The sequence below is a fragment of the Cupressus sempervirens genome, chromosome 4 (genome assembly GCF_028749045.1).
Source record: "Cupressus sempervirens isolate cs-2001-9-10 chromosome 4, ASM2874904v1, whole genome shotgun sequence".
Classification (NCBI taxonomy): domain Eukaryota; kingdom Viridiplantae; phylum Streptophyta; class Pinopsida; order Cupressales; family Cupressaceae; genus Cupressus; species Cupressus sempervirens.
In genome coordinates this window covers 318713067-318785155 of record NC_143121.1, presented here as the reverse complement: position 1 = coordinate 318785155, position 72089 = coordinate 318713067, and positions in this window count along the sequence as shown.

Genomic DNA, 72089 nt, shown 5'->3' with positions numbered 1-72089 from the left:
AGTTGAGGATAGTAAAGGACAAGAAGAAGTTCTATATGATTTCTTATGTGGTGTACCTAATTGCAGCAAGGGTAACAAACTATCTTAGGTTATACAAGAAAGGTAGTATGTAGGACCCCAATGCTTGGCCATACATAGTCTATCCTCAGCTAGTGAAGAAGAAGCTCTCACCATAGAGCAAGGAGTACATAATTGTGAATGATGCTTTCATCTTTGCAATCATTTGATTCATCGAAGGGGACTATGGGAAGAGATTGTCTAAAGAAGACAAGGCATGGATCATAGTTCTCAGAGCATATTTTATCCAGTTTAGGACATTTACACACATTCAGGTAGGTGGTGCATCTATCAATTGGAAGAAACTCCCAAGGTACCCAAGTGACAAGTTGGTCCTAATGGAAATATCCCACTAGATTGAGTCAACTTATGAGAGGATCAAAATATAATAGAGACCTTGTTGGGATTAGTCTTTTGTAGTAGGAGCATATCAGGTGAAGAGAAAATAGGATATTTTGACATTTGAATGGGAATGGGAGAACTACCCTCTTGAAGAGTATAACTCTACTCAGTCATTCTTTGACAATGTTGGTAAAGTGGAAAACTTGGCAGGAAAGGATTTCTATCATGAGGATGCCATTGAAGATCATTGGATGAATGCCAGAAATGACTACAATGTTCACATCAAAGACTATTGTAGGATGACTTTGTATCTAGCAGAAAAGGCTCTCCATTTGACCATCCCTAATGAGATAAGGCTACATGACTCTAAGAAATTACTGGATCCCCTATTCAATGCAAATAAAGTTGGTGAGAGACCCATTTTGAATGCAAAATTGATAGAGAGAAAGTAGATGATATCAATCATCAAGAAAGACATGTCATTCAAATGACAAAGAGTTAGATTAAGAAACCCTTTCCACTTGATCCAGTTCCTAATATTGTAATCTTCCATGCACATGCTCGCCCAAAAAGGGGTAAGGGAAGAAAAGTCATAGTTCCTATCTTTGTGCTCCAGTCTCCTATTAGGCCAGAGATAGCCTACCAGCTTGATCACCCAGCGGGATATTATTCCCCTCCTGAAAGGAAGGGAAAGAGGAAGAGAACCTCTCCTCAAAGGATTCAGATAGAATAGGTTATAGAACATGTGTCTTCTTGATAGCATGAACAAAACTCACAAGAATCCCAAGTTATTGGAGCCTCTCAAATCTAGGATGAACCTTAGTTGCCTCCTATTTTTCCAGGCCAACTTGAAGAGGGGGAAAATTCTAGAGACTTCTATTCCTGTTGAGCAAGAAGAGTTTTCTTTTCCTATGGTTCTAAAGAGATAAAAGAGGATCAATGTTAGGATGAACAAGAAGCAAAGATTCAGTAGGAGATTAGTGCCTAATCCATCAGTTTCCCAAACCATTCCAGAGGAAGAAACAAATGAGGAAGAAATAGAATCAGATGAGGAGGAAGAATAAGTACCATTACAAAGGAGAAATTGGTTGGCAAAAGCCATAGAATTGGAGAGAAGGAAGAGTGCCACAAATATCCTACCACCCACCCAAGCAAAAACTATAGAACTCTCTTCTTCACAAGAAGAAGTGCAACGATGGGTGAATGAGCAAAGGGAGCAAGGTGAAGATGTTCTTTCAATCCTAGATTTTGATTTCATGCCTGTGGGTATGGAGTTAGTTAGCGATAAAATCAAAGACACCCCTTTAGGTGAAATTCAATAATAAGAATGGATGTAGATACCACCAGAGACATAGGGTCCTGATCCTACTCCTCCATCTTCACCACAAGTCATAGTGGTAGATAAGGGTTCAGTAACTCCTCCACCTCCAAGTTTAGAAGAGGAATATGTTTAAAAGAAACCATCATTACAAGAGCAACCTGAACCAAGGGCTATTGATGAAGCATCAAAAGAGGCACAGGTAGTAGAATATGCACAATGACCTTCTCAGGATGTTGAGGATCAAACTATAGGATCTATATAGATCAAGACTACAAAAGAAGAGTCCTCACAGTAGGAGACTTTGAACAAGAGTGATAAAGGGAAGAGGTAGTTGAACACAACCCTTCATCATCTAGAGCCAAGGTTATAGAGAGACACATCCCAAGATGGTTCTAGAAAGAAATAATGAGAAGTGCCAAGCATTAGTTCTGTGCTTCAAAGGATGACGTTTATTGATATTGTAGAGATCTTGAACAAGCTAGAGTCTCCATTACACGATGCAACACCATTTGCATTTGTCATTATTGTATGGAACCAAGACTTATTTGCACAAGTGGCTCACCCTCTTAAAGGTAAAAATGCAGAAGCTATTAGTCTTGAGGACTATAAAGTGAAAGATATTATGTTGGGAAAGCCTACACAAGATACATCTTGATAGATGATCACTATGGAGTCAAAGAGGTTGTCAGGCACATGGAACATGATGAGATTAAGTTATTGATCCTCTTGATCTTGAATGCCCTAAGGAGACTTTGAATACCATTCTTAGAGAAGGGGAAGGTGTATAGCTCAATCCATTTTTGAAAGCTTGTCAGGATTGGTGAGATAGCCTTGAGGATAAAGGTATCACTATAATCATAGGAAGTTTGAAGTTGCTACATACTATGCAAGAGAATGTGTATAAGATCGTGGCATTAATTTTGAGGTAGGACTTCAGTATCATGGATGAGTTACGAACATCGAGTAAAGATTTGCAAACTCTACAAGCCATAAAAGGGCAAAGGTAGTGCATTCTGATTGATGTATATACCAGAGAAGAGTTAGACATGATAGATGATTGGATAGAGAATATTGTGAATGGAAATGAAGTGATAGAAACATTGCATGATGAGATACATAGGCTCAAGGACCGAGCCCGAGACCAAATTTTGGAAGCAAAAAAGTTGTACAGTGATGCATGCTTGGACATTTTTGAAGATGAAGAATGAGAGAAGCTGTTGCTAGTTGAGGTAGTAGTGGAAAATTCAAGAAGACTATAGAGGAAGCATCCAGTGATGATGACATTAGACAAGCCTTTAGGATAGAGGAAGCACTGTTAGAGTTGGACACCAAACTCGAAGATTTTGTAGAGACTCGAATTGAGTTGGATGACTACAGATAGAAGGTCAAGGAAAAGTATGAGGCTTTGGATCTTCCAGATGTAGCTAAGACTACTAAGATGATATAGAAATTCAAGGGCAAACATCCAAACATAGCTTTGGGGTGAAGATGAACATAACCTAGATGCAATTTTGAGATTTTGACCCTGTTGAGGTCTATAGCTCCATAGTTCTGCAACTCCACATTTTCATGCCACTTCATAGGTCCGCATCTCTGCAGGTTCATAGCTCCATAGGTCCGCAGCTCCACAATTTAGAGGTGCACTGATAGTTGATTGCCAGTTCTAAAAATAAGACTTTTCATGCATCGAGACCATATTTTGATGGCTAGTTAACTTTGACACATGCCTAGTGAAGGGCCAGCTTCTATTTTTGGTGTCTCCATGCACTTCCACTTTGACTAATGGATTCATCCTACTTTCTCTCTCATGCTTTCATTATTTTTGACATGTAAAGGGCTCATGCATCCAATTAATGAATAAAATATGGATGGAGTCCCTCTAGGCACCAGTGAGATTGTTAGTTTGTATATATATAGTTTGTTTTAATATTTTAAAAAGCATTTTATTACATGAAGATATCTCTCACTCTCAACACAAATCGAGGAGATGATTTCTTATAAATACCTCCTTGTAAAATGGAACAAGGGCTGCCATTATTATGCAATAAAATTATGATTTTGGTGCTCGCATTTGGAGTGTAGTTATTCTTGCTTGAATGTGTCATATTTTTGTGAATTTTATTCATGAGATTGTGATTGAGCCAAAGGTTTATTGTGTTGTTTCTGGTTGTGCAATCTTTTAGTTCTAGTGTTTGCTACAGATATACGAATTTTATTGACATAACAAGCTTGAGAAGAGATCACCCAATTGTGTCTTCATAGATTTTAATTTCACATGAGTGCACTTTCTGTGGCCTTGTGATTTGATGAAGAGTGAAACATTATTCAATTTTTTAAAGATTCTCACCGACAATTGCATTAGTGGATTCTAGGAAGTGCTACTCCTATTTTCATTAGTTTCCTACTAATTTCTTTCAAGGTTTAACTCATAGTGTGTTGTGTTGTGTAGCTTATGTCCATTTAGGAATTTCAATTTCAAGTCATTTGATCTCATGTTATTTTCTTTCATTTTTATTATTTTCTTTACTAACCCCTTGTTAGAAAAGGACCTCATAGTAGCTGCATTGTTAGAGTTGCATTCATCGAAAAAATAGAAAATACAAAAAATATTGTTCTCTTTGGTGTGTTATTTTGAGACAGTGAACAAATTTACTTTGTTTCAGAGATAAAAGAGTCTTTAGAACCAACAAAGGCATCCTTGTGAACATTCACATTTATCTTCTACTGAGCAAATTTTGGTACGTCGCAAGAAAAATACTGAACCTTGGAGTGGATCCTTAAAAAGATTTTCTTTTCTAGAGAGGAATTACATAATGGATTCTTGCCATTGACCTCATGCAAAATGAACACCCAATAGTGACTTGGTAGATACTGTGTCACTTAGCATAAACTAAATTACTAGTTTACCATGACTTCACTTGGTAAACACTAACTTTGCATATAGCTTGGTTAACACTAGCTTTGCATCACATGAACTGCTAGCTTCTTGTTAGAAACTAAAAAGTTCAAGAACCATTGGAGTTCTTAGGTTGAACTACTAGGCTTCACACTGGCTAATTTTTCTTAGTTTGAACTACTGCACTTCACACTAACTGAATTCCCTTGGTAACACTAGAATGCTCGATCGCCACTGGAATTAGTCCAGAAGACTTGGTAGCAACTCTAGAATTTAGTGGCTATTGAATTGCATGGAAAATGCTATAGACCATTCAATGAGCTTGGTAGCCACACAAAATCAGAATAAGTGTTGTCATTAATAACAAACTTCACTGATATGTCAACAGTTTTGACCTAAAACTTGCTTGTGTTCCTGAAGAAATACTTATATTTTATTTTATCAACACCCCCTTGCATGTTTTCTCCTTCCATTCTCCCTAATGAGGACTAATTTGGTATCTTATCCCTAAATGACAGATGACCCATCATTTAAAAATGTCAAACTTTCTTTGGTACATTCAATGTGTTGAATTATCAATCAATCCCCATCTTGTCAATTCCAAAAATGTTGCAGAAAGTGAATCAATATTTAATATCTCCTTTGACCAATTATATAGATAAATGTTCTCCTTCTTTTCTAGGTTGTATCCATTTTAGATTATATTCATATCCTCTATTTTATATGACACCTAGATGGTCTTGCATTCCTTTATCATATTAAGTGATGAATTGGAATATTTCTAAGATTATTGGCATTGGAAGATCATTAGGAGATAATTTACATTACCTAGCATTTTCCAATTGAGACATTATATGATTCTTTGATGGCTTTCATGAATGGAAATAATAATACCATTACCATTGATTGATGAGAACTAAGTTAGCACATCCCAACATGTTTATTGGTAAAGGAACAACATCTACCACTATCGACAATCACTAAGTGATGACGATAGGTGACCATAAGAAAAAGTGTTTAGAGGATTTGTAAACTGGTCAAAGAAGAAGGTAATTACACTAGATAATGTGAATCCATAAACTAAAATACAAGAGATATGAGTTGGATCATTATATTTATACAAAGAAGAGATGTAAGGTTACATTAGTAAAGATTGAACATTTTGACTCGTCTTAATGGAAGATAGGAAAAATGAAGATAAAGGCAAATCCAATTTGATTAGATCATTGAGATATGTAAAATATATGAGAAGATAGAGAGATAAATAAAAAGCTAAAATGAATAAGAGGAAAAAGAGAAAGGTTATTAAAGGAAATGTTCTATAATGGAACAAGAGTAATAAGAAGAGGGTAGAGAAGGAAACTTCCAAATACAAAACAACAGGTGACATAGTGAGTAAGAAAGATGAAAGGTAATTGAGACCTTGAAGTTAGAAGAGAGTGATCAAGAAATTACAATCAAGGTAAAATGAAGAGAATTGCATAGCATAGTAGAATCATATCAAACACATGAAATGATATGACAAGAAAGGGGTGCCATAACTAGATTAAAGGTTTAGATTTTCCCTAATAGTCACAATAGGTTAATCCTTGTGTTGACATATCAATCAAGTTTGTTATTAGTCACACAAACTTATTCAAATTTTGTATGGCTATCGAGCTCATTGAATAGTCTATAGTGTTTGCTATGTAATCCGGTAGCTACTAAGCATTTCAGTGGTTACCAAGTGTATTTAGTTAGTGTGAAGCCCAACAATTCAAACCAAGTAGATTTAGTCTAATAGTTCAACCCAAGCATTTTAGTGGTTATTGAGTATTGCAATTTCTATTGAGTTCACAGTGTAAACTGATCTTATGTGTTTACCAAGTGATTCATTTTATGTCAAGTTACTCAGTATCTACCAAGTCACCAGTGTAGACTGAGTTCAAGACTACTTTGAAGTGATCAGTATGGATAGAGCCTCTATGTCTACCAAGTGCATGACAATGCTGAGTAATGATAGTGGATGTTGAGTATCAAAACTTCACCAAGTCAGTCTTCAAAACTCAAGTGTCTTCATTTGGGCTGACTTTGTGATATATGTGTTAACCTGTATGATGACCAACTTTGTAATTTTGTAATTTGAGTTAGTATATATATGTAATGTATTGTATCACATCTATATGTAAGATAATGAGCATGTAAAATGTGAATGTGAATAGTTGAAGCTAAGATAAAGAGTGAATTGTGAAGGCCATATCAAAAGAGGAGCAGGAAAGCCATATTCATCATAGAAAGGCAAACAATGCAATCAAGGAATCTCTATCAGCAATCTAGTTATAAGTAAGAGATCTACTATTTCATCCTAATAGGTGAACCAGCTAAAATCCTTTCACAAGGTAGACTTGACAGTCTTTCTTAAATCTCTTAACAAAGTGCATACTTCATTGTGTGTTTGTAAAACCTCTAACAAGGTGGACCTAGTAGTCCTAATTGCTCCTAACAGGGTAGATCATCAGAAGTGATCAATGTAAGCCTTAATAGGCCAACTTTATGCTACAGTATTGAAGTTTTGTGGGTTTCATCCCCACCCCAGTTTTACTTTCTATTTGGAAGGTTTTTGGGCCACCAAATCATTGTGTTTAAGTGTTGTGAATACTTTTATATTTTGAGTTTCACATGCATACAATTAGATCAAATGTGATAAATTAAATGTTAAATGATTTATTGGATTTAGAATTGAAATTGGTGTAAAATTTTTAGAAGTTACTAATTCACCCCTCCCCTCTTAGTAACTTAGCATAGTCTTGAATATTTCCAACAATTAAAATCAGAGCTTTGTGGTTCTCAGGAGAAATTTTAATAGCTTGAGAAAAGATCAAGGATATGGAGATATTTAGACTTGATAAGAAAATTGACAATGTAAAGTTGGATTTGGAAATGGCCATTGCATAACTCAAGAAAGCTAAGGAGCAACTCTCCTAATCCTTGAAAAGAAGGAACTTGCAAATCAGATGAATGATCATTAGTACATTGAAGAAAGAATTGAAGACTTTTTCCCCTTCAAGTAATACAGATGAAGCAAATGATGCAATCAAAGAACTCCTAGAGAATAATGGTTCCTTGCAAGTAGAAGTAAGAAAGCTAAAAGTAGAACAAGAAATTCAATTAGTGAGGCTATGCGAAATCTTGGAATCGAGCAAAAAGATAAAAGAAGAAATGGATGGAAGAAACAATGAGATCCAAAACCAATCCCTTCAGCATGTAGATCTTATGGATGAAATCTCAAATGTAAATGAGGAAATCATGATCCAAAGACAGATCAATTAAAGGTTAAGAAATGATCTAAATTTAGAAAGACAAATCAATGTAAGAATAAGAAATGAGCTAACATCTGAAAAGAAAATCAGTGAAAGATTGAAAAATGACCTAAGCACTGAGAAGAAAATCAATAAAAGAATGATCAAATCTCAAGCAAACATGATTCAACCGAATGGGAAAAATCTCTATAGGCAAAAATGAAAAGTAGGAATTGGATACAAAGAAGAAGGTGAATCCTCTAAACAAGGTGCTCAAAGGAATAAAAAACCTACTTGCAATCACTATGGTAAGTTAGGTCATATGTCAAACAAATGTTGGAGTAATGGTAAAGAAAAATTTAATGGAAAATGCTACAATTGCAATTAGCATGGTCACAGGGCTAATGAATGCAAAGAGAAACCAAAATTTGAGGGCAAGTGTCACAAGTGCAAGAAACAAGGTCACAAGGCATTAGATTGCAGAACTAAGTCATTCAATCCAATAGAAAAAATTGTGAAAGCAATATTTGGTTGGGACTACAACACTTGGTGTAGATGTCATTACTATGGAGAATTCAGACACATTGGCATGAATTGTGTTAAACATCACACGAGGAGAAGAGATACTGCCATAAGATGTTTCACTTTTACTGAACTTGGTCATTAGCCAAAAATTGCATGAACACAAGTAAAATTGAAGATGAAAAGAAGGAAAAAGTAGATAACATTCAAAAGTAAATGAGGCAACAATGAATTTCTAAAACTACTAAGGATGCTAGCTCAAGTAATGATGGTCATGCCACTCAAGAAGTGGCTAAATCCACCATTTTCAACTAAGTTTCTAAAGGTGAATTAGAATTGCATTATCAAGATAACATTCAAAAAATTCCAATTGAAAGGTGAAAAAGATCCAAATTAGTATTCAAGATACAAAATGAACACTGAGGGAGAATGGTATTAGTTATCACTGAGTTACCTTCTCTACTGAGTAAGGTCGAGTCATAGACTCTACTGAGCAAGGTCAGGAGTAACAAGACTTACATGGTTACTGAGTCATGAAGCCTTATCTGAGTAATCAATAGAATAGTGGATAATAGCCTATCAAGCATGATGTCAAGCACAATGTCAACTTAGCTACCATGATACTGAGCATTAATGGTGAAGTTTTAACAAAAAGCATAAAATCAAATTCATTTTTCACCGTGAAATCTATGTGCTATTGTGAAGAAGAGATTTATAGTGTGATCAAGTGACTTTAAGAAAATTTACAAAAAGTTATCAAGGTTATCATAGTTCACCAAGTAAAATGACATCAAGTAGTACCAAAGTGAAGAGAGGGTCTGAGATGTTGGTTTGAGGAGTCGAGTAGAAAGAGCTGAATTTCAAACTTGTGCTCGCGATTGCAGAAACCCTAGACCCCAGTGGAGCTCAACCAAAAATTCCTCCCAAGGTACTCCTTATTAACAATATTCATACTCATTTCAAGTGTTCTATTCAAGAAATTGGTACCCTAGAAATGGATGATTCCCTAGGCGAATTGTGTGTTAATGGAATTCTTAAACTTGAGCATAAGCATTTGGAAGACAAAGGTTTAACACATATTCCCCACATGCCTCAAGGTTTTCAAATTAAATGGATTGGATACATTCTAAGTTGGGTACATAATGGTCAACTATGGCTTGAGTAACTAGTTGTGATTACAAATAAAATGATTCATCGCATCACTGGCCTCCCCATGCTCACCAAAGCCAAAATGACCAAAACCCTAGCAGAGTGGGATGGTAGAGACATGAAAATTAGTAGTGTGATAGATGCAAAGCTAAAATTTGGGATTCATGTTATAGCACATAAGATATATAGTTTGAGCTATCTCAACAATGTATCCTGTGAAGCTGTGGACTTGGATTACAAAGTGGTGAAAAATAACTTGTCTTATGACCTCGCAGAGTTGTTGTTGAGGCAATTCAACAAAAATATGGAGAGCATTAGAACCTCCAAGAATAAATCCTATAAATTTGGTTCACTTTTGACTTGCTTGTTATTTTATGTTCAGAAGTTCTTCCCTTCCAAAGGCACGGTAGTATGGAGAAAATATGTGCCTATATTATATTAGATAAATGAATACATTGTAGAAATGGGAGATAACTATGTTAGCATTATGGAAAACTACTTCAAAGTGTTCAAAGAGAAAATGAACAATAGGTTTAGGATACCTAAGAAGTTAGTGGAGGATTGCAAAGATGATGTGTGCTTTATGGTAGATAGTGACAGAGTTTACATCTAGGTAGTGAAGCCCAGAATTGTTTAAGTAAAACCTCTTCCTTATAAGGTGAATATTGATGAAGAAAAAGATATTATTGAAGCTCTAATTAATGAACCTATTGATCCAAAGGCACCATACTTTGGAACCTATGATGAGGCCAAGGCAAGGATAGAATTGGAAATAAAGCTCCCTCAACCAGTTAACAAAGGAAAGAGGAGGATAGCTAAACTAAAATCTAGCACACCTCTCATGTTAACTGAAGGAAAAGGAGAAGATGTAGAAGAAGTAGATGATGGAGAGGAATCTGAAAAGGAAGAAGAAATTATGAAGAAGAAAGGTAAGGTGATCATCACGAAGCCACCTAAGCCATCTACTGTAGTCTTCATAAGGAGGTCCAGGAAGAAAGGAAGTGATATTGTCCTTAGCAAACCTCCTCCCACCTTCTAGGAAAAGTTGAAACAAATGGAAGAAGGTGTAGGTATAAAAAAATTCAAATCTTTGAAGTATGAAACAAGGACATAGGCAGATCAAAAATAGGTTGAAGAACTGGTGTTGACCAAAATGGGCAAATGGAAGTATTCACTAGATCAGATCTCCTCTCAAATCTCTAATGAATTATCAGAGAAAATAAAGCCAAGATGGGACTTTGCAATGAAAAAAACAAAAGACATTTATGCACAAACTCTAAGGCAGTTGCTACTGAGCATGAAAGATGCTGAGGTAAAAGAGTCTTTGAAGAAAAATGAAGATAAAATGACATTTAGGTTTAATACATATTTAATTTTGATCAAAGATATAGAGCATGTAGTTAAGAATGCCACAAACACTTGGAAAAATTTCTATCATCTTCACAAGCCAAGTGAGAAACTAGTGGAAATAAATGATGATGATGATGATAGTGATAATGATGAAGAAGAAACTTATATTGAGCCTACACATTTTGACAATGAGAATGATCAAGAAGATAAAGAGGAGGAAGCTATCGAGGAAGATAAAGAAGATGATGAGGAGACTGACCCAATGAAGATAGTAGCTATAGTCATTGCCTCACTTCCTCACTCTCTAAGAAAACTAGTAGCTATATTAAGCTTGGAGACACTTTAAGCAAGTTTGATTGTGACAACCACAAACACTTCAAATGTCCAATCACTCTTTCCCCCCACTTAGCTCAATGTATCATTAATAGAAGTGACTTCCACTTTATCTACTAAGCTACAACCTCTCTCTTCTTTAGCTACTGAGTTGATGTCACCAGTCATGAATATAGTGTCTTCTACAATTTTGAGTTCTTCAATAGTAAGTACTTCAATTTTGGATACTTCAATTATGAATTCTTCAGTTTTGGATTCAACAAGCATTCTTGTTAGTATTCCATCAGTTAGTACTATATCAATTTTCACTGCAAGTCCTAGTATATCAATTATTGTTTCCATTCTAGACACAAAAGCATTAAGTACAAGGAAAGTTGAACCTAAGGCTCAACTGAGTACAAAATATTTGAATAAATGAAAGGACATAGAGGATGACATAGAATTAGATGAGGAAATAGAAATCTCGAAATGGGATATTCATAATCTTTTTGTAGATCAAATGCATGAGTTTGGTGAAATCCTTTAGAAAAAGGAAAAGCAACAAAAATTAAGAGAAGAAAGAGATAGAGAGTATAAGATTATAGATGATGCTAAAAATATTTTGTCTAAAGCTATAGGAATTGAGATTGATATTTCTCAACCTATTTTGTTTCAATTAGCATAAGTAGTCCAAAATTTCAATGAGGAGAATAGTGGACTGGACAAGCTAATTGAGAAAGATTAAAATAAATTTGATAGTAAAGTGCTGGAGCACATTGCTATTCAACAAGTTGAGCTTTCATCAATTTTGATCAATCTTGAGACCTCCTACACCAATGCGATATCACTTTTTGGGAATTTGTGTGATGTTTTTGAGTTCACAAAAGAAATAAAGGAAAAACTATCAAAAATCGACGAGGATCTAAAAGCTAGTGCTTAGTAGTTGCAACTTGACCATAGTTCAAGTTCTACACATCACATGAAGATCAAATTTTTGTTAGACATGCATGTAGACTTATTAAGAGAAGAAGCAAGGATCTAGTCAACATTGATTGATATTCAAAATATGATCCTTCCTATCATGGATACAATGCAGAAACATATTTGATCCATAGCAACAACTTCTCTATTGTAGATCACATGATATAACTATATGTAGAAATACAAATTGCTCTACATACATGCAAGATTCTGAAAGAAAATTGTAATAAAACCTTGGAACTTATTCTTAAGGTACATTCTAATTTTTTTAATCTCATGTTGCTGTCTCCATGTAGATAAGTTCTGAATAAATCTTTGGCATTATTATCAAAAAGGGGGAGATTATTATTGAGACACATGGTGTGCTATATATAGAGACACATAGTATAGGGGAGAAACATGCTATGAGGAGAATGCACATAATAAATGATTTATAGGATACCTTACAAAAATAAATTTTGAAAAATCTCAAAGCAATATATTCTACTGAGCTAGTATTACATGGTGATGTATATAAGATTTTGGCTGATAAGTGTTTTTGTCACTAATGCCAAAGGAGGATATTGTTGACATATCAATAAAGTTTGTTATTAGTGACACACACTTATTTAGATTTTTTATGGCTACCGAGCTCATTGAACAGTCTATAGTGTTTACCATGTAATCCAGTAGCTACCAAGCATTTTAGTGGTTACCAAGTGTATTTAGTTAGTGTAAAGCCCAATATTTCAAACCAAGAAGATTCAGTCTAGTAGTTCAACCTGAGCATTTCAATGGTTACCAAGCATTGTAGTTCCTACTAAGTTTACAGTGTAAACTGAGCTTATGTGTTTATCAAGTGATTCAGTTTATGCCAAGTTACAGAGTATCTATTGAGTCACCAGTGTAGACCGAGTTCAAGACTACTTTGAAGTGATTAGTATGGATTGAGCCTCTAAATCTACCAAGTTCATGAAGATTTTGAGTAATGATAGTGGATGCCAAGTATTAGAACTTTACCAAGTTAGTCTTCAGAACCCAAGTGTCTTCATTTGGGCTGACTATGTGATATATGTGTTACCCTATAAGATGGTCAACTTTGTAGTTTTTTAATTTAGATTAGTATATACATATGTAATGTATTGTATCACATCCGTATGTAAGATAATGAGCATGTAAAATGTGAATTGTGAAGAGTTGAAGCTAAGATAAAGAGTGAATTGTGAAGGCCATATCAAAAGAGGAGCAATAGAGACATATTCATCACAGAAAGGTGATTAGTATAATCAAGGAATCTCTATCAATAATCTAGTTGCAAGTCAAAGATCTACTATTTCATCTTAATAGATGAACCAGTCAAAATCCTTTCACAAGGTAGACTTAATAGTCTTTCCTAAATCTCTTAACAGAGTGCATACTTCATTGTGTGTTTGTAAATCCTCTAACAAGGTGGACCTAGTAGTCCTAATTTCTCCTAACAGGGTAGATCATCAAAAGTGATCAATGTAAGCCTTAATAGGCCAAATTTATGCTGTAGTATTGAAATTTTGTGGGTTTCATCCCCACCATAGTTTTACTTTCTATTTGGAAGGTTTCTCAGTCACCAAATCATTGTGTTCAAGTGTTGTGAATGCTTTTATATTTTGAGTTTCACATGCATGCAATTAAATTAGATGTGATAAATTAAATGTTAAATGATTTATTGGATTCATAATTGAAATTGGTATAAAATTTTTAGAAGTTACTAATTCACCCCTCCACTCTTAGTAACTAAGCATAGTCTTGAATATTTCCAACACCTTGAATTGAGTAAACCCTAACATATTGTGATTGTAAATTTCCTAATGGGGTAGATCCTCAAAATATTTTTGTAAAACCTTTAACAAATTAGATCTTAATATATATATTTCTAATAGGGTACAAAGTCATTACTAACAAGGTGAAGCCTTAGAAAGGATAGTTGCATGCTCCTAAATAGGCAATTCATTTATTATCGCAGTGAAGCTTTGTAGGTATTATTCCCACCACAAATTTTACCTTCTAATAAAGTTTTTATCATGAATAAAATCCTTGTGCCATTTTTTATTTTTAATAAAAGGTTCTCCCCTTAATACCAAAAACACATAACAAAAATATAGAAACAACAACAATTTGCGAGAACACAATATGAGCTTCTTATTATCTCCACAAATGTGGAATTACAAAATTTTGAAATAAAAAATGTAAACCCACATGATCTACAAGATAGATACATGAAAAACCATATAGAACTATCATAGACAACCTAGGAGCCTTACTTAATAGGAAATTTCCCACCACCTTGGAAGGTTCTAGACATTTAGCCCTCACCCTTGAGGTTGACCAACCCTAAAATTATATATAAAGTCAACCCAAAATAATTTCAAATATTAATTTGGGATTTTCAGGTATCCCAACTTCCAAAGACCATAACTTGTGAACTATTGAGTCAATTGGCTCTTATGACCCCATTCTAGAATCATCATCTCCCTGTTCGATAAGGCCTTGTGCAATCCTTTGTCAGCCAAGTTTTGGGCCTCATCTAGGGCATCTAAGGAGTTCAAAACTAAGCTCAAAGTTTTTATACAAAAAGTTTACAATAACTTAATGAATACTCATGATATGACAATGAACCTCATTTAGAAGGCTGATATATCTAAGATGAGCCTCCACTTGAAACTGGAACATTCCAAACTTGTATGATCAATTTACTAAGTAGAGAGATTCTAAAAATAGAAACTCTATAGTGAGACAACCCTTATTCAAGATACATTAATAAAATATTTTTGGTTGATGCAAGATTTCTCTTATACCTAGGAGGCTCCTACATCAGACACCTAGGGTAATTTGAGAAGTGACTCTATTATGCCTCAAGTGTTTAGAGGAAAACCAATATGGTCAAACTCCTCCCTTGTTATCCATGATGAATCTTCTATTATTCTTTCTTTCCATTTGACCAAATATACTTCTTAGGTTATGTTCGTTGTACTCCTGCCAACATGACTATCTTGTACCTCCTCAATCTCCTTTATAGCTGAAGTAGTTTCTAGAATAATCCATTGTGCTTCTATTACTTCACCTTCATCAAATTATTTACGATACTTTTTAAGATCTGAAATGAAGAATAATGTTGAAATATTAAGTTCATCAAGAAAATCTAGATCATAGGAATCTCCAAAATCATGACTTTTTAATATCTTGCATGGTTTTACCTTCTTCATTTTAGCTTGTTATATGTACCTACTATATAACACTTCTTTCTCAAATGAACCATAACTTCATCCCCAACCTAAAATTCCTTATACCTCCTTTTCTCATCTTCCTTAGCCTTGTATTGTGTATTCATCCTTGTAATGTGTTTCCTCACCTCCTCATGGATGTTCTTCAAATGTTCTACAAAATCCTCTTCCTGAACGCTACTTATCTCTCCTTTATCCAACTTCCTTAATTCATAAGATTTTATTAAACTACTCCTATATACTATCTAGAATGGAAATTTATCACTACTCTTATTAACAAAATTATTATATTAAAATTGTGTCTATACTAAAATCAAGTCCCATCCTTTTGGCTTATCTCCAACCAAACATCTCGAATAATTACTCAAACTTAGATTCACCACCTCTATTTGTCCATCAGTCTAGGGTTAATGTGATGAGATGAAATTCAAATATTTTTTCAACTTCATCCATAATGTACACTAGAAATATCCAACAAATTTGGTATCTTAATCTGAAATCGTGCTATATGGAAGACCATGCAGTTTCACCACTTCTTTGATAAAAAATTCTACCACATGAAAAATCTCACTATTCTTCTTTTAGGGAATGAAATGTGTCATCTATGAAAAATCTTCAACTAACACAAAAATCAAATCATGCCCTCATCGAGTCCTTAGTAAACCAAGAATGAAATCCATAGTGACATCCTCCCACAACTTCACTAGTACAAGTAATGGTTGATGCAACCTTGTATTCTCCTTCTTTCCTCTTTCTATTTGACATACTCTACAACTTTGTACAAAATTCTTGACATCTTTCTATAACTATGGTGAGTAGCAATTCTCACTTACCAAAACAATGATTTTATCTGTACCAAAATGTCAAGCCAATCCTCCACTATGCTTCTCCTTGATGAGATTCTCCCTCATATAATTTCTTAGAATGCACAACTAGATTCTTATGGAGAACATACCATCATGGTTTATGAAATCTACCCACTTCATCCTATGAAGTGTAATAGGTTCTATATAAGCTTTCCAAGCTTCACCAAAATGAGGATCCTTTGTATACAAACTTGTGAGTTCCTTGAACCCAACCACCTTAATCTCCATCTTTGTTGACAAAATTTGTCTCCTACAAAGAGAATTTACAACTCTATCATACTTTTGACTCCTACGTTTCAAAATAAATGTGTAACTCTACAAAATCTCAATCCATTTCAAATGTTTGTTAAATTTTCTTTGATAATTCAAATATTTCAAAGCTACATGATTAGTAGATTAAAAAAAATCCTTAGAAATAAGATATGACTCAACTTATTCAATGCCTAAATTCTAGCATAAAATTCTCAATCATTAAAAAAATAGTGTCTTTTGGCATCATTCAACTTCTCCATGAAATAAGAAACATGTCTACATTCTTGGCTCAATACAAAAGCTATTGTAGTACCACTAGCATCAAAATCTACTTGAAACACCTTATTAAAATTTGGAAGTGCTAAAATAGGCTATTCTATAACTTTCTATTTCAACAAATTGAAACCTTGATCTGCTCTGATAGCCCTCTTAAACTCTTTCCTATCTCCTCTCATTACTTTAGACAAGGGTCCACAATTATTGCTAAAATCTCTAGTAAAATTTCTATAAAAGCTATCCAAACCATAAAAGGCCTTACTTTGTAGCACTCCTTAGAGTAGGCCATTCAAGGATAGCCTTCACTTTCTCAGGGCCCATTTTTATAACCTTTATTGAAACTAAAAATCTTAGATATAGTAACTCTTTCTTCAAAAAATTGCATTTCTTTAAATTAATTGACACATTTTCTTTCCTCAACTTTTGAAACACCCTAGGAATGTGCACTATATGATCCTACAATCTAAAGATCAAAATATCATCTAGGTAAATAATGACAAACTTACCCATAAATTCCTTCAATACCTCATTCATGAGTAGTATGAAAGTTCTTAGTGCATTGGTTAGTACAAAAGACATGACTAGCCACTCATACAATTCTTCCCTTGTCTTGAAGGTAGTTTTCCATTCACTTCCTTCTTTGATCCAATATGATGGTATCCACTCTTCAAATTTATCATTGTGAAATATATAGCTCTACTCAAATAGTCCATAATATCATCCATCCTTGGTAATGAAAACCTATACTTGATTGTGATCTTATTAATAGCCTAAGGATCTATGCATATCTTTCATTCTCCATTCTTCTCTAGTATTAATACTATTGGTACATCACACGGGACTCAAATTCTCTTGAATCAACCCCTTCTACAATAACTCATGTACTTATTGTATCATCTTAAAATGGAAGAACTTCCATCTTGGTAGGTTTAGCACCCTCTTTTAGTACATTTATCATGATAGATTTTCATTTAGGATGCATTTTGCACTTTATTCCTTCATTCTAGGTGAAATTAGGGTTACGATCTTGAAGATTTTCCTTAGTTTCCCTTCTTTATGGCTCTATTTACTAGGTAGGACTTAGGCATAGGTACTCCTACCATTCATTATATCATTTTGTGCCTATTCTTGGTATTTAATCTCTAGGTCAACCCTAACTTAGGGTAGGGTCAAGGTCATCCCTAACCTAGGGTAGGGTCGAGGTCATCCCTAACCTAGGTTAGGGTCAAGGTTGTCCTTGACCTTCATTGGGATTTGATCCCCGTTTTCAAATTTTGGTCTCGAAGGGCCCCAAAATCAATGTCAGGCTTTTAGATCTGAATGTGAAAGTGATTTAATTTAGGATTCATTTATTTATTTTCCTCCTTGGTGATTGTGATTGGACCATAATTCAAGGTGAAATTTGAATTATGCATCCTCATATTACTCTAGGAGCCTCACCTTGAAGCCTCTATATAAAGACTCTCATTTGCATCCATTTACAACTAGAACTAGAATTGGACAACTAGAATTAAGAGATAACAAGAGAAAAAGATGATGCTATGAAGATGCAAGATTGAAAGAAAATGATATAGAAGATCAAGCTATTGTGGATATCTATTTAGAGAAAGAGAGATTGAATCTTCCTTGATCGGTCATTATCAAAATTCAAGCATTCAAAGATACAATCATGAGGTAGCAATTATAGATTATGAGTTTAGTAGGAGTACTTTAGCCTTGGGGGCTTGGTATGCTTTCTTATCTTATTCAAATCTATACATTTCTTTCTCATACATATTCATAATAGGGTTTTAATCTAGTGGATTAGATCTTGGCATTAAACATTCAATACACACACATTCTATTATATCCAGCTATTTGTGGAGGTGGAAATCAATAGAATAGGGGTTTGACTAAGGAAAAACCCTATATAGACACCCCAAAACCCTATTTTTAAATATATGTAGGTCCTATTTCAAAGATCATAGTACAAATTTGGATACCCTTTTTGACAAACTTCTTAGATGTGCAAACAAGTTTTTTATCATAGTAGTGCAGGTCAAGGTCAACTTTTTGGGGCATAATTGTGCCTCGAGGTAAGATTATGCCCCACTATCTAGGTCAAGGTAGACCCAACCTCAGAAATATAAACATTTTTTGGGTTTTCTATATCTTGAAATTTCCAATCTAAAAGGGGTTGCATATTTTCTAGAAATTGTGCACATGCATCAAAAAATAGGTATTGCTAGATTGGTTCTATTTCGAGGTATGTATCTTATCTTATCTAATTTCAAGCATTTTCATTACTTGTAAATGGTTTGGATAAGATATCATTTGAGTGTATTCCTATTTCACTCTCTGCCACAACCTCTCCAATTGACTTTTACTATAGGGTGTGTTTATGGTTACCTTCACATTCCACTCTATGCAACATTGATAAACCTAACATGATATATCCTAAACCTTTGATGATGGTAAAAGGATATCCTTGAATAAAAATTAAGGGTGACCCTAGAGATTCTTTGGATTTATTTGATAACACTAATTTTGTTTCACATTCTTATTGCACATGAAATAACCCTCAGCCTACTATTTTGGTTTCTTTATTGCCTTCTCAACCTATTCTTCCTTAAGCTCCTAAGTTTTCTTCTACCTTGTTAGGAGTATTACTTAGTTTATCAATTACGTGCTAATCCTACTAAGAATCTTTATAGGAGTTACTTTAAAATTCTCTAACATGTTATGAGGCATTGAAAAAAGCTTTATCCACTCTTCCTGTTTCACCTCCTGATCAAGAGAACATTCATTCTATTTTAGATTGCATGCATGCTATGCAATTTTTACATCCTATTTTGTTTTATGATAATGATTTACCTTCTATTGAGGTGTATAATCAATATGATGCTCTTATGGTTGCTATTTCTATTAGTTAGAGTATCATTCAAAGAACATTAATTGATAATGGATCTAGGCTTAATGTTTGTAGCATGGAGATGCTTAAAGAAATTAAGGTTGATCTTACTACTATTCAACTTGATAATGTTTCTATAAATGGATTTGAAAATATTTTACCTATTAAATTTGGTTGAATTATTCTAAATATGCCTATTCATGTTATGCCTAGACCTCTCAATTATAACCTTCTTTTAGGAAGACCACAGTTACATACTATGCATGCAATTCCTTTTACTCTTCATCACAAGGTTCAATTTATTTATAACAACTTAATGCATACATTACATGCAGATGATGTGCAAAATCCTTTCTTAAATACAAAATATGTTAAGATCTCTAAGTCTCTTCAACCAAGTAAATAGATTGAAAACCAAGGATACAACAACTTGAGATTTAATAGTTGGAAGCTTCATCTTCTTCTTTGATTGAGGATGATTGGGGGACATTGGATTTTAATCCTACTTTCAGTAGTGAATCTAAGGTTTTTGATTTGGAATTCGTGAAACAACAAAGTGAATTTGAGAAACAAGTTTTTATTCCTTCTCCACTTTCTAAGGGATTAAAAAGTAATTTTGTTTCCTCTTCAATTAATGAAATGATTGAAATGATAAAACCTGATTCTTCTGACATTGTGATATATGCCACTTCTTGGAATCCATTTAAAATGGCTGATTGGTATCGTTCTTGTTATCATTTTCTTAAGAAATTAGGATTTAATGGGAAAGGATGTGGTAAATATGAGCAAGGTATACAAGTATATTTGGATAATGAAATTTATGATCATACATATGGATTATGGTTTATTCCATATAAACAACCATCAAATTTTCCTCTTAATGTTAATCATATATGTAGTGGTCACTTGAAATTAGTTAACCCAATTCTCATTGACATGAATCAAGCACCTACTTGGGATATTTTTCTTGAAGATGAAATCTTAATGGAATTTTTAGGGATTTATGATGATTTACCTAAGTTCCATCACAAATGAAGGAAGCCCTATTGTTTAAATATAGATGCTTATTTTGGAGAATGTGATAATTAGGATATTCTTCCTTTACTAATGGATCCTTTGATATGAAGTGATTTGTTTATAATTGAGAGTGTTGATATTCAAATGGATGAGAATAATATTGAAAAGATAATAAAAATTGGGAAATATTTGAATTGGGATGAATGTGATCAATTGTGTTCCATTTTACTTGAATTCAAGGATATTTTTGCTTGGACATATTCAAATATGCTAGGTATAGATTCTAAGATTGTTACTCATCATATTGTTTTAAAACCAAATATGAAACCTGTGAATTAGAAAATTTGAAAGATGAATCCACAAATTGCTTTATTAGTCAAAAGTGAAATTGAAATTTTATTGGATTATGGATTTATTCATTCTATTGATTACTTAGATTGGATTTCAAAAATTGTACCCATTTCAAAAGGAGAAAATAAGATAAGGATGTGTAACAATTTTAAAGATTTAAACCAAGCATCCTTAAAGGATGATTTCCCATTACCCAATATTGATATGATTGTGGATTCAACAATGAGTCATAATTTTTTATATTTTATGGATGGTTTTTTTGGATCTAATCAAATCTTTATTCCTCCCAAAGATGAATTCAAAACTACATTTATAACACCTTGGGGAACATTTTGTTGGGTCATGATACCTTTTGGATTAAAGAATGTAGGAGCAACTTATTAACGAGCTAAGACTTTGATTTTCATGATTACATCCATAAAATCCTTGAAGATTATCTAGATGATATCTTAGCAAAGTCTATACAAAGAGAAGATCATGTTACTAGTTTATGACAAATATTTGAAAGGATTAGAAGTTACAACATAAGATTGAATCCTAATAAGTGTTTTTTTGGAGTAGATTCTGGCAAATTATCAGTATTTATAATCTCTAAGTGAGGCATAGAAGTTGGTACTAAAAATATTGATGCTATTATTAATATGCGTCCTCCTAAGAATATTTCTCAGCTACATAGTTTACAAGGAAAGATACAAGCTATTCATTCCTTTGTTTCTAAATTAGCCAATCAAACAATTCATTTCACTTCCTTAAAAAAGGATACCACTTTCTCTTGGAATGATAAATGTAAAAAAACTTTTAAGAATTTTAAGGAGTATCTTGCAAATCCTCCTATCTTGCAACTAGCTAAATTTTATAAGCCATTTCATTTGTATACTTCAGTGACTCTAAAGGCCGTGATTTCCTTGTTAGCTAAAAATGACGATACTGGTAAGGAATGACCTATGTATTACATTAGTCAAACTTTACTTGATTATGAAATAAGATACATAGATTTGGAAAGATAATGTCTAGCTTTAGTTTATGCATGTTAGAAACTCAGGCGTTATCTTATAAGTGCTAAAGTCAATGTGATTGTCAATTTTGATCCTTTGAAACATCTTTTCTCACAAACTGATCTCTCTAGTAGTTTGGAAAGGGTGATGTTTCTTACAAAATTTGATCTTAATTTTATTTCTCAAAAATCTATTAAGGGACAAGCTTTAATAGATTATTTAGATAAAGTTCCTTGTCCTTATTTGGATACATGTTCTACTTTTATGGAATTTCCCGATGATAATATTCTAGCTATTCATCAAGATGATATTTGGGAATTATATTTTGATGGATCTAAATGTACGATAGGTTCTGGTGTTGGTATTATCTTAATTCCTACTACAAAAAGTCTAATTCCTTTATCATACAAATTAACTTTTCCTTGTACTAATAACATTGCATAGTATGAAGCTCTTATAGTTGGCCTATGAGCAACTTCATCCCTTAACATCAAACACTTGAAAATATATGAAGATTCATAATTTATTGTTGAAAAAATTAAAGGAGGTTATCAAACTAAGAATGATAAAATGATACAATATAGATATTTGGCTCTTGATGTGCTTTCACAATTCTCTTCTTATATGATTCAAATTTTACCTAGAAAAGATAATCGACACACAGACACCATGGCAAGCATAGCTTCTTTGGTGTGTCTTGAAAATAATGCTAAAAAATTTCAATTTACTATAGAAAATTTGAAAAACCTTGCAATTTCTAAAAAGATTACCTCTGATTGTTTCAATTTTCATTTAGATGAATGATATTCCCACATTTTTCATTTTTTGAAATATGGTACTTTTCCTAAATTGGCAACAAGAAACACACATAATCATATTAAGAAACTTGTAGTGCATTACATTATTCTACGAGATACTCTTTAGAAATGCTCTTATGAAGGATTGTTATTAAGATGTCTCAATAGAACTGAAATTTTAGTAGCTTTGGAAGAAGCTCATTTTGGTTCTTATTGAGGGAATTTTAGTGGAAAATCTCTAGTAAATAAATTTCTTAGAATGGGATATTATTGGAAAATGATGGAGAAAGATTATTTTATGTTTGTTAAGAAATGTCCTCAATGTCAATAACATAGTAATTTGATTTATGTTCCTACTCATGAGCTTCGTAATCAAGTTTCTCCATGGCCTTTTAGTATTTTGGGTTTTGAACTTATTGGAAAAATCTCACAAGGCATACTTACATTCTAATTGTTGCAGATTATTTCATGAAGTGGGTTGAAGCTATCCCTCTTCATTCAACAACTACTGATGTTATTTATGATTTCATCCTTAATAATATCATAACACGATTTGGTATACATTCAATGATAGTTTCAGATAATGGTACTTCTTTTAAAAACAAAGAAGTCACAAAATTCTTGGAGAAATACTGAATTCAACATAAATTTTCAACTCCTTATTATCCTCAATCTAATGGTCAAGCTAAAGCATCAAATAAAATTATTGAGCAGATTCTGAGAAAAATAGTTAACAAGCATGTGAAAGATTGGCATACTCAATTGACATATGCTTTATGGGCTTATAGGATGAGTGTTCATACTACCATGGGTACTTCTCCTTACAATCTCATTTATGGTAGTGATGCTATTATGCATTTGGAATTAGAAATACCTTTTTTGCGTGTTTCATTTCATGGTATAATTGACAAAGATATTTCTCAAGAACAATGCTTACAAGAGTTACAAATGTTGGGTGAACAATGAATACATGCATTATAACATATAAAATCCTATCATAGATCTCTATAGAAAAAATATAATCATAAGGAAATTGAATGAACATTTTTAGTTGGTGATTTAGTTTTATAAGAGAATCAACGAAATGTGAATGCTTTACTTGGTGAAAAAGGAAAGTTTAGCCCTAATTGGCTTGGACCTTTTATTGTTATTGAAGAATTTGGTTTAGGTTCTTATAAACTTGCTGATATGAATAGAGTTTCTTTAAGGAACCTATTAATACTATGCACCTTAAACATTATTATGCTAAATTTTATCCTTTCATTTCTTTCTACATTTATATATTCCTTATAGAATTTGTTTTATAGGTTATGTAGTTTTAGCAAAACTACATCCCGAATATATTTATGCACCTTCTTTCTTTCTATTAAGTTTTATATCAAACATATAACTAATTAGTAAATAAAATCCTTCATTTATCAAAATGTGATTAAAGCTCTAATACATGTGTGGCCAATGGCCCTATCTATCACTATGCCTATCAGTGCACTTTGATGGCCGATGGTTTTTGGATCTCTTTGGCCTATAATAGGAAGAGGTAAATCTGTGTGTCCACATGTGTCTCATGGATATGCTCTTGCCATGTGAGAACTCTTGGAAACTTTGTAGCTTAGCTATAAGTTTTTCCTCCCCTTCTCTGCACATTCTTAACTCTCATTAGACAAATGCAAAGATATCGGCCTAACTACTAGGATATTTGTATCCAAGAGAGGACTCTGACTTGCTTACTGGTAGTTGGTAGGATACATACATATCCATTAGAATCTTAGATACAAAGCTCTTCCACTATGTTATGCTAGTTGTAGAACAAAAAATACATTTATCAATTTCATACTTTTTCAAATCAAATTACATATTTAATCATATCTCATATGTCATTCCTAGGTCTCCCTCTTGGACATCACTAAAAGGTCTAGATGGTGGGGGCATAGAGTGACTACTCTCTCCATGCTCATTGTGTCTAGGCCTGGTTGGTGGTGTCTCTGTGTGGGCACATGGGGGCCGTTGAGATCTTAGTGGTGATGTGTGATAAATGTGTACATCCACACTAGTATCACTAGTGAGGGGCATTTCATCTGTACTCTCCTCTACTCTCTCTTCTTCTCTCTCCTCTCTCGCCTCCTCCATGGGATCTACCTTAGAGATGTGCTCCTCCTCATCTCTAATATCCTCATCCTCTCCTTTTGTACCATCATCCTAATGTGTCCTCTTTGAAACATCTGGATCTCTTATAGGATAATCACCACCAATAGATCACCTAGCTATTCAAATCACCCTGCAAGAGTTAACACAATAGAAGAAAACATAAAGAACAGAACAACAACCAAAGGAGGAAGAAGAGAAAAAAACTTTTATTGATTCATCAAATAATAAACATACACACCTAGCTGTAATGCCTTCTATGTTATGGCCAGATACAAAATATAACTTCCAAATCCTTGATCCAACTTTAAATTTGCATTTCTCTAGACAAATATGCCTTCCCTATTCAATCTTCTAAGTTCCCTCCTTAATCTAGGCCTAAGAACTCTATTTATACTTTCCAAAATAGCTTATAGATCATTCTAGAACATTACATAAAGGGAAGGTCAACTTGACAATGATCTAGACACATCCTAAGAAAAGATCTTAACATAAATATCACGATCAAAATAAATCTCACAAGTTAGCCCACAGAAAAACCACGTCCAAATGCTAACACTCAGTATAAACTAGGGAACTCGACACTTGAAGGGTCACTCAAAATACACTAGGTAACTTGGCACATGAAGAGTCACTCAACATACACTGGGTAACTCAGCACATGAAGAGTCACTCAACATTCATTGGGTAACTTGGCATATACTAGATAACTTGACACATACTAGACAACTTGGCACATACTGGAACTTAACACATACTAGAAATTGGTACTCAACAATAATGAGAAACTAGCACTTTGTAGTAACTAGAAACTAGCACTCGTTAGTAACTGGAAACTTGGCAACAACTGGTAGAATGAACAAAAGGTGCAAGATTACAAGGAAACCTAGGATGCTCTTGCATCAGACAACCAAGGTTGGGAGAAATGAATTTCCTAAATCATTGAGATGTCACAAACTGAGCTGAAACCAACTCAAATTGAGAAATCCATGAAGCATCTTCAATAGGTTTATTCTTCCACTTCACCAAATATTCATAGTAATCTTTTCCTCTTGTGCTCTTGCCAACTCTCTGATCCAATATCTATTCAATTTCTTCAATCTACTTCTTAGGATAATCTATTGATACAACAACTTCATCACCTGACTCATGATACTTATACAAATAAAAAATATTGAATATAGGAGATATATCCATGTCATCAGGTAACTCAAATTCATATGCATTACCACTATCAAACTTCTTCAAGATCTTGCAAGGTCCAAACCTCCTCATCTTCAACTTACTATATGTTCTAACTAAGAATATTCCTTTCTTCAAATGAACCATCACCTCATCACCAACTTCAAAAACATGATGTCTTCTAGACTTATCAACATTCTCCTTATACTTTTGATTACTTTGTTTCAACCTCAACTTCACTTCCTTATGCAAAGGCTCCATAAAATTAGCTAATTCTTCTCCTACATCACTTCTCTTTTCTTCACTAGCAACATCTCTCAAATCTAACATACCTCTAGGATGCATTCCAGTAACAATCTCAAAAGGTGTTTTCCTTGCACTTCTATTCATAGAATTGTTATATGCAAACTCAACTTGTGTCAGTACCATTTCCCAATTACTTGGCTTATTCCCAACTAAACATCTCAGCAAATTACCCAAGCTTCTATTCACAACCTCTATCTGTCCATCTATCTGTGGATGGAATGTAGAACTAAATTTCAATTTTGTACCCATGTTCTCCCACAAAGTCTTCCAAAAATAACAAATAAACTTACTATCTCTGTCAGCAATAATACTTCTTGTTAATCCATGCAATCTCACAATCTCTTTAAAGAAAAGTTCAACAACATGCTCAACATCTGATGTCTTCTTACATGGTATAAAATGAGCCATCTTAGAAAATCTGTCCACTATAACAAATTTAGAATCATACCCCTTCACTATCTTAGGCAATCCAAGAACAAAATCCATACTAATGTCAATCCAAGGTTTCTCAAGAATAGTAATAGGTGTATACAAACAAATATTTTGACTCACCCCTTTTGCAATTTGACAAACTTCACAACTCTTTACAAATTTCTAAGCATCCTTATACATTTGTGGCCAATAATACTTCTCTTTCAAAAAACTCAACGTCTTATCAATTCCAAAATGTCTAGCTAATCCACCACTATGCTTTTCCTTAGTCAAATTCAACCTCATAGAACTTCTAGGAATACACAACTAAATACCTTTGAACAACATACCTTCTCGAATGAGATACTCATCATACTTACTTCTGTGATCTGTCAGATTTGGTGCTTTGCACTCTCTCCATGCCTTAGAAAAATTAGGATCAACATCATACAACTCTTTTATTTCATCAAAACCAAGAACTTCAACCTTCATTTCAGTCAACAAAGAACATCTTCTACTCAATGCATCAACAACTCTATTAGTAACTCCACTCTTATGCTTGATCACAAATGTAAAACTCTACAAGTACTCAACCCACTTCATATGTCTTTGATTCAATTTATGTTGACTTCTCAAGTATTGTAAAGCTTTAAGATCAGTATACAATACAAACTCCATAGGAATCAAATAATGTCTCTAGTTCTTCAATGCTGAAACAATAGCATAAAATTCTAGATCATACACAGAATACTTCCGTTTAGCATCAGTCAACTTTTCACTAAAGAAAGCAATAGGTTTTCCTTCTTGACTCAATACAACTCCTATTGCATTACCATTTGCATCACATTCAACTTGAAATACTTTGTGGAAATTAGGTAAAGCCAATACAAGTAGTTCATCAACCTTTTGTTTTAAAGTCTCAAAACTCTTATCAGCTCCATGTGTCTACTTGAATTCCTTTTTATCTCCCCTCATTGTCTCAGTCATAGCATTACAAACATAATTGAAATTCTTTATAATTTTTTGTAAAAACTAGCCAAACAATGAAATGATCTTACCTCACCCACATTATTAGGTGTAGGCCATTCCAAAATCACTTTAACCTTCTCAGGATCCATCTTCAAACCATTAGCTGAAATCACAAATCCTAAATACACAATTTCCTCTTGCATGAAAGAACACTTTTTCAGATTAATCAACAACTTTTCCTCTTTCAACCTCTACAATACTTGTCTGATATGCTCAAGCTATTCTTCCTTAGTCTTGCTGAATATTAGAATATCATCCAAATAACCTATCATCAACTTACCCAAAAATATTTTTAGAACTTCATTCATCAACCTCATGAAAGTACTAAGAGCACTTGTCAAACCATAAGGCATAACCAACCATTCATACAAACCATCTTTTGTCTTGAAAGTAGTCTTCCATTCATCACCTTCTTTGATTTTGATCTAATGATAGCCACTCTTCAAATCAATCTTGGTAAAATACTTTTCTCCACTCAAACAATCCATTATGTCATCCATCCTTGGCATAGAAAACCTATATTTCACTGTTATCTTGTTAATAGCTCTAGAATCAATACACATTCTTCATTCTCCATTCTTTTTAGGTGCTAATATAGTAGGTACAACACATGGACTCAAGCTTTCTATAATCAAACCTTTCTAGAACAACTCGTGCACTTGTCTGTTAAGTTTTTCATTCTCTATAGGTGTCAATCTATATGGTGCTTTATTTGGCAAACTAGCTCTAGGAATCAGATCCATACAATGACTTATATACTTCTCATTGGTGGTAAACCATCAATAATATCCTTAGCAACAATATCCTTATATTCATTCAACAATTCTGTAATTTTTGCTGTCACTTTGTCATTACCAACTTCTGCTACTCGATCATTACTACCAACACTCAGTCCTCAAGGAATAATGGAAAAATAGACTTGATTCTTCTTTACTTCCTTTTCAAATTGTTTCCCATTAACCATGCAAACTTTTATTGTAGTGAAACTAACCTCATCTAGACTTTCAATCAAAGGCAACACTATTTATTTCTTCCCATTTATCCAAAGAATATATTGATTCAATCTTCCATCATGTACAACATATGTATCATATTGCCAAGGTCTACCCAAAAAAATATGACAATAATCCATGGGCATAATATCACACAAAACTTCATCAAAGTAATGTCGAATTTTGAACTTCACAAGGCATTGCTCACTTACCAATATCTTATGCTCATCTTTGATCTATGAAACATGATAAGGTTTGGGATATTTCAGCCTCTACAACTGCAACTTTGTAACTAGCTCCTCTAATGCCAAATTTGTAGAACTTCCACTGTTAATGATTTCTTTGCAACATTTTCTAGCCATCTTACATCTTGCTTGAAAAGACTCCTCCTTAAAATAGGTTCCTCATAACTTCCCTTATTACATAAGGTTCTTCTCACCATCAGATTTTCTCTAGCCTCAGGTCCACTTGGTGAACCCTCATCATCTCCTTGAATCACAACATTTTTGTTACCTTGCCCACTTTCAGATGATCTACATTCAAAAGATCAATGTCCCTCTTTACCACATTTGGAACAATTACCATGAAATCCACCTCTAGAATGGGAATTACCTCTTCCTCAATAAGAATTATACCTCCTTAGTAAGAATTACCACTTTTCCATTTGGTCTTGCCTTTGTAATCATTTTTCCATTCAAATTTCCCTTTATCTTGTACAAAATTGTCAAATTTTCCACCTTCACTATAAGATCTACCTCTACCTCTTTGGAATCTACACCTCTAACTCTTTGTCTTTGTTCATGCTATTTTGCTAATATATCCTTAGCTTTCAAAGCATATTGATATGCTTCTTCTACACTTTCCAACTTCACAAAACTTATCTCATCTTGAATTCCAGATCTTAATGCATTTAGGTACCTTGCAATTTTCTCAACATTATCATCCACATGTCTAGATCTGATGTCCAATCTATAGAATTCCTCAGTATATTATTTCATAGTCATGTCCTTTTATTTCAAATTTTGCATCTTTCTCAACAAGCTAACTTGGTAATTAGTAGGGAGGAATTTGTTCTTTACCTTGTTCACCATGTTTTTCCAAGCTCAAATCTTCTCCTTTCCTCTTCTTTGTCTATCAGTTTGCAAATGTTCCCACCATAGTGATACATGACGTTTCGACCTAGTGACTACAATCTTCACCTTTCTATTAATAGGAGTGTTTTAATACTCAAAGAACTTCTCCATATCAGAGATCCAATCCAACACAACATTGGTATCCAATTTTCCATCATAAGGAACAAATTCTACATCAGGCTTTGAATTTTTCCTAGACAACACTCACAATAATCTTTCCTCATCTTGATCTTCTTCAGGTTCTAGATTATGGTTTAGTGCTGTTGCTTCATCATCACTTACACCATGAATATGTGCTCCTCTCCTCTAAGCTATCTCTACAACATCTAATTTTGGCAATTTGTCTCAACTAATCTAATAAAACATCATCACCATTTCTTCTACCATGAACCATCTTTACAAATTAGGTTCCTACAAGATCGTAACCCTCTACAAGTTATAGGTAAAATTTTTAGATCTGCCACCCTACAACCAAATCCAAATTAGGGTTCTACACGATCCAATCTCCACAAAGACAAACCTCAATCTCTAATACCAACTGACATAGGCAAAGGGAGAATAACTAGGGCCAACAACTCACCCAACTATCCAAACCACCACTGACGTAGGCAAAGGGGTGAATAACTAGGGCCAATGGCTCACCCAACTATCCAAACCACCCTGTAAGAGTTAACACAATAGAAGAAAACACAAAGAAAAACAACCAAAGGAGGAAGAAGAGAAAAATACATTTATTTATTCATCAAATAATCAACATACATGCTCAGCTATAAGGCCTTTTTGGTTACGGCTAGATACAAAATATAACTTCCAAATTCTCAATCCAACTTTAAAATTGCATTTTTCCAGACACATATGCCTTCTCTATTTGATCTTCTAAGTTCCCTCCTTAATCTAGGCCTAAGAACTTTATTTATACTTGCTAAAATTGCTTACAAATCATTCTAGAACATTACATAAGAGGAAGGCCAACCCAACAATGGTCTAGACACATCCCAAGAAAGGATCTTAACATAAATATTGCAATCAAAATAAATCTTGCAATTCAACTCATAAAAAGTCACATCCAAATGTTGACACTTAGCATAAACTAGGGAACTTGACACATGAAGGGTCATTTGGCACACACTGGGTAACTCGACACATGAAGAGTCACTAGGCATACACTGGGTAACTTAGCACATGAAGAGTCACTCGACATTCACTAGGTAACTCGACATATACTGGATAGCTTGGCACACACTAGACAACTCAACACATACTGGAACTCAACACACACTAGAAATTGGTACTCAATAATAACTAAAAACTAGCATTCAACAGTAACTAGAAACTAGCACTCGACAATAACTAGAAACTCAGTAGCAACTGGCATAATGAACAAAAGGTGCATGATTACAAGGAAACCCAAGATGCTCTTGCATCAGGGAAGATGGAGTGAGACCCCTATAGAATCCAATACCTGATGTAATCTTACCTTATGCTTGAATAGGTCACATATGATGGTACTTGTATGTCCTATATATCATCAACATCACTAGCCTCTATGTCTACTGCCAATTGTTGGTGTATGGTGCTAGGTATTTGATAATTCCTCATCAGATGTACATACTGAGGTACAACTCTAGGGACTCCCTATATTAGGGTGAACTATCTCATTACTTGATCATAGTAATATGGCATTACTATATGAATCTAATGTCCCTCTAGTAACTTTTATTGCTATGAGTATCTCACATGGAATCGAGTATCAGACCACTTTGTCATCTGATAGTAGGGTCTCCATATCACATCTACTTTCAGAATGTAGTCTAGAGATACTCTCCAATACAAGCTATATCCAAACTGCAAAACATTCTTCAAAGGATAAACAAAGACTCTCACTATGCTTGCATCTATTATCACTAGGATACCCTATGGATGTGTACGTGTAAAATTCTCAAACAATCAAATCTGTAAGAGTGTGCATATCGATAGACTCTCTCTCTGGTATCTCATCAATTAACATAGCTCATGGTATAGCTAAGATAACATGCTATGACCCTATGAGAATATAGTCCTCTCACTCTTCATCCTCTACATAACATGGGTAAGAGGTGTCAAAATTATGGTACCCTTTGAGTTGGGTAACACAACCAAGGATACTATACCAAGCATCAGTCTCCATACCAAAGGTGTAGGGCCTAATAGTATGGATGATAGAAGGACATGATTTGATCAGGTCTGCATCTATGGAGCCTATCCCAAGCAATACTCCTTTTCTGCAAGGATATCCTCACAGACTTGCTATGCTCTAGGTCTAATGGTCTCACCTCAGACTAGAAGCTGCATGATCCTATAGACATCCTTTAATATCACTATAATCTCTCCCAAGGAAAGATGAAAGGAGCATGTATCCTCATCCCACCTCTCTATTAGAGCTGATAACATGGCTTAGTGTAGCTTGATCTATGGTAGGACTGCTACCCAGTATAGTCATACATCTCTTAATAGCTATATCTCATCCTCATAAAGCTTGGATAGTCTCTTTTTGATGATAAAAAGAAACTCTCCAAAGGGATGCTCTAAGAGATGAACCATGTCCTGTAAGCACAAATAAATAGCATATCAGTATTCTATATCATCAAATTTGCAAATTGAACTTGACTAGGTCAAGGTGAATCTCACTTAGGTCAAGTTGACCTTCATGGGTCAAGGTCAACCTTCCTAGGTCAAGGTTGACCATCCTAGGTCAAGGTTGACCATCTTAGGTCAAGGTCAACATTTCTAGGTTAGAGGTAAAAGCACAAACCCGTGTCACCTTTTATAAAGAAAAGTGATATCAGAATGTGACAGTTCAAAATTAATGACAAAAACAATGGTATTTGCGTTTAAAATATGAAGATGATGTAAACTGATGAAATGTGTAGAATTGTATGAATTTTATGCCTATAATTTTTATTATTTTTTTGACTAAGAATTTATCCATTTTATTTTATTTTGAAGTCCCTTTTTCAACTGTAAAAAATATAGGATGTAGTTCCCGTCAAACAAGTATGTGCAAATCATCTTTTTTTGTTATGATTTGAAAATATTTTATAGATGACATGTATAGCTAGTGCACAAAAAAAGAAATAATTATTTTTGATGTATATTTTCTTTGTTATAAGTACTCAAGTTCGACCTTGTCAGAATCCAACAGTTTTTTCTTCCCGTCAAAACTTCCCTATCAAATCTATACCTTCTTGAAAAAAATTACATATTCATGAAGAGGATTCTCTCCTCTAGTGATAAATATATTTTTTTTATTTTTTTGATATGATTTACTATTTTTTTTCATTTTTTGAGAGAGCATCTTCTGAAATGTTGAAATATCGACTTATAATATTTTTAGATTATAGAATATTATAACTAATCAAAACACTCAAAAATTTATATAATGATGGTATTGAATCTGAAATCTATAAAAGGGTATTTTTAGTTTTTTTTTAAAAATTGAGTTTTGATAGAGAAATGAGATTTGACCAAAACAGGTTTTTGTATCACAAATGGTGACACAGATCTATGCTTTTACCCTTAGGGTCAACCTTCTTGGGTCAAGGATGACCTCATCCTAGAATATGTAGAAATCTAGCAGTTTATGTCAATCTGCTTGGGTCAAGATCAACATTACTAGGCCACAATTGACATTTAAGGGTCAAGGTCGACCTTTCCTATAGAAATAATTTTTTTGCAAATTACAGAAGCACACAACATCAAACTCACATTGGGAAGTGACCATCTAGTATCTAGGCACTATCTTAGCAGCTCCATGCATGTCGCTTGCAGTTCTTCTCTTCTCAACATCTTGCTTCTTCTTTTAGAATTTATAAAAGTTATGAATGAGTAAGCATGACTTCCTCTTCATTATTTATAGGTAAATTTTAGGGTTTATTTTAAGGTTTACTCATGGTAAACTTGGATTCCCCTTTTCTCATGCATTTAGATAGACATTCACTCTTTTCATCATAACTTGAGTTTGGTAACTCTGTTTTTATTGTAATCAGTGGTGTTGGAATTGTATTTTAGATACCTAACTCCTTGAATCAATTTAGGAAGGTTACAAATTCTTCTAATTGGTACAAGAAATATCTTTTCAACAAACTACATATCTAGTATCTAGAGTTATCCTTATCACCCTCTTTTACTCCTCGAAAATAGAAAGTAGAAATGGGGGGGACATAAGGGGATTTATGCACTTCTCAATTGCCATTTTGTAAGCTTTAGGTGATTTATGGATTTTTCATTAACATTGTGTGTTGTAGGCTCTAACAATTTTTTGCAGGATCTCTACATTAGGGACTTGGCTATATCCTCTTTATTTACTATGATGTTTTATTACTTTGGCTTGCATATTCACGTAGTGTCATATCTAAGCTAAAGTGTAGGCTAAATTTATAATATTAAAATGCAAGAAATTCCATCTTGGTAGGTTTAGCACCCTCTTTTAGTACATTTATCATGATAGATTTGCATTTAGGATGTATTCTGCACTTTATTCCTTCATTCTAGGTGAAATTAGGGTTAAGTTCTTGAAGATTCTCCTTAATTTTGCTTCTATATGGCTCTATTTTCTAGGTAGGACTTAGTCATAGTCCTCCTACCCTAAATTATATTCATTATAGGATTTTGTTCCTATTTCTAGTATTTAATCCTATTCTGATATCATTTCTAGGTTTTGGGGCATCCTCGGGACCTTCTATTTTCTACTCTGACTAGGTTTGGACCCCTAGGTCGACCTTGACCTAGGGCATGGTAGACTAGGTTGACCCTAACCTAGGGAAGGGTTGAGGTCATCCCTAACCTAGGGCAGGGTAATGGTCAACCTTGAACTTCTTTGGGATTTGATCCCCCTTTTCAAATTTTGGTCCCGAAGGGCCCCAAAATTAATGTTAGGCTTTCGGATCCAAATGCAGAAGGGATTTAATTTAGGATTCATTTATTTTTTTCCTCCTTAGTTATTTATTGTGACTAGACCATAATTCAAGGTAAAGTTTGAATTATGGGTCCTCACATTACTCTAGGAGCCTCACCTTGAAGCCTCTATATAAAGACTCTCATTTGCATCCATTTACAACTAAAACTAGAATTGGACAACTAGATTGGTTCTATTTTGAGTTATGTATCTTATCTTGTCTAATTTAAAGAATTTTCATTACTTATTCGATATCAACTCTAAAACAACAAATTAATAGTGGTGAATGTTAAAAGCATAGTTAAAGACCCATTTTTACTCTATTCACTTATAGATTTAACTCTTTGCATTTTGTTGGTGTCATTTTGTGTGCTACCTTGTTTGGCGCTCTAGCTCCTAAAATCAAATTCATATGGTGACTAATATTCCTCACTGGTGGTAGTCCATTAGGCACATTATTAGATACTATATCTAGAAACTCATCCAATCAATATGCAACTTTGTAGGTACCTCTTCTACTTCCTTTTTACCATCATTTGGAATTATAGATTCAAAACATATATGTTCCCACCTCATGCCCTCTAGTAAGTCCTTTCCATCAATGAAACATACTTTGGAAACATTGCACAACCTTTCTTCATTTTCGTTCAATGGCTTCAAGTTATGTTTCACTCCATCCTTTGTCAGAGTGTAAGTATTCACATGACCATCATGTAAAATATGTCTGTAAAATTTCCATGACCTACCCAACAACATATGATATATTTCCATAGGTATAATATCAAAAAGTACCTCATCCTGGTAGCTTCTAATCTTGAACTTCACTAAGCATTGTTCAGTGACCATGACCTTGTGGTCATCCTACACCTAGGCAATATTGTATAGATGTGGGTGTTTTTTCCTTTTAAGATTTAACTTAGTAACCATATTTTCTAACACAAAATTCTTAGTGCTTCCACCATCAATAATAACATTGCAACACTTGTCTTTACACTTATACCTAGTGCAAAATAAGCTCCTCCTTTGATTAGGTTCATTCTTGCTACTTAGAAGGACTTTTCTGTTAACTAGAAATTATCCTCTTTCAATATATTCATAATGTGATGATTTGACATCTTTATCAATGTGTGAAACTCTGGCCTAACCTTTGGTTCAATTGTCTATCCTTTCTTGGTGTTGGGGACATTCAAATGCCTTATGCCCTTCTTCTCCATAGTAAAAACATCTTCCACAAAAACCTCCTCTTCTAGATCCTTGTCCTCTTCCTCTTCCTCTTTGATCTCTAGTGTTCTGATCATGGGAATGATTGAAATTTTTTCCCTTCTAATTTTGACTTCTTCTAGTCTCATCTTTCTTCTCCTAATCTTTGTTTTGGTCTCCATAAGACTATCAAGTAGATCTTCCACCATGGCCTCTTCTACTTTGCCAACTCTCAAACTTATTGTTTAGATTCTCTTCTTATCTTAGGGAAAACCAATATGCCTCCTCAATATAGTTCATTTAGACCACACTTAAATCCTTTTGAATGGTTGGTCTCAACCCATTAAGGTAATGGGAAAATTTCTTATTGTCAGCTTCTACATTGCCCATTCTAATGAGATTGTAGTAGAACTCTTCTATATACTCTTGAACAAATCTTCCCACTTGCTTCAACCCTTACATTTTCTTTATTAGATCAAGTTCATAATCAACAAAAATAAATTATTTCTTTAATTTGTCCACCATTTGATCCCATCTTGTAATTTTCACCTTTTCTCTTCTAATTCACTCCAATTAGATCTCCTACCACCAAATCTTTGCATGATCTTTTAGTTTGGGTTTGGTCAAACTGCACCCTATTAGGATTCTCACTATCTTTACTCAAAATATTCTTCTAATTTATTGATCCAATCGATCAATTCCTCAGGGTTAAGATTTCCCATAAATGTGGGAACCTTAGACTTTGGTCTTTTCTCAATCTTGGAAATGGCTCTGAAAAGCCCTTTCTTCTTTTGGGTTCAAATTTTCCTCTTCTTTTTCTTGGTCAAATTCGCCTTCTCTTTCATCATCAATGTCATCTCTTATAGAGAGATTCATCCTTGAACACATTTTTTTCTTGCAATACTTACATTTGTCTCTGGAGGGCTCTAAAACCCTCAATTGTCAACCTCCAACTCTTTCACCTTGTTCCCTTTGTAAATTATTTTTTTGCACTAATTGTTGAAACCCTAGTGCAAATTGCCTCACAATCAATAATTTGTTTACACACTCAGCCCAAACAATGAGCTTGGTGCAAACTGACTCATAGTCAACAATCTGTCTACACACTTAGGATCTCCTACTTTGATACCACTTGATGAAGGACACTCTCCTTAATACCACAAATAAATAACAAAAATAGAGAAATAACAACAATTTGTATGAACAAAAAAGAGGCTTCAAATTATCTTCACAAATATAAAATCACAAAATTTTGAAATACAATATGCAAATCCATATGAGAATCCTCCTTACAATAATCAACAAGATAGAGATGAGAACTACCACCCAAAACTGTCCTAGAAAATCTCTAAGCCTTCCTTAAATAGGCAATTTTCCACCACCTAGGAAGGTTCTAGACATTTATCCCTAATTCTTGAGGCTGACCAACCCTAAAATTAGATATAGAGTTTTCCCAAAATAATTACAAATGTTATTACAAGACTTTTAGGTAGCCTAACTTTCAAAGACCATAACTTGTGAACCATTGAGTTAATTGGCTATTATGACCCCATTTTGAAACTGTCATCTTTTGTTCTACAACATCAAACTTGCATGAGCTCAAGTCAATCAAGTTTTACGCATCACCTATGGCATCTAAGGCCTTTAAAACCAAGTTCAAAACTTATAACAAAAAATCCACAATAACTTAACAAATACTCATGATATGGAAGTGAACTTCAATTGATATGATGATATATCCAAGATGAACCTCAACCTTTGAATTTATAACATTCAAAGCTTATGTGATTGACTTACTAAGTAGCAAGCTTCCACAAATAGAAACTATGCACTGAGACAACCCTTATTTAAGAGACAAAAATGAAATATTTTTGGGTGATGCAAGATTTTTCTTACACTCATGGTTCTCTTGCATCAATTTGTGTGTGGTGATTTGATCTTATTATACTTTATTTGATGATACTGATTATATGTTTTCATTTTAAAGTTGATAACTCAATTTCATGGATCAATAGTTAAAGTTTAGAATATCTGATTATACTAATTTACACCCCCTAAATCTTAATAATTGGTATCAGAGCTCTAGTCCTTTTGATATCAAGACTAACAACATGAGAGAGAGATCCAAAATCATGGAGAGGTACATGTATGAGAAATAATTTGAGGAGAAAGCTAACATGATCTAGGAGCTACATGAGAAGCTGGGGAAATGTCTTGCAATAAGAAGAGATCTTACTATAAATTTGAAAGAAAGTCATGAATACATTAAGAAAATTAAGAAACTATCAAAAGGTGCTATGTCAAAAGAGCCTGAGAAAGCTATTAAAGAACTGATCAAGAAAAATAAAAAGCTAAAAATAAAAAGTCAAAAACTTGAAAAGGGAACTAGAAAGTTAATCAATTTGAATGTGTGAAGACCTAGAGGGAAAAACAACAACTAAAGATGCTAGGAAATTTATAGAAGACTCCAAAAGAAATATTGAGAATCCACTACATGAAAAGGAAGAATAACTCTTTAGTATATCATAGGAGAATATTATCATGCATGAACACCTTCATACAAAAAAGGTGGAGAATCAAGAGATTGTAATTGTGAACCTAAGGTTGAAGGAAGAAAATGAGAAACTAAAGAGAGAACTACAAACATAGAATAATGCAAATGAAAAGATGAAACAATACAATGAGAGATTGAAAAAGAGTGGAAAGTAATTATAGAATTAAAGAAAGCCTAGTGATACAACTAGTCTTAGATATAAAGGTCAAAAAGAAGAGATGAGTGGTGAAACATATGAAGGTGAATCTAAGAAGAATCAAAACAACCCAAAGGAAACCATGAGTAATTGAGGTATGAAGTTTAATAAACCCACTTTCTTTAGCTGTGGAAAGATTGGTTACACTTCAAATGTGTGTAGAAGCAAACCTGTCATTTGAAGGTAACTACTATAATTATCATAAGTATTGTCATGCCCTAATTTTACAAGGAAAAAAAAAACCACAATTTTTTTTCAAAAAAAATATTTATTCTTATTCTGATTATTTATCTATTGTAATATATAAAACCAAATTCTACTGACACATTGACAATTACAAATTACAGTTTGGCTATCATCTAGTTATGTGTTCAGGACACCTTGACACAAGGTTTTTTGAGGAATTGTTACAATCCCTAAGTGTCCTAAGGGTCATTCTCTTAATCATGGAAACTCCCTAGTGGTTGGATTAGAACGAGGAACATTACTCCTTGAGTACTGAATTTATGATTGTCCAACTTGACAATTAGAGAGTTAAATTCCAACATGGCTGAAATCATGATTTTACTTCTTACTACTAGGATATACATATATTCTTGTCCTGATTGATTGCCACAGTTATTGAGGCATGTGTTGTCAAGGCTTGCATTAATGAACTTACTAGCCTTAGGATCTATTCATGCAATATATAAATATATCACTTGCAAAAATAATGAACCCTTCTTATATCAATTTAGATCCAAATCATATGTCACACTACTTTAATCATTAGTTTATGGAAGGATAAGGGGGTAGGTTCATCTATAATGCTTTAGCTAAAAATAGTTTTCACAGACACACACACAGACACACACACAGACACACACACACACACACACACACACACACACACACACACACACACACACACACACACACACACACACACACACACACACACACACACACACACACACACACACACACACACACACATACAAGGATCTTAGATATACTTGTTAAATAAGTAAATATGGATCATTATTATTGTGTACCAAATAATGGATTATGAACAAATATTTGTATTGATGGAGCTGAATTAATAAAACCCTATATCAAACATGTCTCCATACTTGAGGGCCTGATGGTATTAAACTTCTAATAGTGTTTATACATGTATACATGTGAAACAAATACATTTAACTAAGCAATATAAGGGTTGCTTATATTATTACTTAGTGTCAAAATGTCTACCCACCAAAATTACATGTGGAAATGTTAATAGAAATAGGTATAAAGAATTTGATGTATATTGTGTAGTGCATGACTTGATCTTAGTACTAATTCACTTCTATCTCCACTTCCATTGTAAACTAGTACATTTAGGATGTTCCCCTATTCATAAAATCATATATCCCATTGTAACACTAGATATTTTATTTCTTATATGTTTGTTAGTGATCATTAATAGTTATACCAATTTACATAAACTATAATTCTGTTACACCCCAATCGTTTGACCATACTAAACTCTGCAATGTGACAATACAAATATATTATTTCCAACAACTAATTTCTTATTACATTTAAAAGATTACCAATATCATTTCATTAAGCATCCTAATAACACAAGGAAAATTACACTAATTAAATTAGTCATATCAATTATATCACTATCCAAATAAAATAATATAAATCTACTATTACTAATTACTAGTTACTATTCTCCTCATTAGTTAAGATAATAAAATAAAATCTTATTAATGCACTAATTATCCAATTAATACTAAAGTACCCCACTAACTTTATCCTAATGACTTTCTAACATCTACACTAATCATAATTAACCTCGAACTAACCACCCAATAACACCTTTTTCTTTATAATAGCAAGGAAGTTTATTAATTCAACCAACTCCTAACATTTCCTACCACTTGTCCCAACTTGAAACCTACCTCTTATATTCCACCTAGGACTTCACCTTTTCCAAACACTTTACTAGTTCCCATTCATGACAACCCCCCCACCCCCCACAAAATTCTTCTAACCACCAACTACTACCCTTAACCGCTCCCTAGTTGACATAAGGAAGACTGGGTGTACTCCTAGTGTGGGACATTTTCCCATGCTCCTAAGGTGCCAAAAAAGAAGGGGAGTCTGACATAAAGTCACATTAAGGAAAATTTAAATCCCATCAAAGAATTTTATGGAGTTTGAGGCACCAAGGTTAGGTGGGACCCCCTTTCTTTTCAATTCAAACAACCCTTCTTACTTTATGCTTTCATGGGTAGAAGCCTACCTAGACAAGTGGGAAAGAGGTAGGGTCTAGGGATGATTAGCCCCAAGGTGATTGGAAGGGAGCCACTTTACAAGGTTTGAAACATATTAATTTTCTTTTGTCTTTCTTACCTTTATATGGAATGATGCACTTAAGGAGGAGAAAAAGGGGTTTCTAACTTTATATCAGAACCAAGTCAAAAAGTATATATTTAAACATGTGTTCATAAGGCAAGAAACACCTATGGGAGGTGGGTCCCAAGTTTTGAGAATAATGAATTTTCCCTTTCATTGAGACTCAGTCCTTAGACTAAAGTATTTTCCTCGGTTTTACTTTATTCTATTTTATTTCTTATTTGAGGATGAGTAAGGGGTGGTTGGCTAGGCAAAGTTAATATGGGTGCTAGGCAAAGATAATATGGGTGTTACTTTATTTTGTTTAGTGTTTTTAAGAATCTGCAAAGTCCTAAGTGGGTGAGTAGTCATTTCAATGGTGGTCTTATTTTTTATATGGATATATATTATTTACTTTTTATTTGTGTTCATATATGGTTTTGATGTGAATCAACCTTTTAGTCCAATCAAGGGTCCTTCTCAAAACACATTAAATTTTAACCTATATTATAACCCTAAGTTTATCAGCTCCCACTATGTGTATCACAAAATATTCCCTTATTACTTTATGGGTCTATAATTGGGATGAGAATTAGTTACCCATTCCATACAAATTTTAGAGACTAAAATGAGTAGCTACAGGATGGTTTATTTTTCTTTTTGACTTCTCTATTAACTCTTAATTTGTAAGCGGATTTTACTATGGTATCTAGCTTATCTAAGAATCTACTAAAAATTGAAATTCAATGGACACATAAAATGAACTATCAAAATAAGATAACTTTCTTCTATTTCATAACATATGATTTTATAAAATAATCACCTATGTTTTGAATTGAGTCAACTATATCCTTAGAAACTTTCACCCAACATCTATAAAATATTTCTATAAAATGTTTTACAATCTACATAAGAAAAACAATCTCATTAGATAATTTCTCCATATTACTTCAATTCACATAATGTGAAACTTACAAATGAATATTTCCTTACATAATTAACTTTATACAAATTCCCAAACTTCTTTTTACACCATTGTGACAATAAATAATAATACACAAATCTCCTTTACATCACAATGAAAGAACAATAGAGACTTGATATCACAACACATTTGAGATGACATGGAACATTTTTCTCTCTTTACACACTTGTTGTTTTTCAACTTTTTCAAGGGTGAAATCCTAATATATTCAAGAAATCCATCTTCACAAAACTTGCATACACACACAAACTAGGAACCATGGAGGCTCAGCTCCCATCCTAGGCTTCTATGAAGCCACCTACCAAGTAGGGGAAACAAGTATAGATGGGATACAAACACACAACACTTACTAATGCATGAAACACACCACATAACACCAAACAATCCCATCCCAAGGGTATTTCACAATGGTTCACCAATGGAACCTTGAACATATGATGAAGGTGTGCTTTCAAAAAGGAGACTTTCCATATCATACCATAGCTACAATAAAAAAATTTCATGCCCTTTTGGGGATTTCACAGATCAACAATCTCCATGCCCTTTCAGATCTTTCATAAATATCCTCCAAACATACTACCATCAACTATAACATCCTTGAAAACTCATACTCCATAAACTTCCTTTCTACACTACATTTTCCCTTACCAACCCCAAATTAGTATACAGATGAATATGGCATACAATGGAGCCCATACTCCAAGGTTGTCAATATATTTCAAGCCCAACTAAGCCCTTCACCTTGGACTTCTCTTCTCTTCCCAAAGGGTGAGTGAAGCCCTCACACCTATAAGAACACTTGATATTCAAATTAAAACAAAGAGATTCAAGAAAGGAAAATCAAGAAATTCCATGATATACAATGCACAATCACACCACCACAACACAATAAAAAGATTCACAATGACATAACATAATACCAAAATCTACCATCCAAATATTCACAATACCATGCATGATCCCATAACAAATACTCCATGCTTGCAGATAAATTGTGCAATACTAAAAGAAAGGAAATAAACATGGTTTGAACACCAACCTGGGTCCAAGCTAAAAGTAATGATAGTTATTGTAGAGCTCCTTAGTCTTCCTCCAAAACTCTAATTTTCTATAAACTTAGACAGTGGGTGAATACCCCACTAGTTTACCCAAGACTCCCTAAAAAGGCCTTTCCACTAAATTGTTTTAGCAAAAACACCAAGTCACTTCCTCTTACAAACTTGTCTCCCTCTAAGTTTTCTATATTTGACTTAGTGGAAACATGAGAGAGAACACATGTGACAACTCAAATTTTGAATTGATGGAAGAATGCATGGGTAAAGGGGCCCTGTAGGCTATCTAGTCACTATCATGGTCAAAATTAGGTCCCTAACATGTTATACTATCACATGGGTAGCTCATTTTCACATAAAAGACACTTTGGCACCACCTAATGATCCCTCAAAACCCTAGCCAAGTCCAAATTCGAATTTCTTTTGATTGTGACCCATTCTACCCCTTGTCAACTGGGTTTACTTACTCATTAACAAGGTAATTAGTTTTAGGGTAATTTTCCACCATAACCAAAACCCTAAATGACATGTCAATTACACACAATGTCCACAAGTGTCAAGTGACACATAAAAGCACACTCCACATCACCATGACATGTCCCTAATGCATATTAATGATTAAAAATTTCTACATACAAGAAAACTTACATTTACGAAGAAAAATACTTTCACAATGAGGCTTTTTGTATCGTCCAAAGATTTTCCTTGGTTAAATTGTGTTCACATAGGTTTGGATCTTGTTTCCCCCAAAATTTCCATGGTTCCACTTCTTGCACATTAAACTCGAGCATCAGTAGTCCAAGGAGGTCATATAAAATATATATATCATAAATGCATATAATTTCAAATGTTACATAACCTGTATTAACATAATTCAATTAAATTTCCTTTCCTAATCATTCAAAATGTTAGAATGTCAAAATCTGCATATCATAAATCATAATAATCAAATTAACATTTATCTGCATATCACAAATCATCATAATCCAATCAACATTTATTTGCATATCATAAATTATCATAATCAAATTAACATTTCACATCACATCATAATCTAATTCTATTATGTCATAAAGTTGTATCTATATGTGTTGGATTATCCCATTCACAATATTAGGTTCTATTGCATAGCAAAATCTATCCTTTTATGCTAACATTATTATTTGACATTTCAAGCATTTTTACAAATTCAATTTCTATTAAAGAAATTGAAATAATTTAGAACATGAAATGAAATCATTAATTATATCAATTAGGTCCTAATATGCAGATCGTCAAAATGTAGATATTAAAATGACATAAACTTATAGTCTCAAAAGTGTACCAAAATGTTGAATTAGAAGTATCACAATGCAAATATGTCATCTATACCATGATGGTCTGGGTGAGGCCTCACAAGTATAAACATGCTACCTATGAGTGTAGATCTAAGCCTAGAGTCAGTAATAATAAATTTGATGGTTATTTTTTCACATGCAATAAGTTTGGACACAAAGCTAACTTGAAATGTAGATCTACGACTTCTGCATCACCATTTCACTAATAAAAATCTATAGAAGGGAGTGACAATTCAATACCACATTCCTTGTGTGTGGAAAATCAGAACATTTAATAGAGAACTACAAGTTTAGAGAACATGGAAACAATTCTGGAGATTACCATCTAGTACTATGTTTTCACTGCAAAAAGGTTGAACATGTTGTAGATGATTGTTGGTTCAAGAATCAATCACCTAACTGGTCACAATAAGGAAAAATGAAGAACCATGTGAGTCTTTTGACATAAAAAATCAAATGAAAAATACTTGGATGAAGAAGGAAGATAAATAAGAACAAAAAAATTGATATGTAGAAACTTCACTGTGATATGGGGAAGTGAACTCATCCTTAAACTAAGTAGAGTATTTTCTTTGGGGAGTGCACATAAAATGAACTTATCTGCTATTTCTCATAGTTGAGAAATGAAGGATTAGGTGAAAGATACAGTGCAATGGTATGTAGTCTTGAATTTGGAAAATTTGACTAGTCTTATATTAACCAATTAGAAATATTCTCAAGGCATATTTAGTGGTAACCCATCATATCCATTGAAAAAAGAAAGAAAAAGAAATGTATTCGTTGACTGATGACAAGACACTATTTCAAACTTTAGAAAAGTTATTGTTTAATTTATTAGAGACCACAAATCTATATTTCAATGATATATAGTGGAAAAATGATTCATTTCATACCTTTACTTTAATTTTTGTATTTTAGATGTATTTTAGAGAAACATTGAGCATTATCAAATGATTGAGTAAGAGAAGTATTGTGATTTGAGAAAGGAAATTGGAATCATAATTATCATGTACCCTAACTGATGATTTATGAGCTACTAATTTGATTAATTGATATAGAAAATTATTACTAGCTGAGAAAGAATGGAAAATAACTTTGAGATGATTACTTTGATCAATAATAAGGAGAAATCTATACTATTGTACATGTCATAGGTGGACATAAAATTGAAAGCATATATGTTTGGAGCATTGTTTGCAGTTCCATCTGGTGTTTTAAAACTAGAATATGTTCAAGCATACATCCAATAAAAGATTGAAGAATTGGAAGCATCAACAATCAAAACTAATTATGAGAATATGTTCTCTAATGGTGTATTAATGGATGAGAAGAAGTATCTATAGGTAAGGGGTTTAATCTACATTGTTGATATTCCCATTAGGTTTCATCCTGATTGGATAAGGATTATACTAAGTTGAGTTCATGTCTAGTATATGTGGTTGGACAAACCAAACAGTTTGTCAAAGAAATTTTTTGATGGAGTGATAGGATTTTGATTTCAAGGGAAGGAATGAACAATCATAAATATTTTAGAACACTTAATTACTGACCTAATAAAATCAAGCTATTATGGACAAGCTATGACTATTGAACATATTGAAGACATTGAAGTATATTTTTCTTCAAGAGTGATTGGATGTAGTGCCCATTGATCTAGTAGAACTAATAATGCCAATAGGTGCAGTACACACCACTTGTGTAATGGTGAAAAATAATGTGATCTATGTTTTATGAAAAATGGTAAGGACATAACTTCTATAGAATATGAAAAAAATAAAGAATGACAACAAGAAATTGGTGAAGTATGGATCTCCATTTTCTTTTATAGTGAAAATTGATAAAGGAAAGATTGAATGGTTTAAGAAGACACTATAGTTACATAGCTAGGTGAGCTTATAAGGGAGAAAGGTGAAAAGTTCAATATTATGGAAGAATACTGTAAATTTTTAGACTAACACACACACTCATATAAGAATCCTTGCTAGTGTCATAGAGAAGTACAAAAATGAATATTTGTTAGTGGTTAAAGTTTGAAATATCTAATTGTACCATTTTACCTCCCTCTCAATAACAATAAATCCTAAAAAATACATCCTTTTAAAAAATAAATCTCATTTTCATTTGTAGCGTATACCCATAAATCCTCAAGGTGTACATATGGTGCTAGTTTTACATACATTCAACTACTCTAATTTTATTGTTAGAATCATAATATGCCCTTGCCTCAAAAGAGATATATAATAGAAGCATTTTTCATCTGATGATCTCTCAACCATATTCAAATAAGGAAACTTCTTAATTGTGTCTATTCCATGAAAAAAAGGGATTTCAAGTCCCAACTTCTTCTTCTTCTAATTTTTTTCATAAGTTGGCTATTGTAAAGTGACCTCCAATAGGACCATCTTATCTATGAGATATTGTGGCTTGACTTGTACAATTATGAAGGAAGTTCCTGCAATATGATGCATGCCTCTCCTATTTTCTTACTTTATGTCATCCTAATGAATGTGATCTTGATGTTATTTCTTTCAAACTAATCATATTTGGGCCCATCAGTAGTCTACACCCTTAGGGTGATTTGATTATGTTGTTCAATATCTCAATTATGCTTTATTTCTAACCTATGAGACTTAGGATGTATTTGATAGTTTCACTAAGTTATGTGTCAATGCTTACCTAGATTTGTATGGTATCATGATGTTATTTTGTGAATATATTTGAGATATTGTTGGTCAAATAAATAAGTATTGACAAATGAGTGTCAACACACTTAACCATTTTCATCATACATGCCGAGTACACAATAGATGTTGAGCCAGAATTTCAATAGGTGTTGAGTGACAGTTAGTGTCGAGCAGATCATAGTGTAGTATGTGTCAAGTGATCTAGAATTGTTCATGAGCCAAGTAATAGAATCATTCAGATGCTGAGAAACTCAGAACAACATATGCTGAGTGATACATGATATAACAAGTGCCAAGCAAACTAGGAAACATAGTTTATGCCGAGCAATCCAGAAACATTATGTGCTGAACATTAGTAATACTTCATGTGTCGAGCAATGAAAGATCAACATAAGAGTTTGTATTTGCACAAAATAAGATGTGAACCATTTTTGGAGCTGACTTTGAAGGAGAAAAAGGATAAGGATGCATCATTTACATTCCCTATGCAATCTGCATGCAACCAATCAGAAAAATGGTGAAGGCATGTACCCAATAAGAAAAATGAAAGTATGAGCAGGAATTTAAGATTTAATATGGATTGTAGATCCATACCTAACCCTAAGTCTTCACATTCCTTATAAGGAGAATGAATGCACCATTATATGTGTGGAAGGAAATAGCATAAAGGGAGATTATAGAAAAATTTGAGTGTAAAGAAAAAAGACTTAGTGAAAAGGACAACATTTATACATCCAGTTGATTAGAATAGAATAGGGGACATATCTAGAAGATCAGATCTAGCGGAGATCAAAAGAGGAAGAGAAGATCAAGTACCTGAACCCAAGAATTTGAGATTGCATTCAATCAGGTCAAATGTTCTAATACTCTCTCACAATTGTATTAGAGGTTCAAATCATATGGTAATAGGTTAGCTTAATAGCTAGGTAGGAGAGCCTTTGGAGAAGGTCTAGAAAATCCTATGTATTAAGTGGGTTTAACAACCTTTTCTAAATCCTTTAACAAGGTGACACTTCATGTATGTGTTTGTAAATCCTCTAACCAGGTCACTATTGACACAATGTAAAGCCTTTAACAGGGCATGCCTTTAATAGGGAAAGCCATTAGAAGTGGTTGAACTCATTGCTATAGTAATTTTTGTGGGTGTCATCCCCACCCCAGTTTTACCTTCTTATTCCTGGAGGGTTTTTGGGTCACCAAAATCTCTTGTGTTATGTGTTGATGCATGTTTTCATTTTATGGATGTTTATATGTTTACTTGCATGCATGTTAATTCTAGTTATATATTATTAAGGGTTTGAAAGGATAAAAATTAGTTACTTCTGATTCAAACCGCCCTCTCAGAAGTACTCTTCCCATTTTAACATTTCAACAGATATGAATAGTGTCATATTATGTGATGTATTGGACTGTTGCACTTGATTCTACTTCCTATAGTAGTCTTGATTTATATACATATGATTAATTTGTTAGTGGTATTTGTACCAAATCTATATGATGGTGTCTTATGATGTTATCTAGTGTATTTTACATTTGAGTTTATTAACGTTGCTTGAAGATGTCTATTTGGGATTGGTAAAGTATTAGGTCATATATGTTTTTGAGTGATTCAATTTCTATTTCCATTGTAATATGCTTACAACAAGGGGTACAAGCATCAAAGTTCCTGCCTTTAGTATGGTAGTTTTTGGGGTAAGAATTGAGTCATGTTGTACATTTAATTGTGAACTTGCCATAGAATGTGAGAAGCCATGGAGGACTTCCAATTTATTTTATAGGTCAGACACCACAATATTTGATTTAGGTAAACATTTGTCAAAACAACCAAGGAATGTTGACCAATACATAAGCTACATAGTGGCTAAATATTTGCCTTTAATTTAATTTTAATTGTATTAGTATATAATTATTAAAATATACTTCTTTTGTATTATTTGATATATTAATAAAATTAATTCTACAATTTAATTATAAATAAGATTATCATTAAATTAAAATCATGCTTAAAACTTGCATTACATCATGTAAATACAAAGTTTATAATTATGTTAAAGGTCAATTAGAAATACAATTATAGGTTAGATTAAATTTGAAGTTTTATAATCATGTTAAAGATCAATTAGAAATATAGTTAATTATAATATTAATTAACATTTTAGTTTTATCATAACAACAATTTTAATATTAAATAACTATCTAATTCAATTTTTAATAATTATTATAAAACATTGTCAAATATTTCAATATTATGCATCACCATCAAAGTATGTGTGCATATGAAATAATAAATATAATATTATTATTCATTATTCTTAAACTTAATATTTCATCAAAATAAGTGGTTAAAAATATTTAATATAGTTTAAAAACAAAATTCTTAAAATACATAATTAGAATTTATTGAAATCTAAATAATATTTAAAATCTTAATAGTACACATAATATGTATAATTAATAATTTACAAAATATAAATAATACAATTAATTAAAATTCAACTATTAAGAAAATATATACAACAATAGTTTTAAATCAATAAAATAATGTCTTGACAAGTCTAATATGTTATATATAATTAAATGAGGTTTTCATACTGAACAAAATAATAAATGTAATGTAAAACAAACCAACAATTCTAATATATGATTAAACCATACTTAAAATAAACGTGGTGTAAAAGATGAGGAAGAAATATAAGAAACCTACATGAAAAGCCACACATGTATAGATAGCTCACCCACCACCACTTTTTCACTTTCCACATTGTCTTTATGATTTTCCTTATTGTAGCTCATAAAATGAAGTAGTGGATAGTGAGAAGGCAGTTGCAAATGCTTGCAGTGTGCTCCTTACCTATGATCTTGTGGATCCTTACCTATGATCTTTTGGCTCCTTACCTATGATCTTGTAAATGCTTGCAGTGTGCTCCTTACCTATGATCTTTTGGAAAAATGATCCATGTGTCCTGAATGTAAATGGCAGGTGTAAAGCCAAATTAAACAACTTTTGCCAAAATCTCTCCACCTAAGTCAAAATGGAAGTTCTTCAAATATAGTATGGATGTCCATCAAAACACAAACATGGCATGGTAGTATCCTTCAAAAATATGAGAAAAGTAGAGCATTATAATGTTATAGAATTCTTGTCAAGTTTGCAAAATGGGGATAAAGTAAGATGTTTATGATACCAATTTCAATTCAATCAATTAGAGCAACTTCATTTAGCTGCATTTCTTCTTTGGTGGGTCTAGAGATTTCAAGTGTTAGACCTCTTTGATATCTTGGAGAAGATGCAAAGGCTTATTGAGAATAATAGAAAGGTAGCATAAGAGTAGTGAATTTGGATTGCTAATGTTGAGTAATGAAAGAGAGTAGCTTGTTCAAAGAAACAAAAGGAAATCACTTGCTTTCTTATTTTTAGTGCTTGTTGTACAAGATTCTTCCTTCATTTCTCTAACAGATATTAGCATCTCTACGACCATAGAATGGTTAAATTCATTTAAATGAATAGATATCATGTGTCATGTCTTTAGGTTATATATGTTGAATGACCTTTTTGTTGGTTTCTTCGTGTTAAACCAATTTAAAAATGTTAAAAGCTAATTGTGGATTTTGTTTCCCTTATGGTATTTGTCTAACTCTTGGCTTCATAGACACCTCTAGAAATCAATATACAAAGAATTTTACAAGTCTCTTTGGTATTTTGATTGATTTTATATGTTATAGAGAGAAGGATGAAACATTTCTAGTCCATCACCATCCTTTCTTCATTCTATTTAACTATGTCCCCTTTCCCTCTCCAATATGGTAGAATATGGCTAGCTTTAGAGTTATCTAATGTTGAATTAAGACCAACACTATTACATCTAGGGTAGAGAGAAAATTGACCTTCTATGGAGGTTTGATCTAATTTACAAGGCACCATACCTTGAAATCAATCCAATGTGCCACTTTGTAGTTCAAATTGACATCAACATCCAAAAAAGTGTCACTCTATCACTCCTTAACTCAACTAAAAAAAATCCATGGAGTGAAGCATGAACTTCTAGGCAACATATCAAGTTCAATATTTGTGTCTCACCAATTTATATACAATTAACCAAAACCCACATAGGTGGATTGGTAAGGTTTGGTTTGGGTTGGTTCCAAGCTCTCTTTGTATACACTAGGTGGATCTCATGTGTATGAGAAGCATGCTAGTTGATCTATGGCCTAAAAATCACCTTCATATTTATCTTTAGATTTCCTTCATAATGGGTTTAAGTGGATGTAAACAAGGAAGACAAAACTTTACCAACTGTACAAAAAATGAGCAAAACATACCCAACAAGGAGAATTGTTGGTGGTTTCCAACATGTGCATCTGGGATCAGAGAAGTGAGCTTCTAAGACAATACCAATTTCAAAATAACAATAGATTTGACTTTTAAATTTTGTAACAGAGTTAATCCAATGTTGGTTAAAGTAGAATTATCTAGGGAAAACATATTCTCTAGTTGAGTGGAGGTATATAAGATTTTTTTCAACTGATATTTTTCCAACTCTAGAAATCTAAGATGTTTGAATTGATTGCCCCAAACACCATTTTGGATATTTATGAATTTTGCACCTCCTATTATCAAAACAATTTTGAGCACCTAAGATTTACATTATTCAACATTGTAATCTATTCTGGGTAAGGTTTCTTAATGTCACAAGCAACAAGAGTTGTAGTAAATATAAATTTCTTTGATTTCAGATTGCCAACATCATTCATGGTTTTCTGGGAAAAAATAATAATTTTCATACTGGTAATAGAAGATTTGTACCAAAAAATTTTCTAATTCCATAATGCTAGACCACTATGGACTCTAAAAGTCCTAGTTAAAAGAGAGAGATGATAAGAATGTAAAGAAAATTAGAGCCAAGATGGATTCTTCTAGTGGATATATTATTATCTAGACTCCATGCAACAAAAGACAATCTCTTGGTCCTTATGAAACTGACAAAATATTTTTTAGGATTGAGGAAATGTGTACAACTCAAGCCCAAGGAAGAATATGTGATGGCTAGGGCCATATTGATTGGTGTCCTCCCTATGTTGATGGTGGTGGCATCTTGTAGAAGATGGTGATGTTTCAACAAGGGAAACTTTTCTCTGTGGAAAATTTAAGATAAAATAAAAACCCTAAATCAATAAGGAGAATAAATTGTCTATATTAGAAGAAAGAATAATTGTGTAATTAGCACATGTAGTAGGTGAGAAGTAGGGCCATCATCATGAGAATGCAACCAATTATGTTAATGTGTAATCTTCATGTTCTAATAAGATGATTGTATGATTATATGGGAATTCAGGCTCTTAACAAAGTGGTTGATTGAGTTGTAGTCTTATGAACTTGATTATGGTTTCCATTCATATTCTTTCTCCAAATGTGTTTATTCTCAAGTATGATATGTTACATTTCCTAAATCCAACTCTTGCTTTGGTTTGAGCATGGCTTTAGATTGAATTGGTTATTACCACCCATAAGCACATGTGCATGCATATGGTGGGATCTTGTGAGATAGGAACTTCTAGATTAAGATTAGTTGAGTGTTTATTAATTTGGGGGTTGAGTTGGGAAATTACATTTCTAATGAGAACTCATCATGTGAAGAGTATGGGTATGTAGGGTAGAAGTGTGGAGTTGATTCTCATAGTTACCCCAATGCAGAATTAGTCATCAAGGTAACATGAAAACGTCTAATAAGTGATAGCCAAATAGATATAAGGGATAATAAAACTTAATGTAGATAAGAATATTGAATACCTAGTCTCCCAAGGGAATTAGAATGAAGGTGTAATTTCTAGCCTCTTGCAAGAGTTGGAATGAAGACACAATGCCTGGCCTCCTAAGGGGATTAGAATGAAGACATGGTATTTAGTCTCCTAAGAGAGTTGGAATGAAGACCCAATGTTTGGCCTCTTGAGTGAATTAGAATGAAGACACAATATCTGGCCTCTTGAGGGAGTTGGAATAAAGATATGATTTGAGTCTATCCTCCCGAGGAAGTTGAAATGAAGGCTCAATGTAGTTGTGCTATTTGAGACAAGTAATGACACTCCACCAGAGTCCTTATATAATTATCCTATAATCTGTCTCACTAGTAACCTAAAATATTGCATTGCATTCATGATCATTGCATAGTTGTTTTATGCACTATTTGATGTGTGTATAAGCCTTGGATGTTTATGTCTTATGTGATAGTGGCTGGATCATTATCTCCACAAGCACGATGAGATGGCCTATGAGCTGTATGTGGTTGGGAGGTGTTTCTACTTATACCACTGCTAGGGATCAAAGTATAGGGATAATATTCTTCTAGTTATAGGACCTTACCTTGGCCTTCTCTCTCCTCTTTACCTCTTGTTATAATTCATGTACATAATGATTTAGTTTCTCACTTTATAATTAAGGAGTAATTGATAATGTGTGTGGATATATATTTGATTTTGCTAGACTAATGTTGATGGATTAGATTGTAAATCTATGATGTCAGATAGTTAGATTCTTGTGTTTGTGGTATTTATGATTTTGGATGCAATCAAGTACATTCACCCTCAATATGTGCATTTAGTACACCCTAGTGGGTAAAAGTACAAACTTTTGTCACCCTTTGTAAAAGAAAAAGATGATAGAATGCAAATTGTGCAACTTTAATGACACAAAAGTGACATTGTTGTTTAGAATTTGAAGATTATGTAACCTGATGAAACATGTCAAATTGGATGAAGTTTATGTTTGTAGTATTTTTGAATTTTTTGAGCAAGAATTTATGCATTTTTAAAGTTTTTAAGTCCTAGTTTCAATTGTAAAAAATATGAGGTGTAGTTCCCATCAAATGTGTATTAAATGAAAATAAAATTATTTTCACTCTAATCTCAAAATATATTATAGATGACATGTATCATGAGTGCATAATTTTTTTTTTTTTGGCTTTTTATGTACATTTTCTTTGCTTTAAGTGCTTGAAGTCGAACTTATTAGAAATCAACATTGTTTTTCTCACCAAAACATCCCTATCATATCTATAACTTTTTGAAAAAAATACATATTCTTGAAGATGACTCCTCCTCTAGTGCTAAATAGATTTTTTTTTTTTGATATGATATACTTTTTTTTTTTTTTTTTTTCATTTTTTGAAGTAACATCTTCTTGAATATTAAAATAACTACTCACAATATTTTGAAATTATAACATGTAATATAACTAATCAAAACACTATGAGATTTATATGATGAATATCTTGACTCTGAGAACTATATAAGGGTATTTTTAATTTTTGACAAAAGTTGAGTTTTGATAGAGAACTCAAATTTTGCCAAAATAGGTTGAGATGTCCTTTAAGGTGACAAAGATTTTAATTTTACCTTGGTGTAGGTTTTGATGAATTTTAACTTCAAATTTTATGTTTTTGAATGTTTCTTTCAAAATCTCATAAAACAATGCATCCACTCATATGAGGAGGAGTATTCTCATACAAGGAAGTACTATATCATACAACTCTATCATTGTCTTGTATGGTTCACTAAGAATCTTTATACTACAACTAATACTGGCTTGTATGAGAATTCAATCTAAAATGTTGTATCACAAACAATGATTATTTCTGCACATGTTCTAAGGGTTCAAATTGGATTTCGAGATACCCTTTTAGGTTATGTACCTTCCCAAGCTAGAATAGAACAAACATCGATTGCATCTAGGTTCAATAAGAAGACATCTTATATTTTTAGTACATTTTAGCTATAAGTGACATGTATTCTAGGAATTTATATTTGAGCTTTAAAATGAATGCCTCAACTTATGCAATCATGTATAATGGAACGAATCTTGTGTGTTAATCATCTAGATGGGAATGTATGTATTTTCAAGTAACAGTAGACTTGGGAATCTTTTGTTAGTTGGTTAAGTCTTTTACTTACAAATATTATGTATGATGTATGTATGTTTATATGCTTTATTTAAATAAAATTATGTTAGAGTATGATTGATCCTTGTTTCTAGGGATTTCTGAGTGGGACATTACAAAGATTGAATGAACCATGTTGCATTATCCTCAGTCAATTCCATCCTGTGAACTAATAATATCATGTGCAATCTCTTCTACAAAGCCTTGAAAATGTGTTTTAAAAGAGTATCATTGACTGAAATAATCATCCTTAGCATATAGTTGCCACCGAGGGTAACATTCATGCAACTTTAAGTATTGAGCACCACTTACAATTTTTCTCTTGCACCACAATCCACCATACGTTGTCTTATGAGCCAACATATAGATGATGTAGGAGCTCATTTAAAACTTTATTGACTACTCTAAATTCACCAATTATTCATTCATAATATTACAATCATTGTAGCCTAGAAATGAAGTAACCATAACTTCATCTACAAAAACAACTCTTAGCCTATCATAAATGGATACTATAACATCAAAAATAGAGACTATAGCTCCAAATACTTTAGATGCAAAGAAAAAAAAGGTTACTATGACGAGTAAAGAAGAGGTCAGCAAAAGAGTAGAAGAAAATATTGAAGGGATAGTTTCTGAACCACCATAGATCACCATTGATGGCAATACCATGAACACTGATGACACATATATCACTATTGATGAAAAAAAGGATCCATTTAAGGATCATGATAGTAATGTGTTGAGATAATGGGTGTTGCACACATTGTATAATATTGCTTAAATTTTATTATTTTATTTTATTATGTAACGTTGTACCTAGATCAACATGCAACATGTAAAGATTCCCATGGGATATACTTGATGAGTTCTATTGTAACATTGTGATAATATTTTATGTAATTATTTAATACTAGGGAAAATAATTAAATGCCCAATATTAAATGTGGGGTTAGTGAGTTAGGTAGCACATGGTTTATGCAATAAAACTTGAAGGTTTTGTGGGACTTGCTACTAAATAAGTAGACACAAGGGTAGTTGTTGGTGTGACAAGGAGAAGGCAAAAGGAAAGAGTTGAGTGGGACAAGGCTTGATAGGTTAGCCAAGGGAGCATTTGTGAAGGTTGGAAGCATGGCATGGGATGTGTGGATTCATGCTTGATCACATGGATTGCGTGGTGGTGGCTATGGCTTTGAAGGTTTCCATGGTTGTATTGCAATGGTATTTTTTGCTGAATAATACATGGTGATGGATGCTTTTGGAGGCTAGTTTTGTTTTCCTAGGATATATCTTGTGTCACATTTTGTGGGTATGTTGTCTATTCTCTTGCATGTGGATTTCAATTGCATGTTTATTTCAAATCTATTATGGGTTATGTGGAAACAATTATATTCTTTGTTGCAAGTTTCCTCACAAGTGGTATCAGAGCTGTGGTTTTATTATTGTATTCCTAGATTGAATCCATGAGAATGTATGAGAGGATAAAAGAAAGGGCAAGATATATGAGTTGTTTATTGTAGATCTAAGGGTTTTGGGTTTACTATTATGATGAGATGTTAAAAGATTTGGGCATGTGAAATTTTTGGACAAAAGGATTTTTTGGATGTTTCATTTAAATGAAGAGTTTTAGGGGGGAGCTTGTAGAAATGATTTCTTTGGTAAAAACAAAGCTCACCATTGGATCCAGGTCAACGGTCCATAAATTTTGATATATAATATGCCCTAGTTTGGCCATGTTTGGAGGAAATGAAAGAGTTTTTTAGTTTCAGCCTATAATGGCCATCAAAAGTAATTCCGTCAAAATTTTTGGTCAGAAAAAAAAATCGTTGTGAAAATGGTAAAAAGATTATCTTAGTAAAATGACCATAAATTTCTCTCAAGATAATAGAGTTTAGACTTCTTATAGGTGTTGGAAAGCTAATTTAGAGCACTACAACTTAGTATAGGTTTGGTTCTATGATTTTAACATTTTGTCAGGTTTTAAGGGCCCAAAAGTTAGATTTTTTTAATCCAGAGCACAGTTAGAGCATAACTTGGTCATATAGAGTTGGATTTTGGACTTCAAGTAGTCAATGAAAAGCTCTTAAAGAGCTCTACACATTGGTTTATATTTGGTGTAGGTTTGGCACGATTTATTTGGTGATATATTAATCTAAACATTTTATGATATATATTGACTATGGTAACATTATGAGTTTATGCCATAGTATATTTTGGAGATTTATGCTTTGATGTCATTGTATACTCAATTCATATTTAAGATTGGTGTCATGATGATATGGTTATCAGTATTTGGTTTGAATATGTATGATGACTTGTTGGATCTACAAGTTGTGCAGTGTTGTAAGTGGTCTATACTTATAGGTTGCCTTTATAGCTTAGTTATGGGTTGTCATTGCCCACTAATCTTTTATTTATTGATGCATATTAAGATTGGTGGCTTGGATTTGGGTTATCTATGTCCTAATTCACATGATTTTGTGATATTTTTTCTTCATGTAGAAGGGATGAGATGTTGTTACCAAGTACACTCATTGGTGGATGGTTGTAGTTGACTATTTTATGCTGATAGGTTGGACATATTAAGAGCCAAATGCTCAGTTCATGGATGTGATCATGGTACCATGGATTTTGGCATCACATAATTGGATATATAGAGCATGGTTATTTTTCATCATGATGTTATGGATAGATTGGATACATTGTTTAGTGGGAGCTTGTGGCAGTTATGAGGTGACAGTGCAAGATTAGTTCTTGGTTTGCTTTGTATCTTCTTGGATTTGGAGATCTTGGTTTCACTTGGTATTAACACTTTGGTTGTGTGAGTGTACACCTAGAGGAGCTTCATGTAGGAGATGAATTTTATGATACCATAGGTGATTTGGTACCACGGTTGAGTGGGAGTTGTTGGCACTGATATACTTATTGATTATTTGTAGATGCTGGAGGTTTGTCTTAGATCACGTTGCTAAAGAAGTATCTTTGACATTTGCATGGTGCACTTGGTTATCTTCATGGTGTGTGAAGATGGTTAGATCTTGAGGAATCATGGAGTTCTTGGTTATCATCATGGTGTGTTGAGATGGTTCTTCATGGTATGTGGAGATGGTTTTTTTCATGGTTTATGAAGATGGTTACATCTTAAGGAATAATGGGGTTCTTGGTAAAGGTGTGTCTTATGCTTTCATTTGGCATGTTATCCTTGAAGTTAGGATGGTTTCATTATTATGTCATGGTATACTATGGATACGTGTTTAGAGTTGTGACATGTTATAGTATATTCATATGGAGCATGTTATCTCTTTGGTTGAGATGGGTTAGATCATGTTGTTATGTTTATGTTCCTGAGGCCATGGTTGGAACTTTGACATTGATCTTGGTGTAGTTTCTTGGTATTGAGTACATTGGTCATAAGCTAGATACTTCATTATATTGCTATGTTACATTTGGAGTTGACATGGATTAATTTTTTATAGGTGCTCATGGATACTTAGAGATGGTGGTGATGTTGATTTCTCTTGGATTAGAGAAGTATTTGTTGGGACAATTGATGGTTTCAGTAGGAAGTCCGAGGGGTAGTCACCTGATATGGATTCAAGAGGAGATTTTTCTTAGATGAGTCTTGGTTGGAGACTTGGATATCTTGATAAGAATTCTCATTCTCCACTCTTGGCCTACTCGGTAGTTTGCTACTTGAGAGGTATAGCCCATTGTTTCTCTTAGTTACATTATATTTATGCTTGTCTTTCATGGATATGGATCTTGAGCTATGGTATATGAGTTAGTTCTGGAGGGTTCATTTGAGAGATGTTTTAGAATTGGTTATCTCCATGTGCATATGTTGTTATGCTGGTTGAGTTTGGGAGATGGTTTTATATTGGGCATATTCCTTGGTCTAAGAATGGTTTATGAGTTTGATCTTCTTGTGAGAGGCTTACATCCATGATGAGTTATATGGTATGGTTTGGGTGTTGTTGTGGCTTCTTGTTGGGGTTTTATGGAGTAGATCATACTTGCACAATTTACATCTAGAGGTGTGTGTAGAAGGACATGATATAAATTATGATTTTCATGGTCTCTCATTGGTCCTGGTTATCTTCTTGGATGTTCAATTTTACTTACAATGGATTTGAGATTGGTTGGAGGTTGTGATCATTGGTTTGTGCTTATGTATGTCATGTGAGAGATGACATGGTTATTCCTTTATCGCTTTCCTCTATTGGTTGTAGAGAGCTTAGGAGACTATTGGAGACTTGTTATGAGAGTTGTTCTTGTAGGTTATTGGTATATGTATTGTGGATGTCCTTGAGACTGCATGGATTCACTTCTTTGAGATGTTGTGAGTGGATTGGTTATAGATTTGACATTATCTTTTGCAGTGGGAGCTTCTTGGTATATATGTGGTAGGTATTGCTTTTGAGGCTTGTGATTGTAGGTTATAGATTGGATATGTTGATGGTGTGAGACTCACTTGGTATACCTTTGGAGGTATGGATAGTTGGATGGGTTTGGCACTTGTTGTGGGTGCTATTTTAGCTACAGATATTTTGACAACTACATATACATGTGATTACCTTTGGATCATTTTTTTATTCTTGCCATTTTAGTTGGTACAGGATTTTATGATCTTCTAATGCAACTAGTTGGATGGCTTTCTCTTTAGATGGCTTCTATGTATGTCCAGTGGTAGTGGCATAATAGGAGGTGGCATCATTCATGTTTGAGATGCTGGATACTTTGATTTTTTTGCACGTACTAGGATGGAGCACTTGGTGTACTTTGATCCATGATGGTGGATGTCTTAAGAGGGATTGATCCCTTGTTCATTTATGTGGCTATGGATTGACCCTATGTGATGTATACAACAAGTGAGAGGTTGTTGAGATAATGGATGTTGCACACATTGCATAATATTGCTTAGATTTTATTATTTTATTTTATTATGTAATATTGTACCTAGATGGACACACAACATGTGAAGATTCCCATGGGACATACTTGATGAATTGTATTGTAACATTGTGATAATATTTCGTGTAATTACTTAATATTGGGGAAAATAATTAAATGCCCAATATTAAATGTGGGGTTAGTGGGTTAGGTAGCACATGGTTTATGTGATACAACTTGGTGGTTTTGTGGGACTTGCTACTATATAAGTAGACACAAGGGTAGTTGTTAGTGTGACAAGGAGAAGACAAAAGGAAAGAGTGGAGTGGGACAAGGCTTGATAGGTTAGCCAAGGGAGCATTTGTGAAGGTTGGAAGCATGACATGAGATGTGTGGATTCATGCTTGTTCACATGGATTTCATGGTGGTGGCTATGGCTTTGAAAGCTTTCATGGTTGTATTGAAATGGTATTTTTTGCTGAATAATACATGGTGATTAATGCTTTTGGAGGATGGGTTTTTTCCCTCAATGAGGGTTTCCCAAGGTATATCTTGTGTCACATTTTTTGGGTATGTTGTCTATTCTCTTGCATGTGGATTTCAATTGCATGTTTATTTAAAATCTATTATGGGTTATGTGGAAATAATTATATTCTTTGTTGCAAGTTTCCTCACATAATGTTCAGGATTTGGCAACATAGAACTTAGTTGATTATTCTAGCTCAGATGAAGATACCTATAAAAGTAAAGGGATGGAAGAAGAAGAAGAAGAGAAGGAAGAGGACAAATTAAAGAAAAAGTGGAAAATAATTGTATAGGAAACATCCCACTTCACACCATAGCTAAGAAATGTTGAAACATAGCAAGAAACCATTGCTAGCTAGTAGCAAGATGAACCAAGTTAGCGAAATGACACTATAGAAGCTAGTTTGACACCTCAACCTATCGAGGAGGCATAAAAGGTTGAAAATTAGAGTTTGTAAGTTTAGTTGGTTACACTAGCCAAAGGATCAAGAAAAGAGACTCCAAGTTCATCCAAGTCTCCATTAGAATCACTCTTGGGGAGCATGATGTGAAACACATCTTTGGAAACCATGTGGGAATCTAGAGATTGAGATGTTTAGTTAGCTATCAACATTTCCAAAATCAAAATCATTGAGAAGACTAAAGGCATCAAAAGGACTCATGAAATTCTTGAGAAAGTGACTAATTTATAAGTTGCAAGATACCATTCTAGTCAAAGTAAGTGAATCAGATCCAGAGAAGAGAGCTCAAGAAGTAATAAGTTCATTTGATAATCAATTTACCACTATCTTGGAAGTTACATCAGTAAAAGAACAAATCACTCATGATGCAAAAATATTTCCCACAATATGCAACAACATCAAAGGAGATTTAATGAATCTTGACTCTTGTATCAAAGAGTTAAGAAGATGTTTGATAGAGGGGAATATTTTGTATGGACAGTGTGCCCTATCACACAACTACATCAGAGACATCACACAAGCACTAAAGGGAAAAAAAGAAAAGTTGCATAACATTGTGAATGAGTTACAACTACCCAATGTGTAGATTAAATATTTGGAAAGAAGAATTGGGAAAGTAAATGATGACATTGTCTTGTTAGAGATAAAGAGGGACAAGATAATGAAGATATTTTCATTTTTGAGGGAACACCTCATATTGAAAATAAGTCATATTTAGAAGTAGTTGGATGAATACCTTAAAACCAAGGCATCATGTGAGAAGTTTGTATATTCAGACTTGAATTCAGTAGAGATAAAATCCTATGGACTATTCTTTTTAATTAATGTATCTAAAGAAGTCCAAGATTTATGGGATAAAGAGTTTACAAATTTGAAGAAAAACTTTACTATTCAAGTATCTCATGCTTATCCACCCATTCATCTTGAAGTCAAGAAGGTAGAATTCAAATTTTTGATTTTTAAATAGTTTTGGACACTTACCTTTATCATTGATGTCAAAGGGGGTGTAGTAGTATGAAAATAATATAATGCAAGGTGTGTGTGTGTGGGGCAAGGGGGGGGGGGGGTAGTATACATTGTAAATGAAGATATAAGGTATAATGTAAGGGGGAATATGTATAATGTAAAAGAGGGTATATAAATAGAAATGATCTACATTTTGAAAATTTTGTATGGCCATGTGAAGAACTTCACATTTTGTAATTTTAAAATTTTGGGAATTAGCCAATTTTCTGATATGTTTTCCATTAATGCCAAAGGGGAAGTTTGTTGGAAATTTGGATAAGAGGAGAGTATAGAGATACTATGAGGTTGTCATGTATGGAAATATATATGCTATATTCAGTGAGTAGATTCTGGAGTTATGTTTTGGAGGAATTAACTCATAAAATTGTCTAAGTGTTGTAAAGAATAATTGTCAGTAGAGACACCTTTTTTATTGGAAAGATTCACATAGAGAGAACTGAAATGTACATACTAGAGGGAAGATAGTATAGAGTATGAGGATCATATATCTCATAAAACATGTCATAATGAGTTATATGGACATATATATCAACGATTTACCAGTTATAGTCATGTACATGAAGAACAAAATAGAAGCAAGGAGATGGTAAATTGTGTTAAGGAATTATATTGGTTCACCAAAATAATTACTTTACTATTATGGGACAAAATCCTATATGTTAACCCTAACTTAGCAAAGGTCAAATTTTTATTTTGGGACATATGTGAAGGCTTGAAGGTTGATAGGACAAAACATATGGGTATAAAGGAAAGATTTCTATATATGAAGTTATGAGATGACTATGTCATTGTATAGTGATAATATATGATGGAGACTTTATTTTATAGAAGAGAAAAAATAGTATATGTGAATTTTCATGAAGAGAGATACAAATGACAAATCAGATATTGAAGATATCAGCATTGCCAAGAGATTTTTGTATCTACAACTTTATTTGTTACATAATATATCATTGTACATGCATGTTTGAGTAGTGAGCTCATCTTGCTACTTTTTAAAATATAATACCTACCCCTAACAAGGTTGAGGCTTCTAACAATGCCTAGTCCTATAATAAGGAAAAACACACTATACAGATGTAATAGACTTCTAACAGGGTCAATAATTTTTACAAGATACATTTGATTAGTGGACCATTTTGTGCACACCATCCCTACCAGGGTTTTCCCTTGGCTAAGGTTTCTCTAGTTGATAAATAATAATGTTATGAGTTCCATTGTGTTACTATTATGTTTATTTTTAAGTTTGTTTTCATATGCATGTTTAAAGATTGTTAAAGAGATCCATAGTTGGGAAAAAGTTTGTGAAATACTAACTCACCCCCCTTGTATGCCCCCTCTTAGCATTTCCTATTTCTAATAATTATTTAGTCTCAAGAAATTAAATCTCAAATGAAATTTGAACTGGTGCAATGATTATGGTATGGTAGCATTTTACGGAGGCAACCTACTCGCAAATTTGAACTTTAAAAATTGGTTCTCCACAAAATACAAGAATCAGGTAAGTATCACCACACTCAAGGAAGGTTTCATTTTCATTTAATGCCTAAGTGTTAGCTTAAGGATAATTTTATTTCTAGGATTACTCTATTTTTTAGAGGATTCTTTGTTAGATTCTACCCTTGGAAAATAAATTTTGATATTTCTAAAATCTCATTCACATCACTATATCATTAAATAGAATTTCTAGATTTCTTGAAGGAATTGATGCACAATAGAATTCTTGGTCAAATTGGTTATTTGATAAGGGGATTTAGGGGTCTTGTGGAAAACTATTCAACATCTAACAAATTAAAATTTTTTGTGGATTATTTGTCCAATAGAGCCTTGAATCCTATTAATCTTATCTCCAACAATTCATGCTTTAGTCCCCTTAGAAAATGTCTATTATTGGGTTAGCCATATACTTTACATGGTTTTATAAATTGACATAGCATCATCATAAAATGATACAAATATTGAAGATAAGAATGTGCAACACACTAAAATGCCTTTGTTTTTTGTTTTTGACTATGAGTTGCACCCATCATCCTCTAATAATAAAGTGAAATACAAATATTGTTTACAAAACCTAGGATCTCTGAAGAATTCTATGAGGAGATATATGGTGTTTCTAATTTGGTACAAGAAGATATACACCTCCTTTTTCTTAAAAATGAGGTCTTCATCTTAGTTTGTCAACAATAGGATCTTGAAATAGAGGAGGGTGAGATCCCCAACCTGAACACTCCATTCCCCTCACTACCTAGCAATACCCCTAATAGACCCCTCATTGATCTTGAAGTGAAGTATCCTCCCACTACTTTGAATCAAAATCCCCAACCCAACCAACAACTATTGTTGATGGATCCCTCTAAACCACTACCTGCAAAACCTCAAACAAACAAGATAACTGAACCTATTAGCCTACAAATCCTAGGAACAACCACCATTATTGCTTATGGAATTCATCAATCTACCAAGCCTCATTCTCTAGCCCACGTTTCCCTCCCTAAGTTGGATCAAAAAATCCATGGGGCTACTTTAGAATAGATCCCTTCAAACATAGACCATTCCAACCCACATACGATCCCTCAACCACCCTTCTCTGGCATGAATATTGTAGAACAAGAGAAGTTGGTAAGAAATATATAGAACAAATTCATATCTAAGAAGAAAGCTACTAAGTTCAGAATAGAGGAAGTGCTAGATGGAAAAACATCACCCAAATCTTAGAATAAAAGAGCTATATCTATCAAGGAACATAAAGAGGATATAAACAATTATAAAATTGTAGATACAAATGTTGAAGAAATAATAGATCCACATCTAGACACACTGCTCAAACTAGGTCCTAATATGATCAATGATGACATAATTATGTCTAAACCATTAAATGAATAAGATATGTCCCCATACATTATTAAAAGCTGATTTCAAGAATTCTTCCAACAATAGCACTAAAACCTCAAGTAATTGTGTTAAGATAGATAAGATAGATATATAAGAATTATAGAATAAACTCTGATCTCAATTTTTATGCAGTGTCAAAATAAACTTTGGATAATTTAGCCTTAGATGAAGAAGATTCCTTTTATGATTTTGATTATCAATCAAAAGATGAATATAATGAAGCAATGATAAAGGAAGAAATATGGTTGATAGAAAGAATCCTAGGAATGGATGATTCAAAATCAGAAGAAGATTAGGACTGTCCTAGATATTTGTAAATAAGATATTAATAAATAAATACATAAAGTTAATATGATATCAAAACTACTGATTATAAAGTTCTAATACTATTTTTAATATGTGTATATATTTGAAAAATTATTATTACCTAATATTAGTGAACTTTGGATGGTTTAATATAGTTGAATATATATTATTGCAAGTAGATATATCTCAATCATTATCCTACAACATAAATGATCTCTTTAATCTTCATAATATGAGTTCTTTGCATATTTTACTCCTTTTTCATTCAACTTCCATTCCTAGTTTTGTAAGACACCTTTGCTAATCCATAGAATCAATAGTGTATGCATATTTTATTGATATTTCCAAAATGTATATCCTCAGCAAGGGAAAGTGATATTTTATAAACCTTTTAAATGAATTTTTAACCACCAACCACTAGTAAGGAAATGTTAAGATCTCTTGTAAAGACTGCCCCTACAAAATCAATGCCACATCAAAAATCTTCATACAATTTAGAAGGTCAAAGAGAGCTAAGGTAATTGGAATATTGACTAGTCAACATAAATATTTAATTAACATTAAATTTAAAGAATACAAGATAGCAAATACTAGATACTAGATGGTCTAACCATGATGACCGAGTTGAATTGAGCTCCAGAACCTGTCTAAGAACACAAGGGGCAAGAATATTGTAGGATTTCTTTACCAACCTACTACAAAGCTATTAAAATCCCCTAGAATATTTTTTGATATGAAAGATATCTAGCTTGATAACGAGGAAGTCTAAATAGGTAAAACCAAGAGAGGTAATAGAAATATGTGGTTAAAAGAAATCATGTCCACCTCATAAAGAAACATAAGAAACATTCTTTCATTTTCCCAAAGAACATTTCTAATCATAATAACCAACATATTTCACAATGAAGTGTAAGGAACATCTAACTATAAGGACATCTAAATGCAAACACACATGAAGATCAAGGATTATTTAAGTGTAGAGTTTAAAATTGAAATCCAAATGCATTATCTACACATAGGCATTCCAAAAGTTGTCTTCAATTTAAGGTACCCATCTTTTAAGAATAAATCCAAATGCAACTTTATTACCACATGCTAATATCAATTGTTCCTTTCTCATTATTAGTTCATAAGTACAAAAACCAAAACACTTGTTGGAATGTGAACTATTTGTAATATTTAAGCATACATTTTTACCACAAGGTAATTTAGATTCCATCTAATCACACAATGATCAAAAGTTCAAGCCAACTAAGTTTTGACAATTAACCTATAGATCTTAAATTGTCCCATTCACTACCCACTCTTAAATAATTATCATTCAGTAGATTGAATCAACTTGATTTATAAATAGTATTCTAAGCTTATATACTAATTAATTATGCAAAACCATACAATAAATCATATATTCTCTAAAGCTTTTAAGCTAATGTGGTCAACCACCAAATATCTCCCTATTCTCTATGTAGAAAGTCGATTCAATTTCAAATAGAGTACAAGTAACAATTTCCTTTAAAAGAAAGCATTGGTTACAATAGTAAGATTTTGGAATAGTTTCAGAATTTATATTAACTATTGGTGAATTGAATTCAAACTATTCTACTTCAACAAGTTCTAGATTATTGATGGTGAAAAATACATCATTATTAAATTATTTTCTCAAGAAAAATCAATAACAGTCCTATCGCTATTATTTTTGATTGATTCAAACCATTAGAATTTTGGTATAACATGATTGCTTGGTCTAAGTATTTTAATATGGTTCCAACAAAATAAATATTCCCTTCTAAAGTAAAGATATAAATTCGCAATAATAAATACCAAGTTTGTCCTAATCTATACAACTACTAGGGAGCATGTCATAGGTATAATCTTGTACTGTGAGTGCATCAGAATTTAAAAAAACAACACTCACATGGCTTCTTCAACATTAATGTTCCTGGCAAGGAATTTTTAACTACATTCATGCCTAACTTACCTATTTGCAACATGATTAGATAGGTTCTAATGACAATCAATTGAAGTATAACCATTTCTTCTAAAGTTTTCTCAACTCACAACATGGGAATATGAGTTTTAGCTAGATATTAATCTCTATAAAAGTGGTGGATCAAATGTACCAATATGAGAATTCAAGGTGTAAGATATGTAAATAAATGACGTTTTAGCCTTTTAATACTAATTGCAATTGTAACAGCATAGACCATCGTGATGATTTAAGTTTAAAGTCAAATGCCATTTCTACTATAGGCCTAAGAACAAATTTTCCTTTTCTAGCCAATGTAGTTTTCAACAAAATCTCATCATGTCTTTAGAAAAGAAAGGTTCATTGAGTTCTATAGTTTGCAAATTGTTAGCTAAAAAATAAATATGACCAGATTCATACATTCAAAGAGAATTTTAGGGATATATTAAGGGTTTGGTTGTAGCATACATAACGTGTACCTTTTTAATAGAAATTATTTTCAAGATTTGATGCTGGGGTAAGCACTTGTTAACAATTAACCAAAAAAAAGCTGTGAAGTTCTAATATGGTAAAGCTGCTTATGCTAATGGCTTTGGTGCAAGGTATTGAGTGAGCATCCAATTGTATAATGATCTAATAAATGATGGTTTTGGTAAACCATCATTTCAAATGCAAGCTATCCCTAACTATCAGTTGGGCAAGTCCTATTTTTCACCAAGATCTAAGCATACTCTTCCATTCGGTTCAACATAGTACAAACAAGATAAATTTTACCAAAATTTATAAGTTGCAAATTCATGGAAGATATTAAAATACCATAGAACTTTTATGGTTATCACTATCCTTATATTCAATTTCAAAAATAGTGTTAATCAGTAGCTTCATATTTACAGTGCAAACAAGACACCAATTTATATTCACTTCTTGACAAGGAAAGGGATAATTTTTGTAAATTCTACTAGAGTCTTGCTTATACAAAATGATTAAACAGAGGTTAGTCATGCACATTAACTTTGAAGAAGGTGATTATCATCATCGAATTGCCAATACATATGGAGTATTATATACACCCATGTACAGTTGGGGACATGACATTTCCTATCCAAGTTAAATTCATACATTTCAACTCTTTTGAATTTATTTAATGAAAAACACATTCAATCAATCAATGAAAGTAAGGAATCTGGAACTAGAAGGTTGCTACTTTCTACAATAGGACTTCATATTCCTTCCCCATTCAATTGCACAAACAAACAACACTTGAGAACGTTCTCCCAACACATTATATTGGGTTTATTGATATGGCACTAGTTTTTAAGTACTCTACTCTATTCATGTGTACTCCTAATGTGTCCCCTCAATAGTTAGGCCAATCTATTTCCCCAAAACTGCCCCCTTCAAATCAATTTTTTGTTTTGTTTTGTACCTTCTTTTATCTATTTTAAGATAAGAATCAATTATCCTTTCTTATCGGGTAGTGGTTTCCCAACTTGGATTTTAATTTCTATCAATTCTAATACATCTTTAAGAAATATTAATAACTTTGAATTTTAATTAATGCAATCAATGTGGCATCCATATTCCAATTAGTTCAGTAATAAAAAAAGAGGGTTGTGACATCTCTACTAAAAATAAGAGGTAGTGGACACTCTTTCCATTATGTACCAGTTTAAATATGAACATTAGTGCCAATTTAACTTTATTTTAATAATAGCTTCTTATACTCTTCATCTTGTACCTTTCCTCAATATGATTGTAGATTTACTAAATTTATTTACAACTATATATGATATTTCATTTTATGGCAAGCAATAGGAGTTGAGGTCGGCCTTATTTTTTGGAGCTTAAAATAATTAAGATCATAGACTTTTTGATGGTGGGGTTTAGTAGTTGAGATTCAGTGGTAGTAATATAGACTTAAAGGGATGAATGCAAGAACTTTATCTTTTCCATCTTCCCTAGTTCCCATGTTCTATGTTGGTTGGCCATTGATGCCTCATGATGGATGGTTAGGGTGTTCCCTCTTAGACAGGTAAGATATGATCGATCTTATCAATAGGATTCACAATGCCTAGTTATGGTTACTATTTATTGAGTTGCAAAAGCTATTTTGTTGAACTCTTTCAATGGTGTCATAAATAGGTGGTTAGGCTAATTATTCAAATTAGGTTAGTCTTATAAAAACATTTGCTCTCTCTTTGAGAGTCTTGTTTAGTAGTTTATATTGTTCTTCCAATCTCTTCACCCTTTTAGTTTTTGGCTTCTCTATTTTTTGATTTTAGACAAGTTTTTGCTATGCTAGTTTTATTTTATTTTCATTTATGTTGTAGGTTATCCTTTTTAAAAAGGAATTTTTATATTATGTTTACTCTTAAGTATATTGAAACAATAAATTGATTTGTATTTGAATCAATTATGGGTAATTCAAAAAATCACAACTTCTCTAGAGATGTCATTTTAAACAAGTAAAGTGGATCATAGTCAAATCTTAATAAATGACTTTCATATATAATTAGATATCCAACTCATTCTCACTCATCTATGTGAACATGTTAGCATTTTTGCAGTTTATCACTAATTGATTTATTAGTTATTTCAAAGCATAAAATAGGGTAAAGAAGACTAATGCAACATATATGCAATTCATATTCATATTGAAGGTGATTCTTTGGTTATTATCAAGGCATGCATTGATACACATTCATGATTGGTGTCTAAAGTATACTATGGAGCATTCTTGGAAATTATTAGATCTTTTCTAAGTGGTGCATATGCCACGTATTCTTCATGAAGGTAATCAAGTGGTAGATTGGCTAGCAAATTTGTGGTGTGACTAAGGTTTGATTGATTCTTTATCACCTTCCCAAGTTCCTAATAATCATCTAGAGTTAAGTAACATCATAAAAAATGACTCATTGTTTGGAAAAAGAGGGGTAAAAATTTATTAAGACATAAAGGATTACAACATGGAGAGCTCAACAAGGAGATCAATAAGTTACTAAAGCATTATTATTGATGCTTAGAGCATAGACTCAAATCTTGTGGGGTTTGTTCTAGAGTTAATTATTTCTTTTGCATAAAATGTTAATAACATGGTGAAGGCCACTATTCACCTTATGCATCATGAATCTCCTAATTTGGTATTTGGTCAGTCAAATTTCTACTGAGTGTCACCTTGTTGACAAATGGGTCAATGCCCCTTCTCTTTTTTCTTCTCCCTTTCCTTATATGTACAACAACAAGGAAGTGTGGTTTTTTTTCTAGTTCTTTCCATATGGAGTTATATATAAATAAAATATTCAATGAATTTGTCCATTTTTGCTAAAAAAAGCATATATTCAATTTTTTTCATTTAAAGTCTTATAATTCTCTAACAATTAATTATTGTCTATTTTCCTTATCAATATCATGATCTAACAATTATCTTAGCCTTAAGGGAGAGTGCATGAAGTAATAGGCAACATCACATAAAAAAGATGTAGTCATATCGTGTTGGGCTACATAGCTCATATCACAATGAATGTTGTAGTACTCTCACATATTCTTTACAAGGTTGGGGCATTGGTTATAACACATAAGTAACTGATAATTCTATGTTTCAATAGTGAAACAACCTCAAAAACCTCAAAATCTAGAGGCACAATTATAAGTTCAATGTAATAAGCTAGTTTTGTAAGGGAAATAATGACTTTTCAAAGTCCTCTTAAATATCAATAAGAGGCAACTGCAGTTATTAGTAAACATGATGGTTGTGTCCTAGACTATACTAGGGGTTTTCTTCCTTGTTCTTTTCCCCCATTACTTGTAGTTTGAATGAGGAAAAAAAAGATTGTGATTTATTTAAAAAATTAATAAAATATTTGCAATAGCCTATTATATATATATATATATGAAAAACTGATATGAATAATAATATATATGATTGTTTATAAATAAATATTTCTTTCCTTATTTTTATATTAAACTATTTGTATAATTCTTCATTTATTTATATTTATATTACATTATATTGCTGCCATTTGTTAGCAATAGACACAATACAAATGGGAGTAAAATTATTTTATATGGAACAAAGTGTGGGGGATATTTTCATGGAAAAATGGTAGTGTTAATGTAGATCATAATGAAATATTCAAATAGTGAAAAAGGACATGCTACAATAATTGATAGGGATAAAAGAGTCAATGAGATTAAGTTAAAAGAGGGATTCGTAGCTAGGCCACACTTGAGGGTTTTGAGTGTGCTAATTAAGTCAGGTTCAAAAATGCTACTTGCCTCAATGTTGCTATTGAAATGTCAATTTCAAAATTTTTAATTTTTCATAATTAAATACTAAATATTAGAAATAAATCACAAAATTTAAAAAATCTTCTACAAAATAATTCAAAAAAGAATTTATTCCAATTTCTATTTTTTATTAACAATTTTTAGTGTTTTTCATTTTTTCTAAAATTTATTAATTAATATTTAATTAAGTTTTCTTTATATCAAATTATTTCAATTTTTTTTCTTTTTTTTCTTTTTTAAAAGTTTATTAATTAAATATTAAATAAAAAAAATTAATACCCAATTAATATTCAATTCAATTTAAAAATTGATTTGTTTTCTAACTTTCCTCTCAATCTTGATTGAAAATTTGAATATATTGTAAAAAGTTTGCAATGCTTTTCAATGTGAATTTGAAAGGACTTCACTTCT